The sequence below is a fragment of the Quercus lobata genome, chromosome 11 (genome assembly GCF_001633185.2).
Source record: "Quercus lobata isolate SW786 chromosome 11, ValleyOak3.0 Primary Assembly, whole genome shotgun sequence".
Taxonomy (NCBI): Eukaryota; Viridiplantae; Streptophyta; class Magnoliopsida; order Fagales; family Fagaceae; genus Quercus; species Quercus lobata.
In genome coordinates, this window is record NC_044914.1 from 54,796,759 (window position 1) to 54,868,847 (window position 72,089).

General features: G+C 34.5%; 3 protein-coding genes across 3 annotated transcripts; 2 read left to right on the forward strand and 1 right to left on the reverse strand.

Annotated features, from left to right (window-relative positions):
- The first annotated feature begins 8,906 nt into the window (after window positions 1-8,906).
- Window positions 8,907-15,810, forward strand: LOC115967877 (nitrate regulatory gene2 protein-like). Its single transcript, XM_031087028.1, has 4 exons — window positions 8,907-10,588; window positions 10,759-10,970; window positions 11,326-11,549; window positions 14,124-15,810. Exons 1-4 carry the CDS (start codon window positions 9,253-9,255, stop codon window positions 14,827-14,829), a joined length of 2,478 nt encoding a protein of 825 aa, XP_030942888.1. The 5' UTR covers window positions 8,907-9,252; the 3' UTR covers window positions 14,830-15,810.
- A 4,049-nt stretch (window positions 15,811-19,859) lies between these two features.
- Window positions 19,860-26,792, forward strand: LOC115968691 (serine/threonine-protein kinase BSK1). The gene is made up of 9 exons (XM_031088165.1): window positions 19,860-20,338; window positions 20,461-20,596; window positions 22,067-22,200; window positions 22,309-22,414; window positions 23,855-23,940; window positions 24,711-24,899; window positions 25,690-25,854; window positions 25,940-26,053; window positions 26,259-26,792. Exons 1-9 carry the CDS (start codon window positions 20,015-20,017, stop codon window positions 26,511-26,513), a joined length of 1,509 nt encoding a protein of 502 aa, XP_030944025.1. The 5' UTR covers window positions 19,860-20,014; the 3' UTR covers window positions 26,514-26,792.
- A 35,087-nt stretch (window positions 26,793-61,879) lies between these two features.
- On the reverse strand, window positions 61,880-63,071 carry LOC115967181. The gene is made up of 2 exons (XM_031086245.1): window positions 62,007-63,071; window positions 61,880-61,951 (listed from the first exon to the last, which is right to left on the reverse strand). The coding sequence occupies exons 1-2, from the start codon at window positions 63,069-63,071 to the stop codon at window positions 61,880-61,882; spliced, it is 1,137 nt and encodes a 378-aa protein (XP_030942105.1).
- Between the last annotated feature and the right edge of the window lie 9,018 nt (window positions 63,072-72,089).

Below are 72,089 nucleotides of genomic sequence, written 5' to 3' on the forward strand. Positions count from 1 at the left end.
TGCAAATATGATGGGCACATATTAACCTTGGACAAGTGAGTTTATTTTAACTTTTACCCCTAAAGTAATTTAGGTTGAATTATGATACCAAAAAGCAAACTTAGAGACGTAAAGTAATCACTAATCAGCATTGAAACAGTGATATTAAAAAAAAAAAAAAAAAAGTGAAAATGATGTGAAATCATGACATTAAATTCTTGGTTGTACCATTGCAATCATGGCATTTGACTCTATTTCCTAGTTATACCCTGAAGCAGTGGGGTCCAATGACATCAATACCCAAGAATGCAAGGAAATAATAACTCAGTTGAAAGAGAGAGCCTGGCCTCAAACCTGGATCAGTGTCTCAGCATTCCTTTTGATAATTTGTTGGGTAATAAATTAACCTTTACCTTATAGAATAAGTAAAATATTTCTATGGGAAAAAAGAAAAGTGATTTTCTTTTACAGACTCTGTGGTAATTCTTCCCTGTTTGTAATTATAGTCAGTGCACTAACTCTCTCTGACTGCTCTTTGGTAATGGCCCTAATTCTTTTTTTTTTTTTTTTTAAGTACTTGTTTCGAAAAGAGTATAAGGGGTTATTAGGGAAGTTCATTTCTCATTAGGCTCGAGATCCCAAGAAGATTAAGGAAAAGAAAAGAAATTTTGGAATCTTCTTGTGTAATGTGTATGAGGTTAATAGATCGAGCTCATAAGTCATACCTAGTTATATGATCTCGAGGCATCTCAAACTATAAATGAAACCATATATATTGCCCCAACGTGCCAGAGTTTGGAGAATTTGCAAAGAAACATGACATTTTTTGCTACTTCGAGTAGTCACCACCATTCACCAATGATGTTGTCCGCGTAGTGATTAGATTTATCAAAGAGAGATCATGACACTTCCAATTATTTTAGTGATAATGAGCCTTTTTAAACAGTAGATGTCATGATTAAATTCATTAGTTTTTGAGAAAATTGATCATTTGTTATAATATAAGAACAATTTGAACATTATATTCACTTTAATTCACTCATTGTAGTTAAAATTTTATATTTTGGATCATTATTGTTGAGGGAAATTTGAGTCCATATATGAGAGGGATTAATTGAGGAAGTTTAGAATGAATAAATTAACATTTTCCAATTAATTTTAACTTTTGAAATAAATGATAATTTATTAGTCAAAATTATCACTCTTTAATTAGCTACATTTGGAAGGACCAAGTATTAAAGTAATAACCACCCAATGTCTAGTTTTAGGGGGTTATGAAGTGATGCTAAATTAACTTACTATTGCTTATAAAAAATTAAAAAAAAAAAAAAAAAAAAAAAAAAAAAAAAAAAAAAACTTACTATTGTCTTCTACCACTTGAAACCAGTGGTGGTGTAAGTGGGCTTAATTCAAGCTATGGCTCAACCAATCTTTTTTTTTTTTTTGAGAAACTATGGCTCAACCGATCTAAATGAACGTATGTGGCCTTTTTATCACTTAGGTTTGGTCCGAAACTCACACTAATTATTCCTCTCATCCTTTATTGTTTAGGAAAAAAAAAAAAAAAACAGTAGCACTTGTCATGTGTGAAAACCAAGAATTATGAGGAAATATCTCATGAAGTGGTTTCATGAGAGATGAGGCTCTCCTCTTACAACATGCGGAATTCACATACATATAAGATTCACGTGATATGAGAGTGATTTTATAGAGCCGTTTTATTAATCCTACATGCTACGAGAGAGGGGTTCATGTGACCTATTCATAATATAATTTTTCTAGAATTAAGTATTCTAAGAATAAATTGAAATTTTAGAACCTATATTATTTTCTTTTCTTAATTTGGACTTATGTCATCTCACTTTTTGTATTTAAAAACCATGCCTTTTCCTGATTTTCAATAAATAAAATATAAAAAAAAGTAGAATTTTTTTTTTTTTTTTTTAATGACAAAAAAGGCAAGTAGATGAAGTTGAATTAGTAATAGATATTGGTTTAACTTTAGATACTACTAGATATGAGTTACTAGGAGAAGAAATAAACTCTGATCACAGTAGATTAACAACCATCAGAATTTTCTCCCTTGATGTAAACAAAGCTACTTTCTGGTTTTAGAAACGTCTTTATGCTCAACCACTCTTGAATATAACTGAATTCTTGTGTTATCTTCTCTCTTCTTACCTTGTTCTAAACATGCACAAGACTTTAGATAAATAGCAATGATAACAATCATATAGACATCGCAAAGTGTTGCTTGCTAAATATGCTAATCTAGCTAGCAACGCCAATTCTTTTTATTTTATTTTATTTTATTTATATTTTTAAATAGCATCACCAATTCTCAATCTTGGATAACCTATGATCTGTCATAATTATTCAAGTAAATTTATAAACATAACATTTTTTACAATTATTGACACGATATGTGTTATAATTAGATTAAAATAATATTGATCACTTTCATCTTAGTCCACTATATTGACAAGGTTTATTATACATCAATTAAAGTGGGTCATGTGTGAAAAATTTTGTATCGTTTATTGTAGTTTTAACTTTTAACCCTCCATTAGACGTGAAGTGCAGGTAACTTTCACCACCCAATGTTGGTAGAACAGTAAAGAACACTGAACACTCAAGTTGTTCACTCAATTGGCCGGCATTAAGACCTATCCTTTCATAGGATTGAAAGTTGAAACGTCCCAAATTCCATTTCGTGTTTCCTATCATATATTCAATTATATGAGAATATAATAAGTGGCAAGGACCCTTGTTCAAAGTTTCATCAATCATGGAGTTGAAAAGAGAAAAGTTGGATTTAATTGGATGGTTAGCAAATAAATCTTGATTCTAGAATCCTTGCCCAACAGGCTCGACCAAACTTCCCATTAAAGCTGGATTTTTTATTTTATTATGTTCAAATAACTATAATTACAACCATATATATACACACACAATAAGTTTATAGGAAGATTCGAATCCATATTTTCCTAACAAGCAAAACTAAGAAATTCCATGATTCATATGGCTCTTGACAAACAATTATTATGAAACCAACGTTATTTGTTCAAACTTTTAAAATTTATGAAACAAATTATTTTTCTAATTAAAAAAAAAAAAATCTATCCACCATAAATGCTCAACCTTGCTTGCGAGGAATTCTTTGATTAAATAAAGATAATGCTAGCACCAATATGAATCAAAAAGATCAAGTTGCTCATCCTAGCTAGTGATACTCTTTTAGTTATTTAATTATTTCGAAAATATTTTAATACTACAGGCACTTTTAAGGTGAGCAATATTGTATTAGAACCCCATTTGCATTATGACATTACATTCCAAATTGGGACTGTTGGTGCATGGGCAGATTAAAGAGTATGGGTCAATCACTCAATCTCATGCTCAAATATACCTTTTTTTTTTTTTGCTCTTAGACGACCCCTCCCCCACATGTTCTCGTGGGGAATGTAGAATTTGAATCAATATTCCAAATCAAATTGTCTCAGAAAAAAAGTGTTAGAATATGTGTGTTTTATTGTTCTGGGGCAGGGGCTTATCATCTTGCACTTCTCTTCTCTAGTTGTTTAGCTAATACTTTAGAATATTTTTCTATCCATTCCATGAAACAGTCATGCATGTTCATTGCAAATAAATTAAAGTAATTCCCACTTTCAAGAGCCAAAAAGAAATGTATTTTAAAAATATAAGAAAAGAGACGGTAAGAAATTTCTGTATTTTGCATTTGAGAAGTGGGCTAAGTTTTTTTCCAACCCATTATTTTATGATAACTCGTAAAATTATTATTTGGGAAATTGTCATATTATGAGTCAATTTTATAATGATTACTTTTTATAATCAAACCGAAAGATACAAATAATTTTTTTTTTTTAGTGTAGATAGACTTGAATCCAAAACTATTATTTAATAATAATTTTTTATTTTCTTTTAGTTGAGCTACCTATAACCCACGTATCGAAATACTTTTTCGAAATCCTTTTCCACGAAGCGGTTAGGAAAATAAAAAATTGCGTCCTAGACTCTTCTAGTAAAGTAGGAAGACGCCATAACAGTATAAAGCCGAAAACACATACCCAATTGAACACGTCTGCTTGATATTATAGTATAAGATGATTTTATATACGAAAACATAAACAAGAATTAGAAGGTGGTCAATGGCTGATTGTGACTTTGGAAATGTTGACCTCTTAATCCTATAAACGTTACGTTAGCAAACTTATACTGATTATATATATAAATCTTTTCCACCTTTCGGAATTGCCCAAAATGCCCATGTATGTGACATATATATTGGGCTTTTGAGTGGTTTCTATGTCTTTTCTCGACCTTTCTACCCAACTTGGTTCTTGTATTTTTCCTTGTGTCTTTGTCATACAACATTTAGATTTTGCCTTCCAACGTTTTCCTCCTTATTTTTCTCTAATAAAGATAGCTACATGCCTTTCGATTACCTCACCATTTGAGTCCCAAATAAAGAAAATTCTTTGAGATGATCGTTCGATTCAATCATAACACCATAAAAAAATTCAAATAAAAAATGACATGTATCTTTCACAAAGTGTTCATGATTGTCTAGGTCTAGCATTATCGATTGGGCACACAAAGTAGAAGTATATTTCTATGCATATAGGTCAAGGCATTCAACGCGTTTCTTTACTTTCTTACCTAATAATATATGCAGATACTGTGATAAGAAATAAGCTACAATGATTTGTGAATCATCTAAATTGTTGCTATGCAGTTTCTATATACCTTACCATTTGGTATAACCGAAAACTGATATACCCAACATTATTTTATAGATGAGTGTAAAAAAAGAAAAACAACATTATTTTAAAGATTTGTTGAGAGAACACTAAGTTCCATTCTACTACATGTCGAATATATCTAAAAGCAAATAGTAATTACAATTTCAATTAACAAGGCTCCTTTTTCTTTTTAATATAAAGAAAATCATTTTGAGAACTACTCCATTAAAAAAGAAAAAAAAAAAACGAGAGAAAGAAAAAGAATCTAAGGCAATGTAGAGATATTTCTTATCAAGAGTGTTTTTGGATAGGTCCAAAAATTAAAGAACAAAATTTAGCTACAACATTAGTTGGGTTACAATCTTACTTAATATCATTAATATTACTACTTATTTAAAAAATTTAACTGTTGGATTGCATGTTTTTTACGCTCTTAATACACATGTCAAATTTTATGTTAATCAGATATTATTTACTATATGATTTATGAGATTATATTTTATGCATATTTTTAAACTACAATAATTTGCAATATAAACAACTTATTGATGACATATACCTATTGATCTTTAAAATCCAATTTATTTTGACCTAAAAATGGGAAAAAATTTTGTTTTATGAAGCACCCTAGAAAAGAATTTCAGATTTCAATCTCAAAAATAGTTTTGAACAATTATTGAAATAGCAACAATTGTAAAATAATCATATTCTCTTTGAATTAGTTTTGCTTACTATCAATAGCAAGGACTCACTGCGTGACTAAGGCGGACAATTAGTTTGTTCATGCATTTTTTCCTTCATGTAAGTTAAGGGTACTCTAGATTTTACTACATAACATTACAAATTAATGTGTTCATTTTTAAACATAAAACTGTTTTTTATCATGTTGATATAGCCAAAATCATTTTGTAAATATTTTATAATCAAATGAGTAGTATGTTTAGTATTTTCCTTTATAGAGTCTCCATTTTGTGAAATTACACATAATTATCTTTCACTAAAATTTTTCCAATTTATTTTTTAAGGGTTTGTCATTAAGCAATAAGCAAATTGCATTATGCAACAATGCAGCTTATTCTTATTGGTAGCCCAGGCAATAAAGTTATATTCTTACTGCCATGACAAATTGGTACAAGTATAATGAATCCAAGGCCCATCAATGAAGTGGAATTCTTTTTTTGGCTCAAGCAATGTACTGGAATTCTTGTTATATGGTCCCTGACTTCTTTTCACCTTTATCTACCTTTTCTTACCTTAGGTGTTTGCAGTCTGTCAGATGCTAATTCTTTATTTATCTTTCTTTGCCTTTTGCTTCTTTTTATATAGGATTTGATTTCAAGTTGGAAGTTCATAAAATAATATGTGTAATATTCTCCAACCGATTTGATATTTTAATGAATTCCTGGAAAAAAAAAAAAAGGTGGCTCCAAAATTGCCAAAAAAGAGAGAGGAGAAATTGACAAAGGATTAGGCAATTAATAGTACTCATTTGCACTAATGTATATCATATACAATAAAAAATAACATTTGTTTAAACATTTTTATTTTTTAAATGACATAAATTTAAATTTTGAAGAAAATAAATTGACAATATTTTGTTCATAGGAATAAATAAAAATACTGAAATAAAGCTATTTAGAAATTCTCACTTTGACTACCGCACAACCTTTGTGCGATGGTTATTTCACAAATATAAGTGTTTATGAGTGTGGGAGGTAAAGATTGGGATTCAAGTCTCTAGAAATGAGTTTTACTCAGTTTCTCCCTTCATTGGTTTGTATTTTTGAGAAACCAATGGAATAAATCCATCGAAAAAACTCCTCCAAAATGGACTGATGACAATAGAAGAATCTAAAATCTCCCCTTGATAGTTTCACACATTATTGCATTGACTGGTAGTGGTTTGTTCAACAAATAACTAGTTTTATTTTTTTTAATTAAAAAAAAAAACCATGATAATTTTGACCACTATAAAATTGAGGAGAATTGGACACGCAGCTTTCATTTGTACGCCATCCAAACATAAACAAAAGCAAATTTTGAACACTGTTTGACCGCGAGCATGGGGCAGGAAGTTGTATAGTTTATTATATGGGAAATAATTGACAAATTTAATATGATGATAAAACCACCATTACCAAAAAAAAAAAAATTCGTGGAATTGAAAGCTAAAACCATTTATTGGTATTAATAGCAAAATATTTTCTTGGTAAGAAATTCCTACTTGGTTAGGAAAAATTATTAAGTATTTTCAGAGTATCATAAATGCATACTTCTCCCCTTTCACATGAATAGTGAGTCTTATCATGAATTTAATTAGTGAGACATACTATTTATGTGAGAGAGAGGAGTACGTATTTATTGTACTTCGAGAATACACAGTAATTTCCCCTTGATTAGTACTTAGTACACATTGATTAGTTGGATGTCATATGAGGTCCGTTTGGATTGAGCTTATTGTTGCTGAAACTGAAAACTGAAAACACTGTAGCAAAATAATTTTTAAATGTGTGAAAAGTACTGTGGGACCCATTTTTAATATTTTTAATGCGTGAACAGTGCTGTTACAGTGTATAAACAGTAATTTTTGTCTCTGCACAATAAATTTACTGTTCATGCACTGAAAAAAAAAAAAAGGACTGAAACGTGGAAATGAAAACGTGAACGTTGGTTTCAGCTGAAACCAAACGCTCACATGGTGTGTTAGGTAGCTCTTGTGTCCAATGGCTTCTCCAATAATAACATGACTATTTTTAAATGATAAATTTCTTTTTATATCATTCACAAATTTATGAATTTGCTTTAATTGACCTGTCTCCATTTCTCTTTTTCTTTTCTTTTTTTGCTTATGTGGTCCATCAATTCGGATCAAAAATTGTGTAACTCGCTCTTAAACTATTGGGCACTAACAACAAAATGTACCAGTTCCATCCAATCCAATCCAAATCCACCAAAACCAAATCCATTTCCAAATTGAATTGGAAGAGCCACAATTTTTAATCATGCCATGGAAGTTTCAAATTTCATACCAGGAAAAACCCAAAAAGCTTTTTTTGAACCATCACATTATTTCCAAGAAAAACAGTATGAAAAGAAAAGAAAAGAAAAGAAAAGAAAATAATAGGTGTAAATGCAAGAAATTCTCATACACGGATACCAAAACAAAGACCCATAAAGTTGGTCAGTTACAAAATTTCCTGGTAACGAACAATAATAATGAATTAATGATATTCCAAATTCAGCAAGAAATTCTCATACACGGATACCAAAACAAAGACCCATAAAGTTGGTCAGTTACAAAATTTCCTGGTAACGAACAATAATAATGAATTAATGATATTCCAAAATAAGATAAAAAAAAAAAAAAAAACCCAGAAAATCAAATAAGGGCAAATCTGTAATGCCCCAAAAATTGATTTTGACTGAGAAAATGAAAACCAAATGGAAGACCACAGCTAAAGGCGGCAACAGCGTCAAACTTTCCGTCAAACCAAACACCCCCGTGTTTCTTTTTCCCTTACTTTCTTGCCCTAGTCTAAGTCCAACCCCCCTCTCTCTTTCTCCTAGTCTATCTCTTCAAATTATAATACTATTCTCTCACGTAATCTAATGTTGATTGATCAAACCCTCACCATGAAGTTCCTTCATCCAGTTAAAATACTAATAATAAAGTCTTTTAATACAAAAAATATCTTCTCATAAGAGAAATTCATTTTTTTTTTATAAATATTGAGTTGATATGATGTGATCGAGGTCAACAATAAAAATGACATGAATGGTAAACTCACACAAAAATTATATTCTACAAATTACAATGGACCACATCCATAAGTTGAATTTTTTAAGCAAAAACACTACTCTTAAAAAAATATATTAATATCAAGTTTAGTACTACTATATTTCAGTCTGCAAACCATCTAAAATACATATATATGATGAATTTTAGACTCGATTAACTTAATTGGTAAAATTTTTGAATCAATATCCATTTTCACGCTTCAATGGTTTCAAAGGTTGTGACCCAAACCTTGCCCTAGCATGAACCACAAGTTACACTTCAATAATTATTTTAAAATATCAATAAAATAAAATAAAAAATTGGAAGTTTTTTTTTTTTAATGTTTTAGTTTAAAAGGTAGACCCCCAAAACTCTAGAAAATTGGAAGAATTGCACCGACGCAAAACTCAAAACACACAAAAAAACACACTGTTCACTCACTCTCTCTTACACTCTCTCTCTCTCTCTCTCTCTCTCAGCTACAAACCGACGCTAAACTCCGCGCTGGCAAAGATTCCCTCTCTGTCCTTCCCTTTCCCTTTCCCTTCTCTGTACTCTCTTTCCTTTCCTTTCTCTCCCTTATCTTCATCTTCTTCTTCTTCTTCACTTTACCCTAGTGATCTCTTTAACCATAGCCATGGTTTTCTCTCTCTAAAAAAAAACTTTTCTTTCTCAGACACCGAACTCCAAAAAAATAAATTCTGGGTTTTTGTTTTTACTTGGAAATAATATATGGGTTGCTCGAATTCAAAGGTGGATGATCTCCCAGCGGTGAGTCTGTGTCGTGAAAGGCTCAACTTTCTCGACCAAGCAATTCACTATCGCTACGCTTTGGCTCAGTCCCACATCGCTTATATTCACTCGCTCAAATCCGTCGGCCACTCTCTTCACAACTTCATTCACCAGCAAGATCCATCTCATCTCTCTTCCTCGTCTCCAATACCCGGTTCTCCCAGAAAACCCGACCCGGCCCCGAAGCATGCTCACCATCAAGCTCAAGCTCATGCTCTGAACCACGATTCTGATTCGGGTCATCTCGATCTCCACTCGGATTCTGATGAAGACGACGACGATTCCGGCGGGGCGCACCATATTGATTTTCCCTCGGGTGACGCATCCCCGAATTTACACCATATAGATTATCCGGATCCGGGTCAGGACCCGGATTATGGGTATGGCGGTGTTGGTGGTGGTGGTAGTGTGCTTTACAATACGAATTATATGAAGAATAAAGCTACGCCGCCTTCAGTGGTGTACGAGCAGAGACCGCCGAATCCAGAGACTGTTTATATGGGCGAATCGTCAAATTCTGGGTATGCTTATCCATACTATGGAAATAATTATGACAATCCTAGTGCTAGTCCTTATTCAAATTACGGATATGGGTATCCGAATTCGAATCCGAATCCTAATTTCAACAATTCAAATGGGTATTACGCGAATTCGCCGAATTACGGCGGTGCGGCGGTGGGTTCCACGTCGAATTCGAAGCCGCCACCGCCTCCTCCCTCGCCGCCTCGGGCGTCGGCGTGGGATTTCTTGAACCCATTCGAGAGTTACGACAAGTTCTACTCGACTTCGTCGCCGGCGGTGGCGTACACGCCGAGCCGGGACTCGAAGGTGAGGGAGGAGGAGGGGATACCGGAGCTGGAAGAGGATAACTATTACCACAGGGAGGTGGTGAAGGAAGTTCATGGGGATCAGAAGTTTGTAGGTGGTGGTGATAAAGGGGGTAGAGGGAATAATTCTAAGGCTGTGATGGTGGAGGATGATGATGATGTGGTTGGTGGGGTTCATGATCACGAGGCTTCGACTTCGTTGTACGAAGCGAGGCCGAGGGCAAGTTCTGGTGGTGTGGAGAATGATGGGGCGGAGTATGAAGTGCATGTGGTTGAGAAGAAAGTGGTGGGGAATGAGGATGAGGAAGGTAGGTCTAGGTACAAGGGTTTGAATGTGTTTCAGTTGGCTAGAGAAATTGAGGTCTTGTTTGAGAGAGCTTCGGAGTTTGGGAATGAGGTTGCCAGATTGCTTGAAGTGGGAAAGCTCCCTTATAACCGTAGACACCCAGGTACCAACTTTACTTTTTTTTTTGGTTTTGTTTTTAGTCATGTTGTTTTATCAAGGTAGTGACTTTTGTGTTATTTAGGCTGCTTGATCTGTGAAAGATTTTGTAGATCATGAACAAAAAACGCTATCTTTATGTATGAATTTGAGTTTTGAGTGTGTGTGTTGGAACAGTTTCTTCAAAGATTTTGCATGTGGTTACTCCTTCGGCCTCGGTAGTATCCTCACACCCTTCTACTTCTAAAGGGGGTGCTGAGCCGTCGGCCTCTGCTGGTCTGGCTCAGGTTGATGCGGATGAAGATGTGGTGACGTTTGGATCTAGAAATCTTTCATCTACCTTACAAAAGCTGTATCTTTGGGAGAAGAAGCTCTATAATGAAGTTAAGGTATGCGGTCCCGTCTTTATTTCTGTTCAGAAGTTCGAATCAGTATATGCTTTTTTAAAAATACTTTTGTTTTGTTATGCGCCAGTTTGTTTCTTGGATAATACTACAAAATAAATTAGTCCGCTCTAGCACAAATCACACTTCCTCTGACCACAAAGAATAGGGTGGAGGTGGAGGTTGAGGTTGCTCACTAAATGCGTGTATAACATACCATTTATAAAAAGAAGGGAGAAGAATTTGACGCCCTTTTGGTGGTTTTGATCGACACTCTGGGGCATTGGTTATGTTCTTTGACTTGTCCTAATTCTTGTCTTTTATGTTCTTCACTGAATTGTTAACTTGGTGTTGGTTGTAGGCTGAGGAAAAGATGCGGGTAGTGCATGACAGGAAGGTAAGTAAGCTGAAGCGCTTAGATCAAAGGGGTGCTGAGGCTACAAAAGTTGATACTACCCGTACTTTAATAAGGAGTCTTTCCACAAAAATAAGAATGGCTATTAAGGTTGTTGATGGGATATCTGTGAAGATAAGTACAATTAGAGATGAAGAGCTGTGGCCCCAACTGAATGAATTAATTAAAGGGTATGTGAATCTACAAATCTTTTAATTTCCTTTTGCAGCCTTTTATTAGTCTTATTTGTGTTATTCCCTTCTGTCACTCTTGATGGTGTCTCCAAGAAATTTAGGATCAAATTAAAACTGCGGCATATTATTTGGCATGATTAAGTGCTTTTCTGGACGCCTGTCTTTTCAATGTTTTCATACATGATTATTATTGTGATGGGTGGCATATTTACTATCACTTAAATAGGGATGACTTGGGGAATTTGGGATTTTTTAAAACCCAGTTATTACATGTACCTGTGTTTCTTAAAGCAAGGGTAAAAACTGGTTTTGTGCTTAAGCATAGAAAGGGTAAAGAGAAATAGATGAATTGTAGACTGTGAGGTGCAGCATTTACAAGTGCCTAGTTGTTGCAATATAGTATTAGTGCGTGGTTAAGTGAACACATGTGCCAACTTGCTCTCACCATTGCTCTATGTTTGCACGATGTGAGTATGACTAGATATGTATCTCATAATACATTTGATTGATAACCACGTTTGTCATGTTATTAGACTTTAGGTTTAGGGGATTTCCTTTAGTTGATTTCAGAGTTGAAAATTTCAGTGGTGGGTTAGGCATGCATATTGGTATAAGGCTAAAGTTTGCTGGTTATGAATTTGATGTTCCTCTGGATCCTTGGGTCAATTGTTCTGTGAAGCTTGTTCAGTGTGAAGTAATTTGAAGAGATTGTTGTGGTAGCATCCTGCAAAGAGTCTTGATACTATACCTGTTGTTGTCACGGGGGTTTTTTAAGACATATCAAGTCTTTTCGATTTTATAGCCATCTTCATGGCTTGCTTGGTTTTTTAAAACAATCTCTACCACATCATGTCCCACAGTTCAAGATAAAACATGATAAATACCAACTGCTGTTGCCAAGATAATCAAAGAATAATAAAGGAAGAATGATGCATAAGTTCTGAACACAGCAGAGGAGAAGATGCAGTGAGTGTTGTGGGGTACAAATTGTAGGCATCTCAGATAAGGTTGAATTTGGGCTAGGATTTCTAAAATTTGAAAGAGTACGGTTAAATTTGGGAGAGTTAATTGGATGGTGATGAGCTGTTGCAATGTTTGAATGGGATTTGGGGTGTGGCTAATTGTTTGCTAGGGTTTTGGTTAGTTGTAAATGATAATAGTATTGTGGTTGGTCTTCTGGTGAGAGCTTGACACAGTTGCTGATGGCAGTGGCAAAATGTGCAGTAGTTCACTCTTCGCTTTGCAGGGTGATTAGAAATGCTACTTCTATGGCAATGAGGTGTGTTTGCCATATGGTAGTAGGGTATTGTGTTAGGTTAAGCGATTTGAGGTCTTAATATTGTTTTATACATTGCACTGTGTATGGGAGTTTGTCTCACATTTTCTGTGTGTGTGCGTGTGTAGTTAAGTGTAATGTCCTTTTCAGTATCCTCTTACATTTCATATATTATTAGTACATATGTTAATTTTTCTTGTGGCATCATATTTGTTCACTGGAATAGATATTTGTTCACAGAAGTGGATCTAAAGTAGAAGAGTGGCCCCCCTTGGGTTCAATGGATTATTTACTTGCAGAAAAATAAAGTGGAAAGATGGGACCAAATGGTTAATGTGTCCTACTCCAAGCTCAAGGTCTTTTTTAGAACATGTAGAAGTGTGTGCTTTAAGTTCCAAAATTGATGCTAAGATAGAAGGGTGCCTTTCTTTCTTTTTTGAATGTTATTTTTTAGTTACGGTAACACTACATTTAAGTGCTAATTATAATGTTACACTCCAATGTTTTGTATACTATAATGCGTTTGAGGAGAGAGATATTCGCAAAGGTAACTAAATTTAATTCAAATGAATAGATACTGAACGTGTGCAAGAATTTGTTAACTATTATTCTTTGTTCATAATTGTTGAATCTTCATTTTATTAATTTCCTAAGGCCAAGATAGGTGGCCAGTAGTTAAGCTTGTTATGATTGAACATACACCTATAGAATGATCTTGATTACAAATAATTTCTGATCTCTTAGGATGAGCTTCCTAGGATATTATAATTCAAAATATGAATGGAGAGTATGTACACCTTGTATTTGCTTTCTGCAGTTTTACAGTTTGTTTAATAATACTCTTATTACCTATCAAAAAAAAAAAAAAAAAATGAACGGAGAGTTTGGATAATGTTATTTGGTGAGATTTTGCTTGCTCCAAATGGCATTGAAGAGGCCAAATGCCAAACAAAGTGTTTAACATACACTAGTAAATGTGAGAAGAAAATATATGTTGCCTATAGTGTGTTCAATTATGTATTGGTTAAGGACGTCTAAAAATGAGAGCTTTCTCCCTCCTCCCCCCTGCCCCCCTGAAATTGACACTAATCCTTTTGTTGTCTTTTATTATATTTATGTATTTATACAAACTTAATGCATTTTATTTTCTTGATGGTTGCTAGTTTGGAATTTTTATTTCTTTGTGACTGACAGCCTTGTGCATATGCTGTTTTGTATGTAATTTGCGGTTACCGGTTAGGCTTTCTGTTTTGTATTGTCTTGATGGTGTTTAATGTGAGTTAATTATCCTTCAGGTTGACACGAATGTGGAAATCTATGCTAGAATGCCATCGTAGTCAATGCCAAGCAATCAGAGAAGCCAAAGGTTTAGGTTCAATTGGACCTGGCAAGAAGCTTAGTGATTCTCATATTAAAGCTACTTTGGAGCTTGAGCATGAGCTTATTAGATGGACAGACACATTCTCTAGTTGGATAAATGCCCAGAAGGGCTATGTGAAAGCCTTGAATAATTGGCTTCTGAAATGCCTTTATGATGAACCTGAAGAAACAGAGGATGGACCAGCTCCCTTCTCACCTAGTAGGATTGGTGCACCACCTGTGTTTGTAATCTGTAATCGGTGGTCACAAGCTATGGATAGAATATCTGAGAAGGAAGTGGTTGACTGTATGCGTGTTTTTACCTACAGTGTTTTACAGATCTGGGAACATGATAAAAATGAAATGCGCCAGAGAATGATGGTGAACAAGGATCTGGAGAGGATGGTTAAGAATTTGGATAGAGAGGACCAGAAAATACAGAAAGAGATGCAGGCATTAGACAAGAAAATGGTTCTGTTCACTCAGGATGGTAACATTCACTCAGATGAACAGATTGTATATCCTAGTGACACTAGCAATCGTAGCATACAGGCAAGTCTGCAGCACATTTTTGAGGCCATGGAGAAATTCATGGATGAATCCATGAAAGCTTACCAGGAACTTCAGCCCCTCGGTGAATAAGAAAGTCTCCAAAAGCATGAAAGAGTTTCATAGAGCTGAGTAGGTAATAAAAGTGTCGAAGCTTTTGCATTGGTAATTTGGTTTATTATCTGCAGCTATCAGCCCTTTCAAAATATTTTATGAAGCTCAGGTTTGTTGAGGGTTTTATCATGTGGAGTCTTAAGGAATCCATTCTATCCAATATGGATATCGTTTACTCCAAATGTTGTGGCCCATGATGGACTGCTTTGGTTGGTTGTTCATGTTATCAAGAGAAGATCTGGTTATGAGTCATATGATGGTGGACCTGAACTGTATGGCAATCCATACTTTTGGCCTGGATTTGGGAGGATCACATTGCCATTGATGAGAGAGGTCATCCAGGTCCAACTGTTTCATCATAATCCCAATACAAGTGAGTGATACTTGACATGGAAAGAACATGGGCTAGATACAAGGTGTCTTTGTGCCTGATTAAAGACTGTCTTAAGTCACTGCTGTTGACAACAAAAGTATCCTAAAGCTGTAGTTGGGCCAAGTGATTGTGATGCTTAATGAATGTCTTTGCTCATTGGATTTCGTGATGAGCTATATGCACTGCATTATGTACAGTAAGCAACAAGCGGTGTGAGTGGGACTCTCATTTTTAAACATCCTATGAGACAATTTCCCAAACTGTACCCAGCTTTTTTCATGGAAAAGATAGTTGGGGCATGAGTTTTTTCAATGAAGGGCTACATGGGACGCACCATCAGGCCAAATTGTCTCAGTAAGGGGACCTCCCTCCAGTTTTGCATGAGTTTTGAGTTAAGAATAGGCTATTGGGTTGTTCAGAGTGACGCAAGTCATAGATAAGCCCATGCAATAGTTTGATAAATTATTTCTTTCTTTATTTCTTTTAGTTTAAAACTTTCTTTTACATCAATTTATTGTATAGATGAATCCTGAAACCGAGTAAACTGCAAGCACCTTCAATAAAGAGCGGTATTACTATTAGCCAAATGAATTTCCTTTCGGGGTGGGAATAATGCAACTGCTTGAAGATTAACCATATGGTTAGATTGAGGGAGAAAGTGATTGAAGATTAACCTTATGGTTAGATTGAGGGAGAAAGTGATCGGAATGTACTAAATTTTAGTATATTTAGGGAACTTTTTCACTTTACTCTCCTCTTCTCTTCCTTTGCGCTAATGATATCCCGAAGAAGCAGTGTAGGAATATCCCCCAAACTATTCATGAGGGAAGAATGGAAGATACTAGCTTACTTTATACGAGGTGAAAAGAGCATTAGTTTAGGAAATTTTTTTAGAAAATTTTTTTATAGGAAAATAAAGAATATTTAATTTTTTATGATTCTTTATATTTTCCATAAAAATTGTGTTAAAATTTTCCTAAAATTGTTTATTAAAAATTTGTCATAAGAGCATCTATTAATATGACTCTATACTAGTTTGCTATTAGAGTGATAATCCTTATCTAGCTGATGTAATCATTACTTGATATGAGCTTAGGGAGTTGGCTAAAATCTATATATAAAGAAGCAAAAACCTCAAGAAGGACAAATATGTTCTGCAATTTAGTGCATTCTTTGTGATTTTTTAATTATTATTTAGACATCTGCCTCAATAAAGTTAAATATATATATATATATATATATATATATTTAGGCTTTTACGTCAATAAAATTTACATTTATATATCAAACTATTAATTCATTGAATTAGCCAATGAAGTAAATGTAAATATATTATATTAATTATTTATACTTGTGAATTAATTATTTATATTATAGGAATTTACATCATGGTTTTAAAATCTGGACAACCAATTCAACTGGGAATTGGATCATAATTCGGTCTATAACAACTAAGAGCTACACCATTTTTAAAACCATGATTTATATGATTATTTTTATGAACTTTATGTAAGAAATTATTTGTATTTGGAATAATAATAATAAATTTAGAATGTGACATTTTTCCTCATGTTTAGTTATTTTGAAAAAAATTGTTCAAAAGTTATCAAAAATTAAATATTTGTAAATTCACTCAAATTAGTCTTAACTATTTAGATTTCCTACCTTCTTTTAGTGACATTTATTGGAACCAACATTGAAACTAACATTGTAGTATTTATACTATGTAATTAAAAAGATTACTGATAGGATAAATATATTTATTATTATATTAATTTTTTTTTAAGTTGTACATTAATTATTTAAGTATAATGAAAATTTTCTGTCATTTTGTTTATAGATTTATATGAGAATAAATTGATTTAAAATATGTTATTCTTGTTCAAATTTAGTGCAAAAGTTGAAACAAAGTCCAACAAAAGAAAAAAAAAACACACACACAATCAGGAATGTAAAAAAAAAAAAAAAATATTGAAGGACATTTGCAATATTATTTTGTCAAAACGATATTTGTATTTTTTTTTTTCCAATGTGAGATATTTGTATTCTAGTTGACATGTAACATTCTTACATGCCTTTCTATATTAGTAATTTTATTATGTAACTTTCAAGTTTCAAATCACTTCATCATTCTTATTGTCTATAAAATAAAACACTAAAAATTTACAATTTTTTATAAGAAAAAATTATTGAAATGCATTGCATATCGTGTGAGAATGTTTAATAAAATACCGTATTATAGTGTGTGTATATATATATATATATATATATATATATATTATAAATTATTTCCTTTTGGCAAAGAACTATTATAGATATGATTAACGTATCAAAAATTCTTAAAAGAAAAAAGGCGACATCAAACCCCACCGAAATATACACGTTCGTTCGTTCATGCTAATCTTCAAAAGCAAAGTCGGCATATATTCGTTCTCCACACGACTCTTGTACTGCACAAATAGTCCATAGCCAACTAATATGCCGTGTGTCCTATTTAAATGACGAATACTACTAATACTACAATAGTCAATAGTCAAGTAAAAGCTAAAATGTAACATTAATTACAATTAAATAAAAGAAATCATAAGTTCTTTCTACTATTAACATTTTAATTGCTAAATTTAATTTGCTTTTGCATAGTTTTGTGTTACAATGGGATTGAAACTTGCATAGTTGCATTTTTGGAGTTGCTATTGGAACTCAAGGTGAGTTTGGCATTAAATTTTAGCATTAGTTTTTAATTTTTAACTTTTATTTATAATTTATTAAAATCTTATTTTTTAAAAGTTTTTACATTTTTAATGTATAATTGTATAAGTATATTTTAGTACATTTCTTTTTTTAAAATTTAAACAAAAAAGCTATATAAACTATTTCAAAACGGATTTGAAAAACAAAAATTATGATAAGGCTCTAGAAGATACAATTTTCTGCATTTATTTACATGCTCAAGAAAGTGTGGAGTGTGTCAATGTGCCAAAACAAGAGTTGTTTAGCCGCCAATACATAAACTCACACTAAACATGCAGTGGTCCTCAGCATGGATATTGCTTTTTGTTGACAAGTGGCACGTCATGAAATGTGACAAAAAGCTCCAATTGGTTGAGAATATATGCCTTAAGTCAGTCTTCATTTATAACAGCCTCAAGATACTCATAAAAAAAAAAAAAACAAATCCTACCATCTAATGACACGTTTGGGTATCCAATGATAAAGAAAAGTACTAATTAATTAGAGAAACAAAACTAGTGGAGGACGCCATAATGTATTCAAAATTATTTGCCTTTTTGTACGTAGAAATATTCAAATTATAGGTCACTTTGTTTCTATTTGTTTTTCTTTTTTTGAAAAATACTAAAGAATGCCTAAAAATTATAGGTCACTTTGTTTCTATTTGTTTTTCTTTTTTTGAAAAATACTAAAGAATGCCTAAAGTATTAGTTAATAATCTATTTAAATAAAGTTTTTATTGAAAAAAATTAATATTTTGACAATTTTTTTCTATTTTTCATAAAAATAGTGTTAAAACTTTCCTAAAATAGATTGTTAATTAATATGCTAATAACACTTTTTAGCATGACTTTTTTTTTTTTTTAAAGGTAAGATTGTAAGGCCATTTTTGGGTTAAGCATACCAATAAAGATATGAATAGTAATCATTGCTTGTACAAACATGCACTAGTTTTCTCAATGTGATGCCAAATACGAGAACATATCCAAATCTTGGCGAGGATAAGAGGCTCAAAGGGGTTATAAAAACTAGTATATTAATTTTCTTGACAAAGAAATGAACATCACCTCCAAATTAGAATATTTTTCTTCTGCCAACCTTTGAAAATATTTTTTTAAAATTTGCAGTATCACAATGAAAGTGAGAGAGGTATTAATCAAATTAAATCCACAAAGGTCAAGCTTATGGTACGTTTATTTAATGCACCATACGCAGATTGCTGATAGCATAATCCATTTTTTACATTCTTAAAATACTCTTTCATGTCCTTAATTATGGTGACATGGCAGAACTTAATTGGGTACTAATAAAACTAAAACCTTTTATTGTAAGAGCACTGCTACATATTTCAAACAAGGCCAAGGCTATGGTAAGTAAGTTTGAACTTTAAACTATACCACACGCAAACTGCAGATAGGCATCATCCATTTTTTCCATTTATAAAATACTATTTTATGTCCTTAATTATGGTGTCATGGCGGAACTTGATTGGCTAAAGAGCTAAACACACTTCTACATTTAGCCACCTAAAACATATCAAACTTGGTAACATATTTGCAAAGACTCCATTATCAAGATAGTGTATATATAGTGAATTCTAGGTAGTTTAACTGTTACCGTTTATAGTTGTTAAATAAGAGATGTCAATTCTAGACAGTTTAATTATTACTGTTTTTAGTTATTGAATAAAAGATCTGAGTTTGATCAGTTTGGTGAAGAAAAAAAAAAAAAAAAAACACTGTATATACCACTCTCAGTGGAAAAACAACAGAGAAAAGAGTGAAAAAAAAACAGGAAAAAAACAGAGAACCCATCACCAAATTTTACAGTGTGACTTGATTTGAGAAAAGAAAATCCAAACAGACCCGAACTAAAACTAGAGTAAAACTGTACAAAAACCAACCCATCTCTCTTTTTTCAAAGTCTAAACACACGCCACGCCACCCCACCCCACCCCATGGTTCTTCCTCTTCCTTCACTTCTCTAACGCCAAGCTATTGCTTTTGCTTTTGCTGCACAAAAACCAAAAACCCAAAACCAAAAAAAAGCAAAACCAAAGTGATGGGTTGCTGTGAGTCCTCGTTTCTATCAGAGACTCACCCAGAAAAAGAACAGAACCACCAAACCAATCAGCTCAATATCCAGACTCAACCACCTTCTATTATATCTACTGACTCTGTACCAATCGGAGAAGTTCCTTCTTTCTCTGAGTTCTCTTTCTCTGACCTCAAAGCTGCCACCAACAACTTCAGCTCAGACTTCATAGTCTCTGAGAGTGGTGAGAAAGCTCCCAATTTGGTCTACAAAGGTCGCCTCCACAATAGGAGATGGATCGCTGTGAAAAAGTTCACCAAATTGGCTTGGCCTGACCCAAAACAGTTTGCGGTAAAAAGCTTGCTTCTTTTTCATTTGTTCATTGGTTTTTGATAGTTTTAGATGGTAAGGAAAGTTGGGTTTGTGTAAAAATTTGATCTTTTTTTGGTTTTTTTTGTTGGTGGGTGTTGTAGGAGGAGGCATGGGGAGTAGGGAAGTTGAGGCATCAAAGGCTAGCCAATTTGATTGGGTACTGCTGTGATGGAGATGAGAGGTTGCTGGTTGCTGAGTACATGCCTAATGATACTCTTGCCAAGCATTTGTTTCACTGTATGTGTGTGTGTGTGTGTGTTTTTTTTTTGGCTAAGTTCTGTGTTCAAGCTTGGTTTTTTATTTTTTATTATTGATTTATAGTTTTGGCTGGAAGTAGTTAAAGCAGTCTATTAGAAAGATGACACATGACTCTGATACCATTTTAGAAAAGATAGAACAGAGCTTTGATACCTTGTAAAAAGAGAGCAACATTGGATTGATGTATGTGAGAAAATAGGAAAAAGAAAATAAAGAAGAAAGGGAAAGAGGCCTACATAGTCTAATTCCCATATTGAATTATTATTAGCTAGTGGTTTGGTTGATGTTTAATTCATATGATTTTTGCCCTGGCTGCTATAATGGTTTTTTAAGAATGTTTGGCATGAATCACACTTAGTTTGATAGTTAGCATTGATATTTGATATTTGATATTGTTTACATAACTATCAAATTAATATATTACTCTAGTTACACAAAAGTTTAAACATATAATTTGAGATTTGAGACCTTGAAAGAAATTGAGAATAAACCAATATAAGTGTGTAAAGAATATTGTAATATACCTGTAAAGTTTTATTCATGCCTCGTTGCCTTGAATGCTTTAAATACAATTATGTAAAACTCTACCTAACTTTAATTATTTTTTTAACTAGTTAAAATTTGAGTTTATAGCAAGAGTTTGAAACTGTGAAAAAATAGAGAAGAATATAAGTGGAGGCGCTAATGCAAAGAAGTATATATATATATATATATATTTTTGGGCCCTATGCTGCAAAAATTAGATTTTAATAATAATTATATGTGGGACCTGCAACTTCAATTTTTGAACCCTTGAGTTTGCTGTGTGATTTGTGAACTGTGAAAACTGAATAATGTGAGAAGCAAGGAAATTTTAAAATAGTGATCAGTTTAAGTGAGACCCACTAGGAAAAGACCAAAACTTAGCAATAGCCAAATGTTGTTGTTATTTTTCTTCAGGTTTCTGATAGTGGGGCAAAAGGCTTTCTAGTAGTATCATATATGAGTTTTGGGGGAGGTCCCTGCGTGCGGGGGGGGGGGGGGGGGGGGGGGGGGTGTGTGTGGGTGAGGGGGCAATTTCCCCCACTCATTCCCTCTACCCTGGCTCCACCATTGGTCTCTTATGATGTTTGATTAGAAATCCAATTTTACTGGTAATTAATTTCCATTTTTTAGTGTATGAGTGCGCATATATACAGTAGATTTATTTCATTGAATGGAAAGAATCAGACTGCATTTGGCTTGATGATGTCAATAGTTGTCTAGAGCACTTTCTTAACCCGTACAAACATTTTCATGACTAGTATGTGTAAGTCTAGCTTATTATTTTTGTTTGATGTTACCTTTTCTTGAAGTTTTTATATGGGATTCATTTGAATTGCTATTTATACCATGTATACTGTCAAATCAAGAATGAGTGGGTGCATTTTGGTTTGTCTAAAATTTGTGTCTCTTGTTTGTTCTTGGTAGGGGAAAATCAAACCATTGAGTGGGCCATGCGTTTAAGAGTAGCTCGTCATATTGCTGAAGCCTTGGATTACAGCAGTTTTGAGGGTCGTCCGTTATACCATGATTTGAACCCTTACAGGGTTCTCTTTGATGAGGTAATCTTTTGTCAAATTCGTTTTTATTTAGCTTTTAATACATATACTAGTTACGCATTTAACTTCCCTATCATCTAGGTTGACTCTTATATTTGAATGGACTTGTAGGATGGCGATCCTCGTCTTTCATGTTTTGGCTTGATGAAGAATAGTAGGGATGGGAAAAGTTATAGCACGAACCTAGCCTACACACCTCCTGAGTATTTACGAAATGGTAATTGCTTCTACATTCCGTGTATAAGTTTGGCTATTAGTATTCTTCTATTCACATGTTAAAGGATTTACCTACAATCATGTTTTTTGCCACTGCTGCTAAACTGGTCCACAGCTTCCCCTAATTACTTTGTTAGCTCATCTTTATTGCACATGTGTGGAAATAACCGTTTTTGAAACTGGAAACCAATATGTGACACACACAGGCGGAGCCAAGGGGGGGCAGCTGCCCCCCCTGACCTGCCCCAGAATTTGTATATAATAGTATAATACTAGACTTTGATGTTAGAAAGCCTAAATTGCCCCCCTACACATATCAGAAAGCATGCTACTATAAGAGAAAAAAACAATCACCATACTAGTTTTTGTCTTTTCCTAGTGGGCCATTTAAATAGTTAAATTCACTATTATAGAATTCCTTTGCTTCTCACAAGGTCATAGTATATATTACAAACTACAAATTACAGATTGATATTTTTTAGACATAAAAAAGGTCAATGATGAAAAACTTGAACTCACCTTCTTTTTGTGTGTAGAGCATTAAAAAAATCTACTTTGTGTTCTTTCCATTCAGAATGTAAACAACAATATATGATTTAATTTTTTTTTAATGACCCACATGTATGGGATGATGTGCTAATTTGAGGAATGTTGTGAAATTGCTGTGAATTTTTATTGTATTCTTGACATGACTCATATTTTCTTCTAATTTATCACAGTTTCATACTCTTTCTATAAATCTTAATTTTAACTACTTAAACAAATAAAGAAACATATGCTTAATTCTACAAATTTTTTTAAAAGAATGCAAGGCACTAAAACATTAATACAACTTTATAGGTATATTATTATATTCCTAACACTCCTACATTAATTTATTTTCTCAATTTATTTTAATTTCAACATTATGTATTTAGATTATTTTATTATTATTATTAACTATAATTTGATTATTTTTGTTTTCTTTATTTGAATGATATGCAATATATATATATATATATATATATATATATGTACGTATACACACACACATGTAGTTAATTGAGCTTATGAAGAAACATGATCATAATAATGACTATCGAGGTGTCATTTAATCTTGCCCCCCGAGTTGAAATTCTGGCTCCGCCACTGGTGACACCCATGCACACATAGAGATATTAGACACTATGCCATTTTATCAATGATAGTAGTTTTTGGTATTCTTGAAATTCACAGAGCTAGACAGGAATATTCATGTGAAGCTCTCCACTTTTCTTATTAATTGGTAAATGATAGAATTAATTGCCATCTCAAATCTTGGGCTGCTATTAATTTGGCACTTAGAGAAGTAGAGATCCTAATCTTGATGCTGCTCTTACAACAATCGTTTTCTTATTTTGAATTGCACATTCTTCTTGTATGAGCTTGACTTATTGTCATTACCATAATTTTTATGTTTTAGGAAGGGTCACCCCTGAAAGTGTTATTTACAGCTTTGGCACTGTTCTTCTGGATCTGCTAAGTGGAAAACACATCCCCCCAAGTCATGTAAGTCGATTATTTCTGTAAAAGGTGGTATGCATATTTAATATCATATGCATGTTCTTTATTGCCTGGGTAGTTGTATAAGATAGAGCCTATGATATAGTGAAGTGTGTCAGTCAGAACTTGAAATGCAAAGTTTTCTATAAAGGACTACAATATGCAGGAAATGAAATATTCTTCACATACTCTTATAGTTTGGATTTGAGCAGAACTTTGTCTTATGTAACCTGCTTAACTCATGACCAATCTTGCTCCCTTTGCCATCCTATATAATCATGAGTGACCCATTTATTGTGGAATTGTTCCACATAAAAACACTTTAAAGATGCATTTGTTGTAATGCAACTACATGCTTTATGTTTTAAGACTTATCTCAGTTCTTAATAGAGCTCAGTTCATATAGCATCAGGTTGGAAGACCAAGGAAATATATTTCCATTTTTCTAATTGATTTAGACACATTCATTAGTTTATGTGATTTCTGGATAGATAGGTGAAGCACGGGATGAGATGGGGTTATGACTACTATCACACCAGTCACATTTCACCCATGTTGCATTGTCTTTCTTGTAAGAAATTCATAAGTTGATATTACTAAGCAAAAAAAAAAAAAAGATACAGTATAGCTTCTTTGAAATTAGTCTTGAGAGTTTGAATTTTTACCTTACATTTTGAGATGCTTGAATGTTAAACAATGGTGACATTTTTTAGATGTTGATTGATTAATACAAGATACAAGGTCGAGAACTAATTTGATCTCTAATATGTATGTAGGCTCTTGACATGATTAGGGGGAAAAACATCATTCTCTTAATGGATTCGCATTTGGAGGGAAAGTTTTCTACAGAAGAAGCAACATTAGTTGTTAATCTGGCCTCTCAGTGTTTGCAGTATGAACCAAGGGAGCGACCTAATACAAATGACCTTGTTGCGACACTTGCTCAACTGCAAACCAAAACTGATGTAAGGAATTTTAATTTATGATCTTAAAGAATTATCCAATATCAAACCTATCGGATAAAACTATTATTCTTTGCCAATTTATTTTATTATTTCTTTTTGACTTCATGAATATTATCCTTTTTGGCATTGATTTTTGGAGCTGTAATGTAAAATGCTCCCTTTAGTTTAAAAGTTCACTACCTTGTTATATGATTCTACAAATTCCTGAAATTTCTAAATGTGACTGGATATGAATAGAAGGTACTTTTGTACTATATATGACAATGATGGAGATATATGCAGACACAAACAGTAGTGGCTGACTTGCTTGATTGTATTGAAGTTCTTTCAGATGATTAAATCTCATGATAAACATCAATTTAAGCAAATGTCTTGGTATATTTAGACTCCAAAGGGTTAACATGAATGTACACTTCTGCATCAGATACATTGTTCTTTCAAAAGTTGAGTTTGTGAAATTAGTTTATTAAGATTATAGTATTCTTGGAAAGATTAGTATACATTGTAAGGCTAACACAATGCACATAACACACAAAAACATTTTTCTTTCAATTTTTTTGAAAGTTCTTGACTTTAGCCTTCCTTTTCCTTGCTGCTCTCCACCTACTTAAGGGGATTCTCCTGAAGTGCATCATTTTATTTTATTTTATTTTTCTTTTTTGGGTGCTGCACTGTGTTATAAAATGGCAAAGGACTATGCTCAGAAAATAACTAGAGGTTGTGGTTTAAGAAATTCAATGGAGCATGGCTTTTTGTTAAAAACGTATAAACCATTATTCTTGATTTGCAGGTTCCATCTTATATCATGCTTGGAATTTCAAAGCATGAGGAAGCTCCATCAACACCGCAACGCCCTCTTTCAGCAATGGGTGAGGCTTGTTCAAGGATGGATCTCACAGCTATCCATCAGCTGCTGGTTATGGCGCACTATAGAGATGATGAAGGAACTAATGAGGTTATTGGCTTGTAAAACTGGGCCTTGCATATTCCTTTTCTTAAATTGGATGCTAATAAGTTTCTTTGAATTTTGATTGATTCAGTTATCTTTCCAAGAGTGGACCCAACAAATGAGAGAGATGCTGGACTCAAGGAAGCGTGGGGACCAAGCATTCCGTGACAAAGATTTTAAAGCTGCCATTGAATGTTATTCCCAGGTATAATTTTGTAGTCCCTAAAAAGAAAAAGAAAAAGAAAAAAACACAGAAAAACAAAACAAAAAGGTGATGGAAAAAGCTCCTGGGCTTTGTCTATACAATGAGATTGTGTGCTAATAAATTTACTCAATTTTGACATGCACCTTTTGGCTAGTAGCTGCTAACTGAACTTGGTTGTCATGTTTATGCTTTGTTTCTTTTGCAGTTCATAAACGTTGGAATAATGGTCTCTCCAACTGTTTTTGCAAGGCGCAGTCTATGCTATCTGTTATGTGATCAACCAGATCCTGCCCTTCGAGATGCAATGCAAGCACAATGTGTCAATCCAGATTGGCCCACAGCTTTCTACATGCAGTCAGTTGCTCTGTCCAAGCTGAACATGCACAAGGATGCTGCTGATATGCTAAATGAAGCGACTACACTAGAAGAAAAGAAGCAACGAGGCGGGAGAGCATCATGAGAATCAACCCTGTAATCAGAAATAACTCCATTCATCGCTACCCATTATTGTTGAGGCTACCCAAATTTGTATAAAATCTGAGCTTGGATTCCATATTTTCTTCTCAAACAAAAATGTAATATGTAGAGACACACTTTGTATTTATGCACGTGTGCTTCATATAATATATATCGAATTTATGATCAACTTGAACAGTGTAATCTAGACAGCATTTGATTGCTTGGAAGTGAACAAATATTGTTTAGAAGAAATGCCAATTCATTTACAGTATTTGAATGAGCTGACTAGGATTGACTGAGCTAATTGACACAAATCGTTTTTGTTTATTGGATTGGAGGACTGACTGACTCAGTGTTTATTGGCACTTAAAAAGTGATTTTTGTTACTACATCAGAGGGTCATCATGACTAATTTCTGGTTAGAAGTCCAGAATTTGACTTCTTTAGCAAATAGTTGTAGGCAATTAGGTTACTAAGGGTTTATTTGGATATCGTTTATTGCTGAAAATTGAAAACACTGTAGTAAAATAATTTTTAAATATATGAATAGTACTGTGAGACCTATTTTTAATAAAAATTTTGTTGAAAAAGAGGTTTGTGAGTCTTGTAAATAGTATACGAGACCCACTAACAGACACAAACTCTCACTGCAAGTGTTGAAAACGCTATCCATTGACAGACGCAAACGCTCAACACAAGTGTTGAAAACGCTATCCACTGACAGACACAAACGCTCAACGCAAGCGTTGAAAATGCTATCCAAACTCTACCTAACCGTGGATCTAGCAGGGCCACTTTTAGAAAGTTTAGTAACATCCAAATGACTTGGCTACGCCAGTTTTCGGTCTTGACGCATGATATTTACGTATGAAATAGCCACACGTGATGGTCATATCCAATAACAATCATGGGTAAGGCCTTTGAACTTAACTTTGACATAACGCCACTGTATATCATTGTTAAACAGAAGCCTCAAATTCTAACATAGTGATTGCACACAAAGCTCGAGTTCGAAGTAATTAATATATGGATTTCAAAATTCAAAGACCACGCATCATAACAGTTGAACAACAACTACTCACCAAAACTAATTTAGCTATGGCTATATTGTAGTAAAAACCCACCATGGAAAGCTTCACTTTGAAGTGAAGACTGCAGAGAGCCCCAACTCAAATAAACAGCCACAATTATTACTACTGGGTGATGTTTCCACACCTTAACAGCAGATCACACTAACAATCTTGATATTTAAGCAGCACTTTATGACCAATCTTATTTCCCTTGTCTTCCCAAATAACCATTACTAACCCATTTATTGTGGACTTGTTCAACACAAAAACGCGTTAAAGATGCGTTTGTTCAAGTGCAAATTCATGCTTTATTTGCTAAGACTTATCTTAGTTGTTAATTGAGCTGGGTTCGTATAGCATCACGTTGGAAGACTAAGGATAAATATTACTGTTTTCTTATTGAATTAGACATATGGACAAAATTTGACTAAAAACTTGATATTAGTTTAAGGTTACAACTCCACTTAGTATTTTTTTTATTAGTTGTAAATTTTGACAAGTTCACCATTGAATTATATTCTATTCTTATAAGTTATACCCTACATTCTTATAAATAATAGTTATGTTATCAATCAAATATTTAAATTTCAAGTTTTTTGTTATCTAAAATTATGCATAAAAAATAAGTTTATTGATCGAATAGTAAATTATATTGGATTGATATGAAATTTGACTTGTGTTTTAAAAATATAAAACGCATGCAATCCAATGATTAAATTTTCAAAATATGTAGTTAAGTTAATTTGTTTTAGAAGAAGTTGTAGTCTTATACCACAACCAAGTTTGAATGCAAACTTTGTTACAAACTTTGTTCTAAACATATTCATTATAAGTTTATGTGACTTCCAGATATTTGAAGCACTGGATGAGAAAGGATTATGATTACTATCATCCAGTCATATTTCAACTAAATCGCATTATTTTAGTTGTAAGAAATCATAAGTTGATATTACTAAGCATAAAAAAACTCGTGTCAACCATCATCATAAATTTCAATTGAATCTATATATATTTAAAAAAGAAAAAAAAGAAAAAAAAAAGATTCTAAATAAACTAGAAAGCTCAAGTCATTCATCAAGGTCTATATATTAATGACACAAAATCCGAAAATCTAAGATTTCTTGATCATCAACAATAGTCTCACGTGTATATATACCCCTGCCTATGCAAGAAATCCGGCCTCATCCTTGTTGACAAAAACATCATTAAACAAATCTGCAAAAAATAAATGCAAGAAAATCAATTAAAAGGAACATTCAAACAAAATAATTCCATGATAATGAAAGAACTAATGACATCGAAAATAATGCTCTAGTTAATCCAACGTGATCAATACTGATAATTAGTTCATAATTATGAGAATAATTTTTTGATAATTAATAATTATCAAAATAATTTCAAACTAGGATCATTTTATGGTGCAAATAGCTAACTGTGTTAATGCTACTGAATAATTAATATTAATCTAGTATGAGAAGCATGCTTATTGAAATTATATTGATCAATTAGAAAGCAACTTCAGCATATTAATAATATCATGTAAACAACCAAGTTAAAACGTACAAAAAAAAAATTGATGTATAGGAGCATCTCAGCCAAAGCAAAGAAGGCCCATTAGTCATTTATTTGTCTATGTTATAGCTTGTTTATCATTATGTCTTTAGCATTTTATAAAGTCAGGTGACTCATATAATTTTTAATGAAATTGAATGGATAGGATTAAGATATTTTATGGAAGATGATGAAAGGCTAAGATTCTACAATTACTAGCTAATATAAATTGAATCTTCTGAGTCATTGTAGGCCGCACGCCTAAGCCAAGAAATTGATATTACTTTATGGCCGGAATTTCTTTAATTAGACTCTTTGGAGGGGTCAATTTGCTTGAAAGATGGCATCTTTTGGCTAGTTCAATATAAGTTCTTGAAAAAACATCTATATTGCTTGTTTTGTTCCTTGTCCACAAATCTTCATCTTCATGTATTGATCTGGGCTACTTGTAGTACCCTATTGCTATGTAAAATTATATAGACAACTATAAACTCTAGTCACCCATTTATGGGGGGTAGACCAATTAGGCTCAATTTATCCATCTTATTAAATCTTAATCATCCACTTTCAGCCCCCCACCTCAACCAAATAAAATTGAAAAAGTTCCACATTACATTCACGGTCTAATAGTTCTACTAAGTTGAGTATTGGAATCTTTTTGACTATTTCATGAATTAATGTGTTGCAAAAAGACAGAGGGAGAGAGAATACATTGCAGGTGATTGGTTAATGGGTAATGAATTGATCAACCCTACTAGGGCCATTTGGGTGAAAATCAAGTACAATACAAATAAAAATGTGCATACATAAAAAATGTGCATGCATAATGCTCAAGCTGTTTGGTTTTTGTAAATTGTGATAGGAAAAAACTTTTAAGTATGGTTTCTTAGATGCAATTCATTAAGTTTTTTAATTAACTTCAAATACATGATTACATTGACTAATGAAATATAAACAATGTTTTCCTTTTCAATGACAATTTATAAATTCAATACAACTTTGGGTTTAAATTTAATTGGAGAATCTAATACATTGTATCTAAGCATATAAATTTCACTTTTTGTAATAACGCATTTACAAACTATTCACAAGTTGAAATTCTTTTTATCAATATTTAATTTAAAAAAAAAAAAGTTCAATTGAGAACACGGAAGAAAGAATACCTTATCCTGATTGTAAAGTCTTATGGAAGCAACCCACCATCACAATTTTCTTTGCTTGTTACACTCGCTTTGTTTAACAACTTTGGGTTCATCTCCTTTGACATATGAACTCTGCCATCCCTGCAATTTGGTTCTTGCATATAAGTAACTAACGATGATGTAATTCTTAGGTGCACATAAAAAAAGAATCCTCCTAGTTTATGGTTAGGGCAATGTGATGATAGGTCTTATTAAAGGTGCCACACAACACAGGATTACAAATATATATATATATATATATATATATTTTTGCTGTAAGACTTACAAATTAGGTTGATAGAAACCATCCTCATAATGTCTGATTATAGGCATGAATTGTGCAAAGACCAAAAAAGCACATAATGTCTAAAGAGAAGGCATGCAAGAAACTTACATCAATAGGCTATCCAACATAATGAAGTAGCGACCGGTGTCATATTTTTGAACAGATACAATAGAAATACTCAACTGCCACTCCTCATCCTCATATATTGTAGACACATCAAGTATGAGACAATAAAGGTAATAATTTTTCAATTCATCTTCCCCTTTACCCTTATTTTGGGTAGAGCGGATGAGAAGGCAGAATTTCCGATCACATATATGGTGAAGACGATGATTACGATCACAGATACGCTCACGCTTCCCATAAATTGAATGAGTGTCCACAGTGCCCTTGAACCACACATCCCTATCTAAATCGTAAGCTTGGATACAAACAACACATTCACAACTCTCACTATCTAGAATGCCATATAACCTAACCCAGTAGATAGTATTACCAACACCTACCACTCTATCATGATCCACTTTTGGAATCCGCATAGAAGGTATAAGTTTTCTCCAAGAATGATTCATCACATTATAGATATAGAATATAGTGTTGTGAAAACTTGGATATTTAGTAGTCACAAAAATCTCCTTTCTAGTCTCAAGAAGTGCAAAACTTATCATAGATTGCCGATCAATATGATTATGATTATCAGATGGAGGATTGGGTAAGGCTTCCCATGTTCCTAAGTTCGGGTCAAAAACCTCCATCCAGCCGACTTCACTTGGCGGAAAAAATTGATTGAAACCAGCCAAAACATATATCTTACCATCTAGGACAGTAGCTGGAGGGTAAAATCTAGGACGAGTCATTGGAGGACAAGGCTTCCAATGATCACTAGGATGAATAGTGTCTAGTGCCCACACTTCGGTACTATAGTCATCAAACTCTTTATAACCATAGTTAGAGTCTGGGGGCTTTGAGATTTGGCCGCCAAATGAATATAGATGGGAGCCTAGGACTGCATGGTAGTCGGCCCTGTTAATTTGATTGTAAAGAACTTTGGGTATAGAAAGTGGAACGAGTTTCTTTGAATTGAAAGAAGAGGGAGAGGCCTCTGGGTCTGGGACCGTAATTGCATACCACTCTTCATCATATGACTGGCGCGTGTGTTCGTGAAACCCACAGAACCACATCTCAAATATATCATTTGGGTTCTCCATAGGAGCTTTTGATTGAGGAAAAAAAAAGTACTAAGAGTTAAGGATTAGGGTTAGCTGGGAATTGAGAGGCCAGAGAATGATAAATAGAGGAAGATTAGGGATATCCAATTTTTTGGGCCCAATATGTATCTAAATTTATTTAGGGTACATAAGGCTGTTGTAGTCATTCAGCAAAAAAAAAAAAAGGCTGTTGTAGTCTGTCATTTTAAGGCCTCTTATTAAAGGGTGTGATTATTTTTCACATTCATGAATTGGCTTCTTTCCTATGTTGGACTCTATTTAAGAAAAATGAAAATACGGAGTTGTATAAGAGATGGTAATCGGTGGGAGTCCGTGGGACGGTTGCTAATTATACCCCCTCTGTCATAGGGTGGAGCTCAGGCTTGTATATGAGCAAAGGTGGCACTGGATTGCTGTAAAAAAAAAAAAAAAAAAAAAAGTTAGGGAAGTTGGGTTTGTGGAAAAATTTAATCTTATTTTGTTGGTGGATTGTTGTAGAAGGTGGAGGCATGGGGAGTAGGGAATTTTGGGTACTGCTATGATGGAGATGAGATGCTGCTGGTTGCTGATTACATGTACCATATTATGAAATATTTAAAAAAAGAAGAAGAAGCTATAATAGCATGTAGAAAGAGAGCATTTTTTTTTTTTTTTTTTTAATGTATATCGAAAATATAAAGAAAATGAAAGAAGAACAAGAGGTAAAGAGAGAGAGAGAGAGAATGCAAGGATCAACTTAATGGTCAACCTTAAAGGCTTAGTTAATCAAATCCTCATATTGAATTATTATTAGCTGGGTTTTTTTTTTTTTTTTTTTTTTTTTGGGATGAATATTAGCTAGTTGTTTGGTTGATGTTAATTCATATGATTTTCGGGTTTAACGATTTATTGAAAGGTGGCATGGGTCAAGGGGATTTTTTTTGACCTAACCTACTATTGTGGGTTAAAAAAAAAAAAAAAAAAAAAAAAAAAAAAACAACCAACCCAACCCATCACAGGGGGTTAACTCAACCCACATGGAATGGGTTGGGTCGTGTTGAACCCATGGGTTGGACAATTTTTTTTTTTAAATTTTTTTTATTAACTATTATTATTAAGTTAAATAGGGAGAAAAAAAAAATCTTATTTGCCACCTGAGTTGATAAGCAAAATATGCATGAATTAATATTCCAACTCAGTTATAAACAAAATATATCCAACTGAGTTGATAAAAAAAGGAAAAAAAAAAACATGAATTAGTATCCCAACTTAGTTATAAACAAATATGAGTGAAGTGTGAGTGGGAGACGGCAGAGAGAGAAATAAGACTAGTAGGGTTTGTGAGGTAATTGACTTTTATATAGGAAGAGCCAAATAGGGGAAAAAATTAAATAAAAAATAATGTGATTGGATGTTTTATGTTTATAGGAATAGTAGGTGTTTTTTATATGACAATTAGTCGCAGACCCATTAGATACGTGTGAATAAATATATATATTTTATATTGTAATATAATGCATAACTGTTTTTTATATGACAACTAGTCGCAGACCCATTAGATACGTGTGAATAAATATATATATTTTATATTGTAATATAATGCATAACTTTTTATCTAAAAGTTTTTGAAGATAATTTGTTCTTCCTAATAATTAAACAATTTCTATTCGTTGCAATTAGGTCTACTTTGGTCAAATTTGGTCCACTTGGTCCAATTTCGTTGACTCAGTCAATTTCAATCCCCCTTTTAGTCTATTTTAGGCTAATTAGGCCTTAAATTGATTCTTTTTATAGTTTTTCTTTTCAAGTTTAGCTCAAAAATATATTTTTTCTTAATTTTTGGGTTGAAAAGTATGAAATTTTATTATATTTAAGCTAAACTCTTTAGTTTGAAGTTAAAAAAAAAAAAAAAATAGACATTAGAAATTAGAAATATGAGTTCTAAAAATGCAATAAAAAAGATAATTATTCAAAAGTTTTATTCTGTCTAAATTGGTTATATTCGGTCTATTCTATCTTCTTTGGTCCAATTTGGTTATATGCAGTCCATTCGGTTCTATTTAGTCCATTTTGTCCACTAAAGTTCTATTCGTTCTACTTTGGTCCAGTTCGGTCTGATTTGGTCCCATTCGGTCCATTTAGTCTTATTTGGTCATTTCGGTCCACTTTGTTCCATTTGGTTCAATTCAGATCACTTCGGTTCATGTTGGTCTACTTTGATCTATTTTTGTGCACTTACGAAATGAGAAATGACATATTTGAGTTGAAAGCACCTAATATAAATCCAAATTGATTAAAATATATATATATATATATATGTATATATATATATATATATATGTATATATATATATATATATGTATATATATAAATCTCAAAATTGTAATATCAAAAATTTTAAGTATAACATTTATTATTGATACACTTTTGTTAAGCCACATTAATGTAGTATTTCAGTTCACTTCGGTACGACTAAATTTAAGTGAAAGTTTTTCTAAACATGAGGGCTATGAATATACAAATGTAATTTTTAGGGCAATTATTCATTTATTTTAACGTTGTTACTTTTAAATGAATTGCATGAAGTTGATTATACATTTAAGATAAATAAATAAATACATATATGTATGTATAATTTTTATTTAAATAAATTATTCAAATTATTTATTCTCTTAAAAGAAATTATCAAGATAATCAAAAATCATATCAAACTTATATTGAATATGTATAATTTATTCTCTAGATTTTATTGGGGAGAGAGAGAGAGAGAGAGAGAGTGCTTGTGATTGGGAACTAAAAAAATACAACACCAAAACTTATGAACTCAAAATAGAGATTTAAATATCACAATGATTCATCAATATAAAGTAGGGTCTGTTTGGATACCGCTTATTGCTAAAAATTGAAAATACTGTAGCAAAATAATTTTTAAATATGTGAATAGTACCGTGGGATCCAGTTTTGAAGAAAAATTTTCCGAATTAGACAACTTGTGGGTCCCGTGAACAGTGCATGGGACCTGCTGATAGAGACACAAACGTGCTAAAATTTCATTTCAGTGCAATCCAAATGGAGGCGTAGAGTTGCAAGAAAAAATAAAAAATCAAGAGAAGTAAAATCAAGAGAGAATGTGAGAGAGAATAATAAGAAATTTATAGAAAATAATATAAGAAGAAAAAAAGTAAAAATAAAAAATATAGTAATTAACACCAAATTATCCAAGTCACGTTATGTAATAAAATATTAGTATATTCTTATATACTATCTTTATAATGCAATATGATAACATCTATGAAATCAAAGAAAATAAAAAAGATAACAACTTAAAAACACAAACCTTAATCACATCAACCTAAAGTAGAGTTCCAAATAATACAAAATTTCATCAACGTATAGTAAAGATGCAAGAAAAAATATATATAAAAAAATACACCCAAAAAAAAAAGTAATAGAAAGAGAGAGAAATATTCTTTTGTATGTGGAAAATGTGAGAGAGAGAGAAATAACCTTTTGTGTGTGAAAAAACTATGAATAGAATGAAAAAAAGAATTGTAATTTTATAATAAGAGGAGAGGAATAAGAAAAAAAAGACAAAACAAAAAAGGAAAATAAAGGAATATATAAGAGGAGGGGAATCAAGACCTGGAAACAAATAGACTAACCTCCAAATAAGAGTACTTCTAATTCATTTCAATGAAAGCTTGCATCACTTGATATTTCTAAGATATTTTAAAATATATAGTCAACATAAACCAACAAAATTTGTGTCACTCATCAACATGCATTCCAATTGAATCTATAATATAAATGTACATAATGATTCTATAAACTAGACAGCTCAAGTTATTCAACATGTCTATATATATTAATGACACAAAATCCTAAAAGCTAAGATTCCTTAATCCTTAACAGCCCCTTTGTCTCACGTGCGTACACCCTTGCATATACAAGAACTCCAGTCTCATCCTTATTGACAAAAACTTTGTTAAACAATACTGTAAAAATAGATGCAAGAAAATTCAATTAAAGGAACATTCAAATACATCATTCCATGACAATGAAAGAACTAATGGCATAGAAATAATGTTTTAGTTAATCCATTGTATCAATAAGGGAAATTAGTTCATAATTACAAAGAGAATTTTAAACTAGGATCATTACTAGGTGGGGGAATTTGGGCAAATGCCTTTTTCGCGCAAATTATATAGCCTTCTGCTCCCTTTCTTAAACTAATTAAGGAAATGCCCCTCTTTTGTAACTCGATTTGTAGATAATCGAGTATGGGGCGATCAAACTTTTTTTAAAAAAAAAGAAAAAAAAAATTGCGTGGAACTCGAGTTCCATAAAAAAGGCCACTATAGGCCTCCATGAAACGCCGCTATACGTAAAATTTAAAAAAAAAAAGAAAAAAAAAATTGCATGGAACTCGAGTTCCATAAAAAAGGCCACTATAGGCCTCCATGAAACGCCGCTATAGGTAAAACTTAAAAAAAAAAAAAAAAAAAAGAAAAGAAAAAACAAAAAAATTGCATGGAACTCGAGTTCATGGAGCTCCCTAATAGAGTGATTAGACTTAAGGAAAAAACTTGCATGTTAAAACACCACTATAGGGCTTTAAAATGTCACTATAAGGCTTAAAAACGCCACTATATGGCTCTTTATGGAGCAATCAGACTTAAGAAAAAAACTTGTATGTTTTAAAACGCCACTATAGGGTTTTAAAACGCTACTATAGAGTTTTAAAAAATTGCATGGAACTCGAGCTCAATTCCAGCAAATTTTTTTATTTTTTTATTTTTTAAATTTTCAGTTTGTTATAACTCGATTGTCCAAAAATTGAGTTTTAAGTTGAAACTTGATTTTTAGAAAATCGAGTTATAAAAGAGGGGCATTTCCCTAATTAGTTTGGGAAAGAGAGCAGAAGGCTGTATAATTTGCGCAAAAGGGCATTTGCACATTTGCCCTTACAAGGTGTCCATATCTAATAGCGTTAGAAAACTTCTGCATGAGTAATATTAATCTAGCATGAAAAAAGTTCAGTAGATTAACCATAGTTTATTGAATTTAAGATTTCCGATTAGAAAGCAACTTCAATTGATTGATCATATCAAGTAAACACACAAGTCAGAGCATGGATAAAAAAACGACGTAGGGGCATCTACGCCAAAGCAAAGAAGGCCTACTAGCCCATTGTCCATATGTTTTGCTTGTCAGCTATAAGACTAGTAATTTATTTGTCCATGTTACGTTTTATTAGTCATTGTGTTTTTATCATTTGCCTATGTAAAATTATATGAACAACTATAAACCCAGGCCATCCACTTACATGAGAAAGGTAGACTAGTGAGGCTCAATTAATCCATCTTTGACACGAGTAGGACACCTTAAATAAAGTGAGGTTTAATTAACCCAGTTCATCCACGGATACAGGTATGACACGAGTAATTTATGAAAATTTATAATACAAAACAGCAGCTATGACATCGGTGTGACACAATTACGACACGAGTAGAACACCCTAAATGAAGTGTCTCTGTTTCTTAGGATGGGGATTGTGGCGGTTTGATTATTGTTATTCAGTGTACATTTCTATTTGAACTGGGGGTAATGGTGCTGCGAATGTTTGCTTATTCAAGTTGTGACTTTGAGTTGCACTAGATGATGTTTGATTTGAATTCCTCTTTTACCGGCAATGGCAAGGTAGTGTATAAGCGGGCATATATACAGTTGGTTTATTTCATGACTGAAAAGATTCCGATTGAATTTGGCCTGATGGTGTTAATTGTTTTGGATCCCCATGCGCATAGGCCATTGTTGTCTATATCACTTTTTAAAGCCCTTAAACTGTTTCATGATGAGTATATTCCAGTCTAGCTTATGATTTTTGTTTCTAATTATTTTGTGTATGGGATTCATTTGAATTGCTAGTTATACTATGTATGCTCTCAAATCAAGACTGAGTTGGTGCATTTTCGTTTACATGAAATGTGGATCTCTTGTTTGTTCTTTGTATGGAAAAATCAAACCATTGAGTAGGCCATGCATTTCAGAGCAGCTTTTCATATTACAGGGTTCTCTTTGATAATGTATTCTTTTGTCAAATTCAACCAACAACTCTTATATATGTATGCTATTTAGAATTCTCTCTCTCTAGTGCTTCGGAAAATTGAAACTGGAGTGCCACAAAATTGTTTGTGAGGTAGCTCTCTACTGTTGTAATGCTGCCATTTTGTTTTTTTAGCAAGTTTGTGCTGCTTTGTTTTCCTCAATTTGTGTTTGTGCTGCAACCTTGGATTTGTGTGTATTGCAATTAGTTTGTGAGAGAGCTCTTGTGTGGGCTGCAACAGTTTGCATTTGGCTTTGTTTGTTGGAATAAGTTAGAGAGAGATTTTTTTGAGGGTATTGTGTAGCAATTTTAGTGTAGAAAAAAAATTTATCTTTGTTTTAGCTGCAGTTCTTAACATTTGTATTTGTGAGAGAGAACTATTTGGGTTATATTGGGGTTTTGGGTTTTGTGAGTGTGCCTCTACACCATATTTGTATATTGTCGACCAAAAATTACTTGGCAAACACCAAGCTACAAACACACCACAAACTTCTGAAAAATATACAAAAACAGACATTACATAGAGAGAGGATCTCTCCTTATTCTGCATAATATTGTATTTTGATTGGAGTTTACAGCTGTTTTGCTGGTTAAAATTCGACTCTCTAATCTATTGCAAGAAATTAGAAATATACATTTTTGGCTACTGGCAATTGGCATTTAACAAAATCAAGCAAGTTTTCTTATAACAGGCACACAAAAGCAGCTGCAATTTTTTAGGGTAGTGACTAAGGTACCCCATCAAATTCCTCATGAAGATTCAGCTACCAATAAAGAGCAACACACTCATCCATTGACCATTGCGAGAGATTCTCCATGTGAAAGGAAATATAAATTCAACTAATCTAGATACAATAGCCATTTTTTTGTCACCATAAATGAATCAGTCTCATCAAGATGTGGAACTCTGTACATACAAATAACAGATTATGCCTTGTGAAGCCTTTAAAATAAGCAACTCAATTTGATGATTTTGCTCCTGTTGCATTCAACAACACAAATCTTCAGATGTTTTATGGATAGGAATGGAAAAAAGGAACCAAATATTTGATAATGACAATATGAAAGCTATGTAATAAAAGGAATACTAGTTTTATTGGCAACATGCTTATGTTATGTACAATCAATTTTTAATCCTAAAAAATTCAATTGCAGATCAACTTATCCATGGGATAAGGCTAAACAAGAAGATTAGAAATGGCTATTACAAAAATATTAACAATCTATATTAACTTATAGAATTAAAAAAATTAATGAGCCAAGAAATTTGCACTAAAAAAATTATACTTTCAACTTTTGTTCAAATGGCCATGGGAATCTATGCTTGAAGATCAGATATTCCAATTTGTATTGTTTGTTAAACAAGTTTGATCAGACTTTATTTCTTAGTCCATAATACGAACTTTAAGAAACTTTAGATGCCAACATAAAATAAATAAATAAATGAAAAACTAAAAGGATGACAAACAAGCCGAGCAATATGGAATGAAAGCAAAACAAAACTTAAAGTAAGCTTTGGTAATTCAAAGAGCACAACACTTACTTCCAAATTTGATATCTTGTGAAAGTAGATGAATCAGGAGGTGGCTGGAACAGATTGGAATAGCCTGGACACTTTTTTAAAGGTTGAATTTTACGAGCCTGCAAGTCAGCTACGTATATATCATAACCCTTTTGTTGCGAGTATATTGACCCCTAACAAAAATTGCTTCCCACCTTGGCTCACTAAAGACTATGGAATTTCCCTTGCAGCCAGGTAAATCAGAAGCTACATTCCAAAACGTACAACTAGTACCCAAAAATAGAATTACTTCCTTCAAGTTCTTCACACTTACCTACTTCAAGCGCTCTTCATCCTGTACAAAAATTTTAAAACCAACCAGCACCCCATTTGGCTTAGAGCAAACAATGTGGTTTTCTGATCTCAAATCTGCATCTGATAGGATATAATGTATTGCAACCAAAACCAAAGCGTCATAGAAGTTAATTAAGCACACTTCATCAGCAGCTATAACCATACCATAAATCCCAACTGAACTTACTTTTGAAGTTGTTGGATTAACTGTGACAACTGTTCTGTATCTATCAACTGCATAAAGTTTTCCACTAAATCGAATCACATCATAACCAAACAATTCGTAGAAAACCTAGTCCATTGCAATTCTGCTGACTTGAATAAGAAAACAGACCAGCCAGGATAATCTACTAAAAGCAATACAAAATCCTCACAGCCTGGACTCAAACTCATGAAAGCCACCTTTCTGATAGCCCAACTTACTCTCACCATTGTCACCTGATACACCAGGAGCTTGGTCCTCTGGTGCATACTGAATAACATATTCTTTACTCCATTCACAAATACCAAAATCGAAAGAGTTCAATACCTTGTCAAAGGCAACATTTGTTAATTTGGAATTTGTAAGAGGATGGACTAGGTGGTTTATGCCATTTTCATCTTTCTCTATCTTTACAATCCAACGTTCAGGAGAAATCGTTTTTCCAAGAGTTTCAATTGATTGAATAACATATATGGGGCGCTCGGAAAGGTAGAACTGATCGGCTATCTGGGGGTCATACGTGGGAATTGTTAATCGAAGTTTGATTGGAAGAACCGAGGACCGCCATGAAGAGCACACTGCTCTGAAGCAGTTGAGAGTGATGCGACTATTGATGCGTTTGGCAATTAACAGCAGGACATCATTTGGGAGTTGGGACCAATCTGCCATGGATGAGAGTTGAGATAAGTTTAAGAAGTGTGTGACGTTAACAATGCATAAAAAGGTATGCGCAAATAACACTAAAATATAATTCATGTCAATTTGGTTTGTGCAATGTATATTTGGGTTTAAGAGAAGAAGCACAAGTGTAGTGATCATGTATTTGGGACGGCTTTGGAAGAAATAAGATAAGGACTACTTGTAACATAAGCACATAGTTTTGTACATATATTTGTGAAAAAAGCACATAGTTATCGATGAGGTATATGCAAAAGCTAGGCAAAAATACAGATTATGGATGTCCAATATAGCTGTTCTTCGGGGAAAAAAAAGAACTGAAAACTAAGTAAATAAAAAATATGTATTTAGATTTGTCAAGATTTCCACCCAACTTGGATGTTAGTGTTTGTTGGATATATCAAGGAAATTACATGTTGTTAAGTATCAGGAGAAGACAAAAGGGGCCAAAAAAATAGCAACTGCAGTTTTACATCAGGAGGCAAATGGACTTGATTGGTCTAGATTACTTGTCTCCATGTATGAGAAAAGAAGATTGTTGTTCTCGCTCATTAATAATTAGTACTTACCATAAATAACATTATAAACCATGCTTTCAGACCCTCAATTCTAATAAAACAAAATGGCATGTTTGTCTGATTGCCTCCATATTATATAGGAATACTAAATGAGCTCTTCCCTTTTTCTTTATTCTATTTTAAGAGTAGAAAATTTAGCTCTTCTACTCACAATAAAGCCCAAATAAAAGACAAGTACTTTCAAATACTATAGCTAAAAAATACCTTGGCATGTAGTTGTTTATGGTAAAATTTGATTTTCATTAACCAACATGACACATGGCTAAAAAGATTGAAGAACTCTGCAAGGAAGACCCATGTACAGCATGTAAATAATAGAAAGCATTTGAAACGCGTGCTTATTACATGACAGCCTTTAGCAGAAGAAGCAATTATAATAATTTGGATTAAAAGAATAGAAGAATTTGAGTCCAATCTTGGCAGTTGTCATAAAAATCAAGGTCAAGAAGGCAAAAAAAGTATTTTATATCAAATGATACTATGTTATTTATATTAAAATCTAATAAATGAGAGACATTTGTATAATAAAAACTACTCACTAACATGTCTTTCATTTGTTAGTGGGGTAGTTATTTTTTGTTAACATGTCTCACATTTATTGGATATAATACTGCTGATATGGTAATATTTGATACCAAATACTTCTCCTAAAAGACACATGTCGTACAAATATATATAGTAATAATAAAAGCATAAGTATAAATAGAGGCATTAAATGAGAGGAAGAGAAAGTTAAACTCCATATCAAAACTCTTCTCCTTTTTCTTTTGTGATCTCCCTTTTGTAGACTTAACCTTGATTGTAGTTTAATTCTACTCTGTTAATACAAGTAAATTTAGCAATAAAAACTATATACATGGAATCTGCTATTTGAACTTCTGTCTTACCAACACATGTTAAAGACTCAAGATTTTTTTTTTCATTGATAATAAGACTCTCAAAATTAAATGTGCGCATAAAAGCACATGCACAAGTATGCTGATTTCATCCTTGGAGATGTATCCCTATTCTAAACTCTTCTAAAAGATACTCAATGATCAGGAATTAAGGTGTCTTTACCGGCTTTCACTATCAAAATAATCCCTGTCATAATCCTTGTCATGTTTTGCAAATATCTTTAGAATATGAGATGTACTTGGCATCAATTTGATTTGACCATGCAAAATAACTTCAAGCAAATCAGATTTTGCATATTTAAGCTTATTTATCCGTTCAAGAGAAACATATATGAACATAGGTTAAATTACTAATTTGGTTCTCAAAGTATGGGTAAAGTTCAGTTTGGTCATTTATCTATTAATTGTGTCAATTTAATACCTCAACTTTCAATATCAAGCCAATTTCATCCTTAGACATATATGGCTAAGAGTAGTTATTCTTACATGCACATAACAAAAGCTCCTTGAATTGCGTGCTTAGCAAGATTAAAGCTTTGATAATGGATCCCATTAAGGGTGCCACAGATTACATTTGGCAAGCCACGGCTGATTTTCTTTATAAGATGTGACCTCTTAATATCTCCAAAGCTCTTAGGATCATGTAGAGAGCTAAGATTATATGTGCACATACATTTATACAAAACTTACAAATCAAATCGTTTTTTAGTCCAAGGTAGTTGGAATTTTTGGATGCAAGATCATCATAATTTTAACACCATAATGAGGCAATTGGAAGAAGGATGATATGTCGAAGAGTTTATGGATGACAAGGATTTTGCAGAAGCTAGCACATTTAAGAAGAATACTACACCCTTTATAGCATTATACAAGCCACAAGAAATCATTCACAATGTCTAGTTATAGGCTTTGTACAATCAAAAGTTAAGAAAATTTTTAGTTTACATTGTACTAACAATGTAAGATTTACATTTTTAGACTGAACAAATGTATAAAATAGGGAAATAATAGAAAAAAAAAATTGAATTTTTATTAATCTAAAAATTGAATTGACTTGGAGCTACAATTTGCGCTAATCATAATAAGATTAAGCGGCAAAAATATTGTTAAATGAAAAATTATAAACCATAAACCTTAATGGTCATCCCAAAACAAGTGGGATCTCATTCTAACTTTTAAGTGAGAAGTTATTACAGAAAAAAAAAATTACTAAAAAGGCAAAGCACAACTCTAAATTGGAAGAGTGTTTCCTTTCGGTTGTCAAATTTCATAAAATTCCAATTTTGACACCATCTTCCTGCTATGATTTTTGCCTTCTGCTGTGATTTTAGGCTCCAAAGTCCAAACCGAAGGCAACTGTCTGTAGTCGGAAACTTACATCAACAGGCTATCCAAGATTATAAAATTGTGATCCATGGGAGATTTTTTGACAGACACAACGGAAATATTCAACTCCCAAAAACCATACTCGTCTTGGTTCTTGAATATAGGAGTAACCTCAAATATGAAGCAATTAAGGTAATGAGTTTCCCGTTCAAGTAGCTTCCACTTCCTATTCCTTTTAGAGAAGTCAGACCGCATGAGAAGACAAAATTTCTGATCATATAAGTGGAGAAAAGGAACTCGACCAAGTTTACTACTATAACTAGGATATTCATGCTTCCCAAAAAATTCTTCGCGAATGTTCTCACTGCCCTCGAACCATACATCCTTATCTAGATCGTAAGCCTGCACAACCAAATAATCTTTTTCTAAGAAAGCCCAATAAAGAGTATTACCAACCGCTACATTAGAGAGCTTATGAATACTCCCACCACGTAGCTTGCGCACAGGAGACTCAAGTGTTGCCCAACAACGAGTAGTGACATTGTATGTGTAGAATTTAGCTTCAGAATAAGCAGACCTTTCATTATTAGGAAGCTCAAGCAATGAAGTTACAAGAATCTGTTTTCTGGACTCAATAACTGCAGTAATCATCTGACGAGGGTGAATTTCAGATGGAGGATTGGGCAAAGCTTCCCATGTGTTTGAGCTAGGATCAAAAACCTCCATCCAGTGATATTGATGTTGTTGGGATTGTGGTGGAAAAGGAGGTAAGCCACCTAACACATATAACTTACCATCCAGAGCCATGGTGTGACTGAAAGACATGTTTCTAGCAGTAGTCATTGGAGGACCAAACTTCCAACCATCACTAGGGCTTTTAACGTTAAGGGTCCGTATATGTTGAACAGAACCGACATTATCAACGCAATAAAGATGGGAGCCTATAGCACCAAAAAAGTCGTTCTTGTAGAGCTTTACTGCGAAAAACGGAATGAGCTTGTTTGTGCTGAGCTCCTCTGAAGAAGGATGGGTCTCTGCTTTTTCTGGGTCTGGGATTATCAGAAAAGTGAAGAATATCTATCTTTTTATTAATTACAAAGATGAATGTACAAGACTATATATAGATTGACCCAAGCAACGGAACTGATCTAACTGAAAAACAGAGACTAACAAACTCAACTAACTAACTTCTACACGTGTCTTTATACAGCAAACTAACTTTCCCACGTGTGGGTATTAATACAGACACTAAAACTACTTGCCGTTTCTTCATGGTTTTGATGTCGTTTATGCAGCACTTTGTTCTTCACTCAAATTAAGCTCTGCTGTCTCATGCTCTGCTCTTGCTTCCTTGTGATCATCTTCACTGCTATTCTGATACTCCCCCTCAAGAGCAGCTGGTGTGTGTATATTCATCATCCCGATCTTGTCAACAAGATTGGAAAATTGATTGTACCCCAATGCTTTGGTAAGCATATCTGCTAATTGACAATGAGACCTCACATGATTAAGCTTGATGACACCTTCCAAAACTTTATCCCTGACTACATGACAGTCTATTTCAATGTGCTTGGTTCTCTCATGAAAAACGGGATTGGAACCAATGTGCAATGCTGCCTGGCTATCACAGAACAACGATGCTTCTTTGTCATGTTTAACTCCAATATCCTTTAGAAAGTACAAAATCCACACAAGTTCACATGTTGCAACTGCCATAGCTCTATACTCTGCTTCTGCTGAGGACCTGGAGACTGTGGACTGCTTCTTTGATTTCCAAGACACCAAAGAATCTCCAATAAAAATGCTATAACCTGTTATTGACTTCCTTGTATCACAACATGAAGCCCAATCAGCATCTGCAAAGCCTTTCAAATGTAAATCTGTCTTGGAAGAAAATAAGAGACCCTTCCCTGGTTCATTCTTCAAGTACTGTAAGATTCTATAGGCTGCATCTAAATGTGGTTTTCTTGGTTTGGACATGTATTGGCTAAGCTTATGAACAGCAAAAGTGATGTTTGGCCTTGTGATGGTCAGATACAATAATCTCCCAATTAGCCTTCTGTAGATGCTGGGATCTTTGAGCTCTTCTCCTTCCAATTGACTTAACTTGAGACTTTGATCCATAGGGGTCTTAGCTGGTTTACACCCTAACATACCAGCATCATTAAGCACCTCAAGAGTGTATTTCCTTTGACAAAGGGCAATTCCCTTGGCTGATCTAGCAACCTCCAATCCAAGAAAGTACTTTAAGTCACCTAAGTCTTTGAGCTTGAACCTGTCATCCAACAAAACCTTGAATCTGTCTATCTCAGCCTTATCATTACAAGCTATTAAGACATCATCCACATACACCAAAAGCATCATGAAAACATCACCTTGCCTCTTAGTAAACAATGAATAGTCAGCTTTGGACTGAGTAAAACCAAGCTGCAACAAAGTGCCAGAAAACTTGGCAAACCATTGCCTAGATGCTTGTTTTAGCCTATATAAGGACTTATTCAGCTTACAAACTACCTCCCCCTGGCTATGAAACCCTTGTGGAAGAGCCATATAAACTTCCTCATCCAAATCACCATGCAAAAAAGCATTGTTCACATCCAATTGACTAAGGAACCAGCCCTTTATGGCAGCCACAACAAGGAGTACTTTGACAGAAACCATTTTGGCCACTGGGGAGAAGGTCTCAAAATAGTCCACACCCTCTTTCTATGTAAAACCTTTAGCAACTAGCCTTGCCTTGTACCTTTCAACTGAACCATCAGCCTTAAACTTGATTTTATACACCCATTTACACCCTATAGGCTTCTTACCAGCAGGTAGAGGGGTTAAAGTCCATGTGTGATTTGCTTCAAGGGCAGCTATTTCGGCAGTCATGGCCTCTTGCCATTTGGGATTAGAAGCAACTTGATAATAATAGGTAGGTTCAACAAGAGAAGAAATGGAACAACAAAAAGATTTGTAAGATGAAGAGAGGTGTTGATAAGAGAGATGTGAGGAAAGTGGATGAGAAGTACCTGACTGGGAAGTAGGTGCAGCAATGACAGAAGAGACCTGGTTGCAGTGGTAAGCTTGTAGGTAGGAGGGTTGTTTGACAGCTCTAGAAGACTTTCTAAGAGGGATAGGATCAACAATAGGATCAGGGGGCTCAACTGGAACCTCATCAAGTAGATCATCATCAATAGAATGATGAATATGAGTGATGGGATCAAGAGGTACAGCAGGAGCAGATTTAGACTTAGATTGAATTAAAGGATCAAAGAGAGGATTAATGGCTGGAACACTAGACACAGGAATGAAAAAAGGCTGCTGGACAGAAGTAATTGAGTTGGAAACAAAAGGAATCACATTTTCATGAAATGTGACATCTCTAGAAACAAAAATAGTGTGAGAGACAAGATCAAAAACTTTGAAACCTTTAGTATTGAAAGGAAAGCCAAGAAAGACACACTTCCTTGCCCTTGGAGAAAACTTGGATCTGGTGTGAGAAATGGTGGATGCAAAACATAGGCAACCAAAAGTTTTGAGATTAGAATAGTCTGGAATTTTGTGGAAAAGAAGTTCAAAAGGAGTTTTATCATGTAGCAAAGGAGATGGAAGCCTATTGATAAGATAGGCAGCATGTAACACACAATCACCCCAAAACTGAAGAGGGAGTTGGGATTGAATTTGTAAAGCTCTAGCTATGCAAAGAAGATGCTGATGTTTCCTTTCCACAACAGAATTCTGTTGTGGAGTGTAAACACAGCTGGTTTGATGTATAATTCCATGAGAATTGAAGAAGTCATACATGTTAAACTCCTTGGCATTATCAGTTCTAACAGCTTTGATTTTAAGGCTAAATTGAGTATGACTCATAGTATAGAAAGAAGAAAATAACTCCCTAACTTCAGATTTAGACTTCATTAAAAATAACCAAGTGGCTCTTGTAGCATCATCCACAATAGTTAAAAAATATTTGAAGCCATCTAAAGTTGGAGTTGAGTAGGGACCCCATACATCCATATGAATCAAGTCAAAAGCACAAGAACTGATATTATTATGAAAAGGAAAGGGCAATCGCTTAAGTTTTGCCATAGGATAGATTTGACAACCTTTGTTACAAGAAGGTTTTAAAGAAGGAATTACATGACACAAACTATTGAGTTTGACATCAGATGGGTGCCCCAACCTGTCATGCCAAATAGATGAAGGTTGAGAGGAGACTGATGTGGAAGTAACAGTAGTGAAATGACCAAAAACATCAGTGAGGTTGTGAGCTGATAGAAAGGTAGCAAATGAGGAGCTGGAGGATTGGTGAAGGCTGTTTGACTGCAACAGGTACAATCCATCAAGTGCTTTGCCTACCCCAATCGTTTTCCAGGAAATAAGGTCCTGAATGAAGCAATAAGCAGACAGAAAAACACAACAATATGATTGTGAATGAGTTAAAGAACTAATAGACAAGAGATTAAAAGAAAAGGATGGAACACAAAGGACATTCTTAAGAACAAGGGAAGAAGAAAGAGTGACAGTCCCAATGTGAGTTACTTGAGTTGATTCCCCATTAGGTAATTGGATCAAAGATTGCCTAATAGCTGTGATTGAAGTTAGCAAATCCACTGAGCATACAAAATGATCAGTTGCACCAGTGTCCAAGACCCAAGTATTACAACCATAAGCCTTTCTATTTACCACTTGAACAGCAAAAACACTATGAGAGAAGTTCATACCTGCCATTGCCACATTAGCAGAAGTGGAAGAAGGAGTTGCTGTGACCATTGAGGCATCTGATATATGAGGTGGTGTTGCAGAAGAAAGATTGGATGCACTAAACAAGGCTAAAAGCTGTTGGCACTGCTCAGGACTGAAGGCAGAAAATTGATGCATTGGTGAAACAAATTCTGAGCTTGATCCTGAGGAGACTTGATGTGCCATAGTAATCTTATTCTTGAACTTAAAACCTGGAGGAAACCCATGTAATCTGTAGCACTTGTCCATAGTGTGACCAGTCTTGCCACAGTGGGTACAAACCGGCCTATCTTTTCCTTTTCCAACAGAATTAACAACATAATTGGCTTGATCAGTGGACACTTTAGCAGCCAAAGCAGTGGAATCTACTTTAACAACTGGTGTATTAGGGATTAACCTTTGAGTCTCTTCTTGGATCATCAAGGAATAAACCTTGCTCAGTGATGGAATAGGATCCATGAGTAACACTTGAGACCTAACTTGAGAAAAAGACTCATTTACTCCCATTAAGAACTTCATCACAGACTCTCTACCTTGTAAATCATTGAGTCTTTTGTTGATATTGCACATACACTTTCCACAAGAGCAAGAAGGAAATGGACTAAGGTTTTGTAACTGATCCCAAAAAACTTTCAACTGAGTAAAGAAATCAGTAATGCTCATCTCACCTTGATGTAATTCTGAAATTTCCTTTTGGAGATTGAATACCCTTGGTCCATTGGTCTGTGCAAAACGATTCTTCAAATCAGTCCATATTTCCAGAGCAGTATCTTCATATATAATGCTTGCTTGAAGCTTTGAAGAAACTGAATTGGTCAACCAGGTCCCAACCATGTTATCACATCGAATCCATGCTTGCACAGATGAAGGAGTAGAAATCAATGGAGATGAGAGAGTCAGAGTCCCATCAATAAATCCCAGTTTGTTCTTGGTGAGCAATGCCTTTCTCACAACTCGAGCCCAAGCTGAGTAGTTTTCTCCACCAATTAAAGGCTGCGTAACTAACACTAAGCTTGGATTCTCAGCATGATGCAAGAACAGGAGATCATCCATTGGTGAATCTTGTGAAGAAGGAGATGGATTTTCAGGTACAAAACCATTAGTTGAACCAGTTGTATTTGTGTTTGTGGCAGCGGAAGCCATTGATGACAAAGAAAAGGAATTTTCTCAAAAAACAGAGTGTTTTCCTGAGAAAATTGAAAAGAAATTTGAGAGAAAAAGAAACCCTAAAAATTGAGAATTTGCTCTGATACCATATCAGAAAAGTGAAGAATATCTATCTTTTTATTAATTACAAAGATGAATGTACAAGACTATATATAGATTGACCCAAGCAACGGAACTGATCTAACTGAAAAACAGAGACTAACAAACTCAACTAACTAACTTCTACACGTGTCTTTATACAGCAAACTAACTTTCCCACGTGTGGGTATTAATACAGACACTAAAACTACTTGCCGTTTCTTCATGGTTCTGATGTCATTTATGCAGCACTTTGGTCTTCACTCAAATTAAGCTTTGCTGTCTCATGCTCTGCTCTTGCTTCCTTGTGATCATCTTCACTGCTATTCTGATAGGGATCTTAATGTTAATGGCATACCACTTTATGATTGGTGGTCTGCGTTCATCTGGTGGGTACATGAAGTCATACCCACCAAAAACAATCTGAAACCCATTGTTTAGCCACCGTAGGCCTGATATCGCTGAAGCTTCCTCCTCCATAGAAAGCTTTTGATTGAGAGAGAGAAAAAATAGTGAGCAGAGCAGTGAGCACGTTTAGAGAGAAGGTGGCGGAAACTCAAATATATAAGAAGGGAAGGTCGGTTGGGGACTCCAATCCTTTTCCTAATCCAAGTCGGTGTTGGGATAAATCCCGTCTACATGTGAATTAAATTAACTATAGTCCAAACAACAAAGAAAATAGAAATCTATAGAAGTGAAAAAAAAAAAAAATCAAATCAACCAACGAGAACACCAATAAATTAGGTGGAAAACTCTCCTTAGTAGAGTAAAAAATCACGGGATAAATCCAATCAATCTACTATAATAAAATAAAGATTACAACACTCAAGTTATACCAAAAACTTGAGTTCACAATAAATTGGGAAAGTACAATAATACCTCCAAGAAGAAATACAACCTCACCACAAAACCCAATAGCAAGATCTTCCACTCTGAATACTTCCACTCTTTGTGGTTGTAGCACTCAAATAATCGTCATAGAGAAAACCCCCAATTTATCTTCCTTATATGTCTTGAGCAAAAGAAAAATTACATTTTCTTTTTTTCCTTAGTATCGCACAAAATACTAATTTTTTTCCTTCAGTCGGCTTCAAAACTGTGTTTCATTCCATCTCTCTGCTAAATCTCTCTCACTGTGTACGTGAAAGCACATAATATGCTTTATATAAAAGCTTTGCCGCCTACACTCCTATTCTTAATTGAATAGGAGTATTTGACTTCTTGTGCAACACATACACCTATTTCTAATGGAGATAGGATTCCTTATATATGGGCTGGACTCGAGGTGCCGTGCACCTCAACAGTCGATTATAGGTGTGGGCTTCAAGCCTGCATCACTATTATAACCAAAAAAAAAAAAAAAAAAAAACCCATAGGCCCTAAAGTTGTGAATCATTCAGAGATGGTTTATTTTCTACTAGGATGCACAAACACAGACATAAACACAGGTACAGATATGGATACGGTATAGTGACCTAAGCAATTTTTGAAAAATCATAACATGATACGACAAATAGAACACCATTACCACACAGATACGACATGGGTACAACACCTCAAATGAAGCGTTCGTGCATCCTAGGCCCACACACCATGGGAAGAAAGACACCCACTAAAGCTTTGTATTAACTTTTCATTTGGAATCCTTAACTATCAGAAAGAAACCCAATTATTCAAGTCACTTTACCTACCTCCCCCCATGTCAAATCTTTGAGCACATAACTCGTTTAGAAGCTATGGCATTGATTCTAGTTCCCAATAAACAATCACCAAAGCTTTACTATTGTCATAACACTGATACAATCACACACACACACACACACACACACACAAAACACCTATATCATGCAAAATTTCAGCTGTCTTATAATTTGCTAAACCTTAATACTACAAATCTTTCTACTCAGACATGTAAAGGCACCAATGTTAATTTAGAAACGGGTTTGTAATCTTACGTTGGATGTACGGGTTAGTGAATCTATATAAATTAGTGGAGAATTGCAATAAGTATTTAACGAAAGGATTACCTAAATCTTGTAGAGAAGCGTGAAAGTTCAATTTGAGAACAGAGCGAATTACTCCCTCCGTCCTACTTTATTTGTCTTCTATTTTATTTTGAGATGTTCCAAAATATTTGTCCTATTTTTAAAAATAAAAGTTATTAGTTTACTAATGTTCCTTGTAGGTACTCAAGAATTCTTTGCCTTTGGCTTTTTTGGCTTGATTGTTTTGCCTTGCCTTTGGCTTAAATTCTTTTGTCCTACATTGGAAAGATATCTTTCCTCTTTCTACTTTATAAGGGATGTCTTTAGCTTGAATTCTTTTATCCCACATTGGAAAGATATCTTTCCTCTTTCTACGTTATAAGGGACGAACCAATGGAGTAAGAGTACCATTAGGGGACGAACCAATGGAGTAAGAGTACCATTAGTTTGGCAAACTAATGGTACTCTTACTCCATTGGTTCGTCCCTTATAACGTAGAAAGCAAACTAATGGTACTCTTACTCCATTGGTTCGTCCCTTATAACGTAGAAAGAGGAAAGATATCTTTCCAATGTGGGACAAAAGAATTCAAGCCAAAGGCAAGGCAAGGCAATCAAGCCAAAAAAGCCAAAGCCAAAGAATTCTTGAGTACCTACATTCCTATTATACCCCTAAGCCTCATTAAGAATAACTCTTTTTAAAAAAAACTGATAAATTTATTTAAGGGTAGTTTTGTAAACTTATACATTTTTATAAGACAGACAATACAATAAATGATGTTTTCTTAAAATGTTTGACTTTTCAAACAGGACAAACAAAGTGGGACAGAGGGAGTACAAAACTAACCAAAGAAAAATAAATTAATTAATTAATTAAACAAAAGAAAAATCTTACAATTTGAAAAATCTTCTTCTTCGTCTCATCGTGTCCCGTTCATTCGTTCTTGTTGAAGGATAGAATTTTGAAAAGTTCCTCGGCACTAATAAAAAGTCACATGATCCATGTGTTTTTCTCTTCTATATTCAATTAAACCACACATAGGCTACTTTTATACAAAGATGTAGCCACCTGACAGAAACTATATTTCAATTAGGAATAGGAATATTAATCTTTGATAAACGATTGAGAAGAGTTTTTGTTGATGTGCAACTGACAAAAATTCTATTTCAATTAGGAATAATAGGAATAGATGTGGGGAAGAAGAGTTTTTTTTTTCTATTTCAACTAAGAAGTTCTTTTTTTATGAGAAGTTCTATTCAGAAAATGTGTAGAAGGTAAATATGTGGGGACTATATGTGGGGAGTTTTTTAATTTATTGAGTAGAAGTAGGAATTTATATCAACGTAGAGGGCCATTCTTCAGTAGCCCTAATTATTTTAACTAGGTTAATGAATGTCTTTAATTACTAACCTTAAAACTATTAAAGGTAGCTTCTGCTTGCTTGCCAATTGATCAAGATCTGTCAACCAAACCAAAACTTACAATTTGAGAATGTATATGTTTTCTAAAAGAATAGAATCAAAAGAAACCTAAAATCAAGTTCAAAGAATAGGTGCCATCCTTAGAAGCCAGTAATTCATTTTAAGTTGGAGAAACATATTCCAAATAAATAAATAAATAAATAAATTTGTTGGCAACTTTTGTTATATTGTATGAAAAATGCCATTTTTAAAAAAGGCCAATGAAACATCACTTAAGAATTTTATCAAACTATTTGTGCACATGTAACACTATTAAAATTTATCCAAGTTTAAAGTAGAGGTTTAAAAAGTAGTACAAAAATTATGAATTGATGCATAATTCAAATGTAACAACAAAACTCTAAATAATAACTATCTAACACAACCAGTTTGCTTCAAAATAAAGGATACCATTTAACCACATATTAAAACAACTTTAAATATAACAACTTGCTAAGCATGGCCTCCAAATTATTTGCAAATTAAAGATTTATCAACCAACTAATTATCGCCATAGTCTTCATATATATTCACACATCCATTTCTTGATCCAAAGAAAACTACTTTCTATTCTTCCCATATGTTTCGATTTGCATTTACACGAATTAGGCTTTATGTAATACTACAAAATAAGTAAAAATTCTTCAAATCTCATGTTCAGAAATAAAACATTTCATTCATATAGTAAATTTCAACGAAACCCACCAAACAAAAAAGAAAAAAAAAAGTTTTGATCTTTGGAGTTATAAACCTGTTGGGAAGCCTTTAAATCGTTGTGCAAGACGACTCAGTCTTCTGGGTTGGAGAAACGAACAAACCTAGGAGGCTATCATCAAGACCACTCTTGCCTTCAACAACACTGTTGTCAATAGCTCCAATTTAAATAGTTCGGATTCAACCATCATGCTTCTTCATCGTTGTTAGATTCAAAGAAAGGCGAGAGGTAAGAAGAAGGAAGGATTGTAGAATGAGAGAAGGTTGCTATGGCGTTTTAGATAGAGGGATAGAGAGAAGAACATAGAAAGAGATAAAGAAAGAAGTTGAGGGAGAAGGAATATGAAAGGTACAAATTTGAAACTTCCTAAAGCCAGAACGTTGTGTTTGTTGATTTTTAAGGGAAAATGCTAGTGAGAATTAAATTAAGAGTTTGAAACTGTAGGTTTTGGCAAAGATGAAGAGAGAAATTGATGTAGATATAGATATAGATATATAGATATAGTGGTGGGAATTATGGTGGAGATAGTGGTGGGAATTAATAAATGGGCTTTATGGTGGAGATAGTGGTGGGAATTAATTTAATAGGAAGTGGGCTTTATGGTGGAGATAGAGGTGAGATTTGTAACTTCCTAAAGCCGAAACGTTGTGTTTGTTGGTTTTTAAGCGAAAATGCTAGTGAGAATTAGATTAAGAGTTTGAAACTGTAGGTTTTGGCAAAGATGAAGAGAGAAACTGATATAAATATAGATATAGATATATAGATACAATGGTGGGATTATGGTGAGATAGTGGCAGAGATAGTGGCGGGAATTAATAAATGGGCTTTATGGTGGAGATAGTGGTTGGAATTAATTTAATAAGAAGTGGCCTTTATGGTGAAGATAGAGATGAGATTTATTTTATTATTTTAAAATTGATAAAATCTATTTTTAATTGTTGGGAAAATACAAAAAAATATTATGGAAATGACATGGCTGCTGACGGAGCTCAACGTGAGTGTAGCAACATTAAATGCTATGCTTCAACTTTTAGTAATATATAGAAGATGGGTACGGTACCCACTCAAATCTTGGTTGTCAATTTTAATGGATTTAATCTTGACCATGTATTTATGTTTAGTGAAATACCTATTACCGGTAGAGCAAGTTACTTCTCTTAATATTGGGGGCGAACCAAGTGACGTATGTGCGTGCACGACTAGATAAAGAAAGTTGTTGAATTGTTGAAGTAAATCTTCTCTCGCATTCTCTCAATTTTAAAGCGAGATTGTTTTGGCAATGAAATTGTTTCTTAATCTTCTCCCATGTGTGTGTGCTCTGTGTGAAGGTAAAGATCAAAACAAAACCCTAAGTTCAAATGATTAGTGTAGGGGTGGTAAAATCAACCCAAACCCACCCACTCTAATAGATCTACTTGGGTTTAATTACAATGAAGAGCTTCGAACTTGGGTCATTAGGTGTTAGGTCAATGAGTTCTATTATACCAGGAAATCGTGTTATTATTATGAATTTGTTAATAAGATCTTAATCTTGACCTACTCAATTTTATGATAATGACTTGGTGCATGTGTATTCAATTGTCTTTGAGAACTTGTTGATTGAAGAAATCTAATGATAGGTTATGGTTGTAGCATGTTTTGTTGATATCAATATTCACTGGAATGAGATAATTGTTGAATTTTATTGTGTCTGCCTGGGACAAGTTTGCATAATTCATTTTGTATCTGTCACATGCTTTATGGTTTTATGTATTCTGGTGTAACATGTACTTATATAATTGTTATTGTGAATACTTCCTGTCATAGTTGGAATCCAATCGTATTTTTTCATATCTGCACATTTTTAATATCACTAGTAAATTGATTCCAACATCTTTTTAAGTAAATATTTGATAGACTATGCAAATATCGTACTTCTCTGTATATTGTTATTTTGTAGTATGTTTAGAGATTTTATTGGGCCATAATTGTCCTTTGGTTTGGTAATGGATTGTAGCTGTTTTCTCAATTACCTTCGCAATATTTATTTAATTTGGCTTATCTTTCTATATATTTTGTTTGTGTTCTTTGTATATAATGAAGCCATTCTGCATCTTGAAATAAGAGAGGAATTGAGGGCAGACAGAGCGGGACAGTGAGAGATACTCTCTGTGTGTGTTTTGTTTATTACATTGTGTCATTAATGTCCCTTGTCATATATGTTCAATTGGTTAGAGTCTAAACAGCTTCTTCTTTGGACACTATGTTTTAACATCTTTTTTGATAAGTCACTGTTTTTTTAACTTCTTTTATTTTGGATAGATAATTTTATGTATCATAATGTCTTATATTTCCTCTTATAACTTATAAATGTGAGTTTTACTCGTAAGCAATTTAGTTATACTAATGCTTAATCATCACTCAAAGATTTTACCTTTGAATCACATTTAATGAATTTCTAAGTTCTAACTTCAAAGGATTTTGATTTTAATTATCAAAGGGCCGAGACTGACCCGGAAGCAGATAATAGGTTGGGCCGGGACCATTGGTTACCCAAGGTGCTCTGTCCCAAAGCTCTAGTACTGCTGTCTGTGGGTCTGTGCTATTGTGTGAGTGTGGGTAATGGTATTCTCCGTTGATTCAAGATTGGAGCATTGATTAGTTTCAACTTTCAAGTCTACCAAAGCTTTTTTTCCCTTGTAAATCTTCCACAATCAACATGGTAATCCTTCTTATTTTGTTCTTAGCCTTGGCCTTAGATGAATTTGCATACAACATTTAAATTTGTTTTTGGTTTACCGTTTGATTGTAGTTATGTCCCCAAATTTCATCCATAATCATAAGTAGGGCCTTTTTTGTTATGAGTTCCAGTAGCACACTGCTAATTATCAATCTGTACCCATTTATCTGAAGCTCAGTTGCTATTTTTTTTTTTTAAGAATGACATGTTTGTTGTAGCTTGCTTTTTGGTACTTTAGAGGCTAAAATTGGATTATAGCATTTATACACTCTTTGATACAAATGCTCTTAGTGCTCGTTTGGATAGCACTTATTAGTGCCGCGTCTGCGTTTCCTCAGTTTTTTTTTTTTTTTTTTTTTCAGCCGCAATGGTTGACCCGTTCTTCTGTGAACAGTGCACTTGTGCACTGTTTACGGGTCCCACAAACTCCACTTTTTATCAACTTTTTCATTAAAAATGGGTCCCACAGTACTATTCACACATTTAAAAATTATTTTGCTACAGTGTTTTCAGTTTTCAGTTTTCAGTTTCAGCAAAATAAATTATATTTAAACAGACCCTTAGTAAAAAGGAAATGCCACATCAATCTTTGAAAAATGAATTTCCTTTATAAACTTTAATAAGAGGATAAGCAATATGCTCAGGGAAAGTGACAATCGCATGATCACATGATACTATCATTTCACTCGTTCACTGCCACGCGTTCTTCCAAACACCATACAAGGAAATGAACACGCACCAACTTAGACTGGACACTATAAGCATCAATCTGTTAAATTTCATATTCTTTATGTCTTTAATATACATATCAAATTTTACACAAATAAAATATTATTTATTATTTAATCAATTAACTTATTTTTTATATACAACTTTAGATTACAAAAACTTGGAATTATAACATTTATTTGATGACATAGCAATTGATCTTTGATTTTTTTGAAATTTTGTAAGCATTAAGGATGTAATAAGAACATGTAATCTAACGGTTAGATTTTTAAAATTCACACTCAATATAAATATATATAATGGGTTTGTAGGGTTTCTCTCCAAAGTTTGGAGAGAAACTTTGTTCAAGTTGGAAATTGTATTTATGGTGCCCTGTTAGCATCAAGAGTGGACACCATAAGCATCAACAAAATTAAATATCATTACCCGTCCATGACTTCTTTTATTTTTTTAATTTCTCATGAGATATTCTTTTTTGATTTTTGTTAGGCTACTAGGAGGGTTTTTTTTTTTTTTTTTTTTTTTTTTTCTTAGATGGTATTTTACTCATTTTTCTTAGAAGATACAATTATAACACGGTGATATGGCCTTCTTGGCTACTCAAAAGCTTATAATGAAAAAGTATTATTTAAAAGAGAGATAAATGAACTCTTTTAAAGCCTTAAGATGTATTTCATAAATGGAACATTTTTTTTTTTTTTTAATTTTGATATAGCCATCTATATTGAAATTGTATTTCACATAATGAAAGTTCATTAAAAACATTGAACGAAGTCATTTATCTATTTTGTGTTGCACATGTGTTATTAAATTTGTAAGCTCCTGTTTTAGCAGAGCTAGAAGGATTCCAAACTATTACATGTTCTAATATTTCAATCATGTTTATTGAAAGATTGGAACATGAAATGGTTTCGAACCCTTCTGAGTGGAGATAAAGCTCTAAAAAGAAGAGCTTAATGTGAATAACACAGTTTTTTTTTTTTTTTTTCTTCAAATTACACTTGCAACACAAAATAGATTTCCTAAACACTAACTACAAAGGCAATAATAAATAGTCTTGGGAGATTGTAATTTAAGAACTCTCATCATGTGTGGCTAAACAAAGTTCTACATGGCAAGATCAAGATTAAGAAATTTGTCCATGTGTGTGACATAAAACTCAGGCTATAATTCTCCATGGATACGCTTACAATTTTATTTCCAACATTTTTTTTTTTTTGGTGTTTTGTTACATTCTTTACTCCATAAAAGAATTTCGTTCCCGAATAGAGAAATGTCTTAAATCAAGACCGAGCAATCATTGACATTAACGTTTTTTTGCATAAACCCTTAAACTCAAAGAATCCTAAAATACTACAACCAATTATAACACGAAGAAAGCTTATTTGTCATAGAAGTGTGTCTTCAGCTATGCCTTAAAGTTTCAAACATGAATATGGAGTTCAAAATGAAAGGGTTCATATTCAAAATGCGGTTTAAGGATAACTATACTTGACACTAAGAGTTTAGGGTGTAGTCCATTTGATCCTTGGAAAGATCATATTATTTCTAAACTTTTTTTTTTTCAAACACAAGCATTGAATAATAGCTATAAGGCCAACATTTTAGGTTAAGTTTAAAACAAAACTAATTACATGGAATTTTCCGTTTCACAAAGTTCAAATTTTGAATACATTTGTATCAGCTTATTTAAAGTTGTGCAAAAATTCATTTTTACTGTTATTGCAGCTTTTTATTTTATTTTATTTCTCTCTCTCTCTCTCTCTCTCCTTATAAAGATAATAATAAAAAAAAAATGAAAGATGATTATTTAATTAAAATAAAATATAAAATATATAATCTGATACAAGTGGTTTAAAAAAATGGTTGAGTAAAATAGAAAAAGTATGCTCTAATGCTAAAATAGACAGAAAATTATATACGAGCTAATACAAATACTCTTAAGTCCTTCAAAATTACATGACAAAGAACCAAATTGTCTTTTTTTTTTTTTTTTTTTTTTTTTTTTTGGTAAACAAAGGATTTTTATAAACTAAAGAGCAGAAGAGGAAACAGGACAAAGCCTGTCCGAAAATACACCAAGGCAATCAGCCTCAACAAAGGAGATAAGGTCCACAGGCGGACTTGAATACAGGGAAAAATCTAAACTCTGAGAACAACCTAGTCTAGCTAAGCGATCCGCACACAGATTTGCTTCCCGAAAGACATGTTTGATACGAACATGAGGCATTTGGGAAACCATCAGTTTACAGTCATCAATAAGAGGGGAAATCACAGTGTTAGTGAAAGAGGGGTTGTTAAGAGCCTCCACAATGACTTTAGCATCCAATTCTACAACTATTTCAGAATTGTTTAATTGAAGACATAAGAGTAATCCATCTCTAAGGGCCCATAACTCAGCTGCAAGACTATTTGCTTTCCCTAATCTTCTGGAGAAACCCACAACCCAGCTTCCTTTGTCATCTCTTATCAATCCACCACCCCCTGCACTACCCAACAAATCACTTGAAGCTCCATCAGTATTGAGCTTTAGGCAGCCAGCTTGGGGCTTATCCCAACGGATTCTTTGAGGGATCCTGCACTTCAACCCCTTGGGACGAGATGCACAAAGAGCAAACTCCTCTACCTGCATAATGATATCCTGCACAAGATTAGGATTAGGCCTTTTGTTGTTGAACACCAACATATTTCTTTGTTTCCATATCTTCCAGATGGCATAAAGGAAGATTGTTTGTGAAGTGGATAGTCTGTTTGGGTGAGGCTTCCCCTGTTGGCAGTTTGTAACAAGCCATTCCCTTGTGTTTTGAGTGAAAAAAAATTGATTAATAGTTTGGAACTCTAGCTGACCCCAAATCGGCTTGATTAGCTCACAATCACGGAGAGCATGCATAATTGATTCACTTTCAGTATGACAGAGAGGACAAATTGGATCCTGAGTGACTCCTCTTCTCATAAGGCACTCTTTAACCCCAACACTGTTGTGCATACATTTCCACACAAAATTCTGGATTGTAGGGAGGGCATTAAGCTTCCATATCCACCTGCCAGCAAAGGTATCTTCATGTGGGACCTCATTGGCAAGGCAGTAAGCGCTCCCCAAATTGAAAGAACCTTTAGGAGAGTGACTCCAAGCAAGCTTGTCCCCGCCTCTCGAAACAATGGGAGTGGGAGTAGCTTGGATTTCAGCTTTCAGTTCCGGGGGAAAAACAAAAGGAATGACTGACCAGTCCCAACCATAAGGGGCAGCAACATCTCTGATCCTGAGGTTGGAGGTTTCTCGGGTAAGTGGACCTTGGATAACTTCTCGAAGAGGACCAAGGTTTGTCCAACAGTCGAACCAGAAACTTAAATTACTATCAAAGCCCGGAATCCACTTCACACCCTTCCTGAAAACTTCTTCACCTTTTAAAATCCCTCTCCAAGTGGGGGAGCATGGAGATCTTGACTTAATTCGCTCCTCAGGTCTTTGTCTTGTACCATACTTAGCCTTAAGAACCCTTGCCCAAAGCGCATCACCCTCCGTGTGAAGCCTCCAGTTAAGCTTTGCTAGAAGGGCTATATTTCTACCCTTCGCTGTTTGTAACCCCAACCCACCTACATCCTTAGGTCTAGTGACTTTCCTCCAGTTCACCCAGTGCATCTTCTTCGAATTATCCGTCGACCCCCAAAGGAAATTTCTATTCACTCTATCCACACCTTCCAAGATCTTGTTGGGCAGATAAACATTCTGCATTACATGAGCTGGGATGGTGGAGGAAGAGGCTTGGATCAACACTGTTCTGCCTGCCATAGACAAGAGATTTGCTTTCCACCCCGCTAGTTTTTTCTTCACCCTATCAAGGACAAATCCAAACTCTTGGTTGTTGGTCCCTGGATGTTTGAGAGGGAAACCTAAGTATTTTCCCAAGTTAGAAGTCTGCTGAAAGCCCAATAAACCCGATAGCATATCTCTTTGGTCCGGATCAATGTTGGGAGAGAAGAAAACTCGGGACTTCTCTTCACTAATAGTTTGCCCTGATTTAGTACAGAAATTTATAAGGGCGTCTTTTACCGCTGCACAGCTACCAGAATCTGCTCTGGCAAATAAGATGAGGTCATCCGCGAAGAAAAGATGGGAAAAAGGAGGCCCACTTCTTGAAGCTTTGACTGGATACCAGAGCTTACTCTGGCATTTTTCCTTAATCAGGCAGCCTAGATACTCCATACAAAGGATAAAAAGATACGGTGAGATGGGGTCACCTTGCCGGATTCCTCTAGAAGGCTTGAAGGGTTCAAGACTGCCTCCATTAAAAAGGAGAGAAGTTGAAACTGAAGTTACACAACTTAAGATGAGGTTCGAGAGCCTATTTGGAAAATTGAAGTTTATCAACATCTCCCGGATAAAACCCCACTCAATTTTATCATAAGCTTTTTCAAGGTCAATCTTAATGGCCATATAACCTCTTTTACCCTTTGTTCTGCCTATGGTGTGAATTAGCTCCTGAGCAATAATGGTGTTATCCATTCCACGTCTACCAGGAATGAAGGCAGCTTGGTAAGGGGAAATAAGCTTGTCCAGAAGCGGTCTTACCCTTGCCACAATGACCTTGGTAATGATCTTGTAAGTTGTATTGCACAGGCTGATTGGTCTGTAGTTACCAATAACCTCAGGGCCTTGAATTTTGGGAATCAGCACAATGTGGGTTTTATTCATAAACTCAGGAACCCTTCGCTTGGTAAAAACATCCATGACTTCCTCCAACACTGAATCTCCCACAACCAACCAGAATCTCTGGAAGAAACCAGCGTGCAACCCGTCCGGCCCGGGGGCCTTGTACGCCTTCATAGACCAGAGAGCATCCTTGATTTCTTCCCTTGTGACCACAGAGTCTAGACTACATTTTTCTTCCTCAGATAGCTGGTTCTGCCACTGGTGGTGTTGCAAACCCAACCGGCCAGCCTCTGTGTGCGAAGTGGTGTAAAGGGAAATAAACCCCTTCCTGAAGTAGTCCATAACCTCCCTTTCTCCAGTAATCCAGTCTCCCCTCTCATCCTTAACTGAAGCAATATGATTCCTCCGCCTTCTAGCTAGGGCCGAGACGTGGAAGAAGGAGGTATTTCTATCTCCTTGGATCATCCAGTTTATCCTCGACTTCAAAGCCCACAACTCTCTTTCTTGATCCAGGACCATTTCGAGTTCGCTGTGAATTTGGTTTTCCAGGTAAATGAGATTATCACTAGGTTGATTAGCCAAGGCACGCTGGATGCCATAGAGCCTGGCTATGCATCTCCTCTTTTTTGCATGAATATTACCGAAGTGAATTTTATTCCAAACAGTGGCTTCCTTTGTAAATCTGTCTATCGAGTCAGCTAGCTTCCCAGAACCATTCCAGGCATGATTAACCACAGCGGGGAAAGATAAGTCAGTAAGCCAAAAACTTTGGAACCGAAATGGTCTGTTTAGGTGTAACGATCTATTGGGATTGGACTCTAAAAGGACCGGGCAATGATCCGAGTGGCACCGAGTGAGATGGGTGACCTTAGCATTTGGGTAGAGCAAGCACCAATTCGGATTCCCAAAGAATCTGTCGATCCTTTCAAGAATGAGGTTATTCAAGTCTCTTTTATTAGACCAAGTATACCTTGGCCCAGAGAAACCCATGTCTACCATACTACTCTTGTCTAGACAATCTTTGAACAAAAGGGACCGGCCAATACTAACACCCCTACCACCAAACTTATCTTCACCAATTAAAGGTTCATTGAAGTCCCCAGCCATTATCCAAGGTTTATTATGCAGCTCAGCCGCTTTAGAAAGGTTTTCCCACAACACACAACGTTCTTCACTTCTAGGACTAGCATATATGGCAGAAAATATCCAAGCAAGGTCAGAGGAACGTACCTTAACCTCCACATGGATCTCCTGCTCAGTTTTTGCCAGAGCCTCAATCTCAACTTTATCTGAATTCCAAAGAAGCCAAAGCCCACCGGCGTACCCAATTGTGTCGGTGTGGATAGCACCATCAAAAGGGAGTAAATCTGAAATCTCCTTAGCTCTTCTACCTCCAAGCTTGGTCTCCATTACTACAAAAATGGCCGGATCATAAATCCGGGTAAGGTCCTGAATGTGACTCTGAAAATTGGGCTTCAGAGCGCCCCTGCTGTTCCAGATTATTATATTCATGGTAAAATACAAGGTTGGGACAACACTCATTGACAGGCGGCCTCAGAACCACCACCTTCCTCCGATTCCATCCGATCGTCACCATTATCTTCGGCGTCTGTATCCATCTTAGGCACAGGGTCAGCTTCTTCTCTAACACTCCCATCTTCCTTTCTTGAGCTATAGGGGAGAGATTGAGTTTCCGGGCTTGCTGGAGGACCTGTGGGAGCTTGCAAAAGCATCGGATTCCCCAGACCAAGATGAAGACGGACTGACTCTTGAGCACAAGGAGCATCGGAGCTGATCTCCAGATCGGGTTTGTGAGCAGGAGCTTCGGAATTGGAAGAAGCCACGAACTTGAAGGGAGAGCTAGACGATGCGCCGGAATCATGGTTGGGAAGAGAGCTAGGACAGGCGGAAGGTATGATAGGTTGGGAAATAGAGGTACCGGCACCACTACTGAGCTTATTTGCACCTCTGTTTCGGGCAATTCCTTTCATGCCCTTGACAGATAGTCTAGGCGTAGTCTTCTGGGTTGGCAGGGGATGAGTGGGCTTGTCCATACCTCTTTGGGCCCGTGGAGGTAACACATGGTTGTTGCCCATACCAGAATGGGCCTTCAGCCCGATCCCATTGGGCCTATCAGCTGGACTAGCAGAGGCTTGGGACTTTAATTTGGTTGCATTGCCAACGCCCCCAGCTGTCTGGGCATGCGTAGAAGGCCATGCTGATCTGGTGGTCCCCTCAGGCGTGGGTCCTTTCTTTGTCCCCTTTTGAATTTGTTTTTTCCTAGTCACAACCATCCAAGGGCCATACTGCCCGTCAGTGTCCTTTGTACCACTAACCGTTGCTCCACTCACCTTTGGCATTACATGGAACTCGCCAGAGGAGCATGTTTCATGCAGATTGTGTGAGCAAACTACCGGTTCGTCCTTGTTCATCTCCTCCGCTGCTGCTGGCGGTTTACCGCTGTGAATCACATAAGGGCAAGCCTCCTTGCGATGACCCACCCTACCACAGGCGAAGCAAAGTTTGTGGATACCTTCGTAGGAGACAGCTTGTTCAAATTTACCGATTAATATAGTATCAACCAACGGCTTATTGACATCAATTTGAACGCACAACCTGGCGTACTTACCTCGGGCCTCCATGGCCGTGTGACTATCAATTCTAAGCACCTTGCCAATAGCTTCGCCAATTGGCCTCAGAATATCCGCTTCATATAACTCAATAGGAAGCTGGTAAAGTCTTATCCAAACAGCAATGAGTGAAACGTTTGCTGAGGAAGGCTTAAAAAATGGCTCCCATGGCCTGAGAGAAAGGAAGTGGTCTCCTATAAACCATGGTCCATTCCTTAGCACATTGTCCAAATCTTCCTTGACATAAAAACGAGTTAGGAAGAAATCGTTACCAAGGTCCACACAGTCCAGCCTTCCCGATGGTTTCCATAGCTGACTCAGCTTGGAATGAAGGTAGTTGAGGCCCATAGATCTGCCAACCAGTTTCACAATAATGGCTTTCGACCATGAGTCCCGTATGCGCATTTTGGTCTCCCGTGTAAGCTTGACTGCAACCAGCCCTTCCCTGAGTCTTTCTGTAGGGTCTTCATCGTCCGAATCCACCTCTGCATCCATCTGGTCGGAAAGATCAAAAGCTTGAACAAAAGCTCCTGGAATTTGCCCAACAAGTTTATCCTTGAAAGAAACTTTAGAGTGAGCCCAAGTATCCTGACTAGACCGATGAGGGGAGCCCTCACTAGACTCATCATTGAAACCCGCATGATGATAATCCTTAACTTTTTTGTTGCTTCGAGCTAACTCCGCCTCTTCCTCTCTAGAGAGAAAACGACTCATAACTGTTATCACTTGTTATGTAACAAGTACGTATTACGTAAAGAATAGATAAGAAGAACCAAATTGTCACTTGAACAAAATCATCGCAATAAGCAAGCTACCTATTTTGATTGAACAAACAGATCCTATTTCAATCCTATGCAAGTTAACTATCACCCAATAAAGCTTCTATGGAATATATATGACAAATAGCTCAACCAATAACTGACAGATGGGTGAAAAGTACAGTGTACTTAAAAATTTCCTTCTCGAATTATAAGATTTATCAAAATGAACATAAATAATCGAATTGCTCAGTTAATATTTGTTCCAGCCACAACGACACCAACACACCATTTGGTCAATAACCAGATTAATGAAATTGACAATGATATTCTACTCATCACGAGACATGATCCACTTCTTTGAGAACTAACACCAAAACGAACTCAAATAAATTCATTATTTCACTGACAAAAGAGTAACAGGTTCCGTGGACAAGTGAAATAGCAATATAGCTGTTCATGGTTCATACCAATTTTTGAGGCTCTCTTAAGCATACTGTTCTTAAATCTCAAACAAAAAAGATAAAGCAATTCTACAATATTTTCCACCATAGAATCATAAATACATTAATTACTTGTTTACCAACAGAATATTCTATGAGTTTTGATAGCAAGTCAGTACTCTCTTCATTTTGATATTAGAGTAGACATTTATATATAAAATTATTAGTGGAAATTGGCATATCATTAAAAATTTGTACGTTAAAACATGCAAGAAAAACTACGCATGAAAGGTGTCTTCATGGGCATCAGTGTAGCTTTACTCCTACCCTCATAAATTACAATGTCATTAGCCCCCACCAACATCTACCCCCTTAGTTCCAATATGACAAAACAAAACAGTGTTTACATTTATACATGACATACCCTTTTCTTTGACCACTTTCTCAACAAGAGAGGGTAACAACTTTAAGGAGCAAATTACTCATAAGCTGATGAATTTCTCCAAGCCCAACTCCCAATCCTACTAAATATTTGTGAAGATGACAAAATGCAAGAATGTCACATACTTCAAGACTAATATGACAATAGTAGATCCATGTCTCAAAGGGCCAGGTGGTAGTCCACCTAACACAAGGCTCACACCCTTACTTAAAAGTAATATAAGATTTTGTTAAGAGCTTCGAGTGCTTGTTAAGAAATTGTTTTATGTCAGATTTTTTTTTTTTTTCTTTATGTCAGATTTTTGACCGGCTTTATAGGATGGGGAGACAATGAATTGAACTTTTTGAGTTTTGCTTATCACTTTAGCCGTATTTCTAGTCCCTCTAATCAATTTATGATAATTTTTTATTAGTTGAATCCCAAAATAACTCATCCTTAAATAGTACATTGCACTGCCAGTTAACATTTGCCATACAATAATTGAATTAATGGGAGGCCCCAACATGGGAAAAAAAAAGTGGTACTATAGAGCAGAATGAGGTCGAAAAATATTCATTTAATAATAATCTGGCATGACTTCGCAATAGTGTTAATGCAGAAATGGTGCTCAAACCCAGCAAAGAAATTATCTAACCTCAAAATAAAGAGAGCTTCTAATTCATTTCAATGAAGGTGAATCACTAGATAGTTTTAAAAGCTTTTAAGATAGATAGAATACAATATATGAGTCAACATAAACCAAATACTATTGTCACTCTTCATCATAAATTCCAATTTACTTTCTATGAAAATATTCAATTGAGTATACTATGAATATAAATAATGATTCCAAACCAACTAGAGAACCCAAGACAAAATGACAAAATCATAAATCTAAGATTTCTTAATCCCCATCAGCAAAAGCTAGCCTCTTGTCACCCGTGCCTTCTTAAGTTCCCTTCCAGTTTCTGAAAGGGATTTCTCGCAATCCATCATCCCTGTGCTCTAGTTTCTTCATGTGGTTGTTTAACCAATGCAGTAGAGACTGATATTGTTGGTTGCCTGCAATAGGGAGTTTGAACAAACGTAACATTTGTAAGATATTGAAGAAATTGTTTTCTTTATTTAAAAACGTGCGAACATATATATATATATATATATATATATATGAGATAAAGATCCGCTTAAAAGAAACACACATGAATGTATGTAAAATTACTAATTAGGTTCTCCAATGATGGGGCAAAGTTCAAATTGGTCATTTAACTATTAATTGTGTCAATTTAATCTCCAACTTTAAAAAACAAGTCAATTTTGTCCTTAGACATGTATGACTAATAGTAATGTAATTCTTACATGCACATCAAAACTCCACATATTGCATGCTTAGCAAGATTAAAGGGAAAAATTTGATAATGGATCCCACTAGATGTGCCTCATGATAAAGAATTCGCATTTAATTTTGGCAATCCTCAAGTTGGCTTCTTCATAAGATTTGACCTCTTAATATCTAAAGCTCGTAGGATCATGTTCATGTAGAGAGCTAAAATTATATGTGTACACACATTTATACAAAACCTACAAATAATATCTTTTTGGTCCAAGGTAGTTGGAATATTTGGATGGAAGATCATCAAAATTTTAACACTATAATGAGACAATTGGGAGAAGGATGATATGCATTATACAAGTTGCTAGAAATCATTGGCATAATGTCTAGCTAGTTACAGGCTTTGTAAGATCAAATGTGTATATACTGTTGTTAATGCTAGCCTTACCACTATCAGTTTCATCACTAGAAAATAATAAATAAATAAAACAAAAAATATTTGGCATGGCATGAAAAGGGATATAGAGTGAAAGTAGGAAACTTACATCAACATGCCCTCCAAGATTTGAAAATTGTTATTCATGGGAAACTTTTGGACAGACACAACGGATATACTCAACTCACAAAAACCTGCCTCGTCTTGCTGCTTAAATATAGGAGTAACGTCAAATATGAAGCTATTGAGGTAATGAATTTCCTGTTCAAGTAGTTTCCACCTCCAAGTCCTTTTAGAGATGTCAGACGGCACGAGAAGACAAAATTTCTGATCATATAAGTGGAGAAAAGGAACTCGATCAAGTTCACCATAACTAAGATATTCATGCTTCACAAAAAGTTCTTCGCGAATGTTCATACTGCCCTCGAACCATACATCCTTATCTAGATCGTAAGCCCTCACAACCAAATAATCGTCTTTGAAGAAAACCCAATAGAGAGTATTACCAACCGCTTCTACAACTCTATTAGAGAGCCTATAAGTCCTATCACCTAGCTTGCGCGCAGGAGGCTCCAGTGTTGCCCAACAACGATTAGTGACATTGTATGTGTAGAATGTAACTTCAGGACAAGAATCATGATAGCCACGGATTGGTGAAGCAGCAAGAATCTGTTTTTTGGACTCAAGAACTGCAGTAATTGTCGAATATTGGCTGAGGTGAATTTCAGATGGAGGATTGGGTAAAGCTTCCCACGTATCCCACCTAACACATATAACTTACCATCCAGAACCACGGTGTGAGTCGTGTGAGTGAAAGACACGTCTCTAGCAGTAGTCATTGGAGGACCAAACTTCCAACCATCACTAGGGCTTGTAACGTCAAGGGTACATATAAGGGTACGCATATCGTTAACAGAGTTAGGATCGTAATTACCAACACAATAAAGATGGGAGCCTATAGCTTCAAAATAACTGCTTTTTATGAGCTCTCCTGCAAAAAACGGAATGAGCTTTTTTGTGCTGAGCTTTTCCGAAGAAGGATAGGTCTCTGCTTCTTCTGGGTCTGGGACCTCAATGTTAATGGCATACCACTCTATGATTGGTCTGTGCTGACTGCTGAGTGTCCTTGGAGTCAAACCCACCAAAAACAATCTGAAACCCATTGTTTGGCCTCCGTAGGCCTGACTTCGCCGAAGCTTCCTTCTCCATAGAAAGCTTTTGATTGAGAGAATACAAAAGAGAGAGCACAAAGTTTAGAGAGAAGGTGGCGGACACTCTCAAATATATAAGAAGGAAAGGTCGGTTAGGGACTCCAATCCTTTTTCTAAGCCAAGTCGGTTATAATTTTTTTTTTGGTTGCATAGAATTGGGTTGAATTTATATTATTTTTCAACCCAACCAGCAAAAAGTATCGGATTGGGTCTTTAGTTATGTGCTAGTTTGTGCTCAACTTAGCATAGTTATAAGAAGCTTTCCCGCGGCTAAACTTGTGCTATAATTCGCTATGGATACACTTACAATTTTATTTCCAACTTTTTTTTTTGGTTGTGGGGTGTTACATTCTTCCTACCAACTCTACCCTACTTTCCTTTGCTCCTCCTCCCTCTCTCTCAATCTAAAGAGACCAAAAAAGGATTTCGACTTGAAATTATACCCATAGAAAGATGTCTTAAATCATGATCAAGCAATTATTGACATTACCATTTTCTGCATAAACCTTTTAACTCAAAGGATTATGGAATACTTCATCCAATTATAACATGAAGAAAGTTTATTCGTCATAGAGACATGTCTTCAGCTATGCCTTTAAGTTTGAAACATAAATATGTTTTCAAAATGACAGGGCTTATATTCAAATTGGGGTTTAAGGGTAACCATACTTGAAACCAAGAGTATAAGTGTGGTCCATTTCGATCCTTGAAAAGATAATTTTGATGATAAAAGAGCAATCATCAAAGATGGACACTACAAGATAATTTGTATTGTGCTTTTTTTGGATTGAATTTATACAAATAAATTTTATGGTACAAAAGGTTGTGGCTAGATAATATTATCAATCCCTAAGCCTCAGTAACTACACAAATAAAGATAGTCTACATTTTTTGAGAATGTACCATCTGAATTTAGTATCTAATTACATTAGACCTACCATAATAGTAACACGTCCACTTTTGCCTATGTTGCATCATCCTAATGAGTCTAATTCACTGGTTGCATTGATAAGCCAAATTGACTTAAATGAACTAACACAAGAAACACTTTCACAATTTTGTGTCATAAAAACTCCCCTATCAAATAATAACGATGTCCCAACCATGTGAAATCTAAAATGAAAAATCCAGAAAACTATTGATTGGTCACAATTAACAAAATTTTGGGTATACAGTTGAGATTTAAATAAAAATGATTTAATCTAAAAAAAGGTGGATTTGTAGATATTCAGAATTTGCTCCATTTATAGAGTGAACCATGAAATACAAATAAAATAACGGCTAATAGTAATAACACAGGCGTGCCGTGTTTGCTGTTGCATTTGCAGTGTACTGTACTGTGCATGCTCTGTGTTTGCTATATAGCCATTGAATTCAATCTGGGAGTCTGGGACGGACCCACACAGAAAATTTAAAATCTGCCCCAAAATATTTATTCTTGACCTCCTCCACAAAAACAGTTTACAAATTAACCCATGATACCCAATAAAAAATATTTTGGTCCATCCCTTTTGCACCAATGATAAGAAGAAAAACCTTTGGACAAACACAAAGTACCAACACAACCAATCACAAATCTAATCTACTCAATAGTCCAAAGAATAACAATAATAACCTATAGACAAACCAAAATTAACAACAAAATAAACCTTAAAATCAGTCTAAAAACTCTAAACAAAAAATACACACAAAACAATCACAAATCTAAAATCACAAATCCTAATTTTACCAATTTCTGCATTTCCCTCCATTTTGTTCTCTTTCCCATCTCCGTTGTTCACTAATGTTTAAACGTTTACTTCCATATTTTCTCTACTTTCTTAAGCCAGCAATGCTGCAGTAGTAGTATTTTTTTTTCTTCACGTTACTGTCTTAGTGTTATTTTTGAGAATCAATGATACTGAGTCGCCGTGATTATTTGCCTTTTTTTTCCCGAAACTATTTGACTGCCTTTAATAAATACAGTATTAATTAACTCCAAAATATATGAAATGTATTTAGTTGACATGCATGCATGTTGATGTATGATTGATTTCGCAAAGTGTATTAGTTTGTTTGGTAGAGGACTAAAACACAAACTTTATTTTACAGCTGTAATTCAAAAAATCAATAAATATTTTATCATTTTTAGCTTAATTTAAAAAAAAAAAAAAAAAAAAACCCAAAATACAAATTGGAGTGGCAGTTGACAAATATATATATATATATATATATATATTTTTTTTTTTGAGTTAATTCAAAAATACAATGTATTTTTTTTTCTTTTTACTAAATTTCAGCACAATACAACTATAAGATATAGAATAAAAATATATCTTATTTTTGGCACAATATAATTTTAAAAACTTTTTTTTTTAGTTTATGCTTTGGCCCCCAACTTAGAATCTTGGTTCCGTCCCTGGATTCAATGGAAAATACAAGAAAAACAGCTATAGAAATTTGAGGAATAAAGAAAGTCTAGGGAGGGAAGATTTTGAGATAAGAGTCTCAACACTCAAGGCTCTTCCAGGTTCAAAGAAAAATAAAAAGAGAGAGTCTAGGGAGGGAAAATTTTTGTGCAGAAAATTCATACAACATTTACTCTATAAAATATTTTTAACTTCTTTCAGTGTTCATTATTTGCCTTTTTCTTTGAATTTGAAAACTATTTTGAGAGAGAAATTGAGAACCATTTTAGTAACCTCCTCATCCACCAAAATACAAAACCCAAAACACAAACCAAAAGCTCAAGCACATAATCTTCACAAAACCCCTCTCCATTCATCCATCACCACAAGCCGCCGTGACCCGTAGGAGCATTTGCAGACCCACTGGCGCTGGGAGCATCTCTGCCGTGCGTCACCGTATAAACCACTGCAGAGACTCCTCTAAAGAGAGGCTGGGTATATCTATGAACTCTGATGACATTTGAAATTTTCTGTTCTTATATGTTTTGGATGCATTAGAACGTTGTTGATTATGGGCTTAATAATGGGCTGGGTTTTCTTTAAGCTAGTTATTTTGTTTGAAATAATGAGTACGTCACTCAGTTAATAGGCCCAATTGTTAGACTCTTGTTTTGAATGACATGCTTTTGTCAATTCATAAGTTTACATAAGCCTTTGTAAGTAACCATGATCAAGCCCAAATCATTGCCTACACGGTTTTTAATAAAATTTTTAAAATAAATTTGATTTCAATTAACCACCTAGGCATGCTT

Coding starts and splice junctions, on each gene's coding strand:
- LOC115967877 (XM_031087028.1), top strand. CDS start 9,253: ATGGGTTGCTCGAATTCAAAGGTGGATGATCTCCCAGCGGTGAGTCTG. Junction 10,971..11,325: donor AGCTCTATAATGAAGTTAAG/GTATGCGGTCCC, acceptor TGTTGGTTGTAG/GCTGAGGAAAAGATGCGGGT. Junction 11,550..14,123: donor CTGAATGAATTAATTAAAGG/GTATGTGAATCT, acceptor ATTATCCTTCAG/GTTGACACGAATGTGGAAAT.
- LOC115968691 (XM_031088165.1), top strand. CDS start 20,015: ATGGGTTGCTGTGAGTCCTCGTTTCTATCAGAGACTCACCCAGAAAAA. Junction 22,201..22,308: donor ACAGGGTTCTCTTTGATGAG/GTAATCTTTTGT, acceptor ATGGACTTGTAG/GATGGCGATCCTCGTCTTTC. Junction 22,415..23,854: donor TCCTGAGTATTTACGAAATG/GTAATTGCTTCT, acceptor TTTATGTTTTAG/GAAGGGTCACCCCTGAAAGT.
- LOC115967181 (XM_031086245.1), bottom strand. CDS start 63,071: ATGGAGACCAAGCTTGGAGGTAGAAGAGCTAAGGAGATTTCAGATTTA. Junction 61,952..62,006: donor GGATTACTGGAGAAAGGGAG/GTTATGGACTAC, acceptor CTTCGCACACAG/AGGCTGGCCGGTTGGGTTTG.